The sequence below is a fragment of the Dasypus novemcinctus genome, chromosome 16 (assembly GCF_030445035.2).
Source record: "Dasypus novemcinctus isolate mDasNov1 chromosome 16, mDasNov1.1.hap2, whole genome shotgun sequence".
In the NCBI taxonomy this organism is placed as follows: domain Eukaryota; kingdom Metazoa; phylum Chordata; class Mammalia; order Cingulata; family Dasypodidae; genus Dasypus; species Dasypus novemcinctus.
The window spans coordinates 9,446,978-9,519,066 of record NC_080688.1 but is presented as its reverse complement, the minus strand read 5'-3'; the positions used below and the strand labels follow the sequence as shown (position 1 = coordinate 9,519,066).

Below are 72,089 nucleotides of genomic sequence, written 5' to 3'. Positions count from 1 at the left end.
TACATTCTTTTCAAACGACATTAAATTCTTCTCTAACTGTACTAACCCTGCAGGCTTATGTGGGGTGTCCCCCAAGTTATGTACAGAACTCCAAATCTGATTTCCTAGGCAGAAGCAGATTGACAGTGTTAAGCACAACCATATAGAGGAACAGGGCCACCCTGGGAATTCCCCCTGCAGACTTTCCAATAAGGGCAAGATTCCCTTCACAGACTTCCCAATAAAGGGATTGCCATGCTGTCCATGGTTCTTACTCCATTCGGAGACTCAGGAATATCCTGCAGATCAGAATATCCTGTTGACTATACCAATTGTAATGCAGGTAGAGACCCTGGCCTGCAAGCTATGCTAATTGAATGCAGGTGGTCAAGCCCACCCAACTAATTTGATATTCCAGAGAAACCACATGGATGCTTAGTTTTGGTCATGCCTTTATTACTTACTCAGACACATAACCCAGTGGCAGCCAGCTGAGGTGCTCTGCATCCTGGTCCTCACCCTGCTCCACCCAGCCTAACAGGCATGGCCAGATTTTCTAAAGTTACAAACAGTGAGACACAAGAGTTGCCAGTTAACAATTACAAGACCACCTGCTTTTTATTTATTGCAAGTGTTCCTTTGATTCTTACATCCAACACTGTTTATGAGGGTCAGTGGTTGATCAGACCAACCCATCCATATTCCAGGACCTCAGTTTTACAGAAAGTAAATTCTTCCTTCATTTACTCTAGTTTCACTTACCCTAAGGGAAATTTGTATTTCTTTTTAGTCAATTCTGTTTTCAAATCTTTTGCCCATTATTTAATCAGGTATTTTGTCTTTTCATTGTTGAGTTGCATAATATATTTGGTTATCATGGTTATTCAATCTTTAATGGATATGTGATTGTCAAATATTTTCTCCATTGGAGCTAGCAGCATTTTTCACCATTTTGAGAAAGTCCTTTGAGGTGCAAAATTGTGTAATTTTGAGGAGGTTCCATTTGTCTGTTTTTCCTTTCCTTGCTCAGGCTTTGAATGTAAAGTTTAAGAAACTACTGCCTACCGCAGAATCTTGAAGATGCTTTCCTACATTGTCTTCTAGGAGTTTTGTTATTGTTTCTTTTACATTAAGGTCCTTAATCCATTTTGATTTATCTTTTGTATAAGGTGTTAGATAAGAGTCTTCGTTCTCCCTTTTGGCCACAGATATCCAGTTCTCTCAGCACAATTTATTGAATGGGCTGTTCTCACTCAGCTGGGATGGTTTGGCCACCTTGTCAAAAATCACTTGGCTCTAGATATTTGGGTCTATTTCTGCATTCTTGACTCCACTGCATCTGTCAATCTGCCTGTCCTTATGCCAGTACCATGCTTTATCTGCCACTGTAGCTAAGTAATATGCTTTAAAGTCTGGAATTGAAAGTCGTACAGCTTCATTCTTTTTTTTTTTTTTTTTCATTTTCACACTTCTGCAAAAATGGCTGCACGGATAATTATTGCAATTGCATTGAATTGGTGAATCAGTTTGGGTAGAATTGACATCTTAATTATATTTAATCTTCCTTTCCATGAACATTGGAAATGATCTTCCATTTCTTTTAGCAATGTTTTGTAGATTTCCACACATAGGTCCATTATGTTCTTGGTTAAGTTTATTCCTAAATATTTGATTATTTTACTTGTTAATATAAATGGAATTTTTTTTCTGATTTCCTCCTCAGATTGTATATCTGTATTGTATAGAAACACTATTGTTTCTTGCATATTAATATTGAATCCACCACTTTGCTGAACTTTATTACTTTAAGTAGCATTGTCATAGATTTTTCAGGATATTCTAGATATCGGATCATATCATCAGTAAATAATGAGTTTTACTTTTAACTTTCCTATTTGAGTGCCAGTTGCTCTACCTAGAAAATCTAGCACAATATTGAATAACAATGGTGACAGTGAACATCCTCATCTTGTTCCTGATCCCAGTGGGAAAACTTTTAGTCTGTCACCACTGAGTACAATGCTAGCTGTAGGTTTTTCGTATATCCACCTTACCACATTGAGAAAGATTCCTCCTATTTCTAACTTGAGTGTTTTTTTAATCACAAAATCATGTCGTATTTTGTCAAATGTGTTTTCTGCAGCAATTGAGAAGATAACATGAATTTTCTCCAATTTCTTAATGTGGTTTTTCTATTGCACTAATTGCTTTTCTTGTGTTGAACCACCCTTGCATACCTGGGATAACACCCACTTGGTTGTGATGTAAAATTCTCAAATGTGCTTTTGGATTATGTTTTTCCAATTTTCCACTGAAAACATTTTCATCTATATTCACTAGAGATATGAGTGCATTTTCATTTTTTTGTACTATCTTTATCTGAGTTAGGTGTTAGGGTGATGTTAGCATCATAAATAAGTTTGATAGCATTCTTTCCTGTTCAAATTTTGGGAAGAGCTTGAATAATATTAGTATTAGATCAAATTTGAATGGTAAAATTCACCTATGAAGCCATCTGACCTTGGGCTTTTCATCTTTGGGAGGTTTTTGATGATTATTTCAACCTCTTCACATGTGATCAGTTTATTGTAGTCTTCTATTTCTTTTAGAATTACTGTAGATGTTTTTTGTGTTCCTAGGAATTTGTCCATCTCCTCTACATTATCTAGTTTTTGTTTTGTTTTGTTTTGTTTTGTTTGCATACAGTTCTACATGGTATCCTTTTATGATCTCTATCTCTGTGGGGTCAGTGGTAATGTAATTCTTCCCATTTCTGATTTTATTTGCATCTTCTCTTTTTTTGTCAATCTGGATAAGGGTTTGTTGATTTTGTTGATCTTCTCAAAGAATCAACTTTTGTTTTTGTTGATTCTCTCCATTGATTATTTTTTCTTATTTTCTTTTAAATGCTACATGAAAAAATATAAGGTCTCCATATACCTCCCACCCCACCCACCCCACCCCTCCCACATCAACAGCCTCTTCCATCATTGCAGCAAATCCACTGCACCTGGTGAATAGATTCTGGAGCACCACTGCACCACATGGACAGTGGTCCACACTGTAGTCCACACTCTCCCCCAGTCCACCCAGTGGGCCATGACAGGACACACAACATCCAGCATCAGTCCCTGCAGCACCATAGGACAACTCCAAAGCCTGAAAATGCCCCCACACTCTATCTCTTCTTGTGTCTCCCTACCATTACCAGCCACCATTGCCACCCTCTCCACATCACTATTACAGTTTCTTCCCTTACTAATCACAATAACTCCCCAGCAGAACACCAGTAAGTCCATTTTTGTTCTCAATTTAATTTATTTTTGCTCTGATCTTTATTTATTTATTTTGGCATGGATTTAGATTAGCTTGCTGCTTTTTTTTTCTAGCTTCTTCAATTCTGCAGTTAGATCTTCAAAGATATCTCTTTCTTCCTTTTTTAATATAAGCATAGAGTGCTATAAATTTCTCTCTCAGCATTGCCTTTGTGGTACCCATAACTTTGGATGTGTTGTGTTCTCATTTACATTAGTCTCAAGATATTTGCTGACTTCAATGCAATTTCTTTTTGACCCACTGGTTAAGATTATACTATTTAATTTCCATATATTTATGAAACTTCCCTTTTTCCATCTATTATTTATTTCCAGCTTCATTCCATTATGATCAGAGACTTTGTTTAGTATAATTATTTTCTTTTTAAATTTATTGAGATTTGTCTGTGACACAATACATTGTCTATCATGGAGAGGGATCTATCACTTGAAAAGAAAGTACACCATGCTGTTTTGGGGTGCAATTCTCTCTATATATCACTTACGTCTATTTCATCTATCATATTATTCAAGTTTTTTGTTTCTTTATTTATTCTCTCTCCAGATGTTCTATCCAACACTGAGAGTGGTGTATTGATGTCTCCAACTATTACTGTAGGGAAATCTATTTCCTTCTTCAGTTTTGCCACTGTGTGCTTCATGTATCTTGGGACACAGGTTGGGTGCATACATATTTAGTACAGTCATTTCTTCTTGCTGAATTGCCCTTTTTTATTAATATATAATGACCTTCTTCATGCCTTAAAACATTTTTATAGTTGGCATATATTGTGTCTGATAGTATCATTACCTCACATATTTTTTGGTTACTGTTTGTGTGGAATATATTTTTCCAACCTTTCATTTTTTAAAATGTTAGTTTTTTATTTGTCTCTCCCGTCTCCCGAGAGCAGTGCTAACTATCTGCTCTCTGTGTCTGTTATATCTGTACTCATCTTCTTTTTTGGTAGGAGACACTGGGTATGAGACTAGGGACCTCAAATGTGGAAGGGAAGCACCCAATCACTTAAGCCATTTCCCTTTTCTCCTTGTTGTGTCTCTCATTTCATCTTCCCATTGTGTCATCTTAATGTGCTGGCTCATTGCATCATCTCATTTTCTCAGCACACCATTCCATCCTGTCACTTCAACTTGATATCTTACTTTTCTTTTTCAGGAGGCAACAGGAACTAAATCTGGAACTCCCAGGTGGTAGTAGGATTCCCAACTCTTTGAGCCACATCTGCTACCCCAATCTTTCACTTTTAACCTGATTATGTCCTGACATCTGAGGTGGGTCTCTTGTATACCACATATAGATGGCTCTTAAAAAAAAACAAAAACAAAAACATTCTGTCAGTCTATGTCTTTTGATTTGGAAATTTTAAGCCATTACCATTTAGTGTTTTTACTGTAAAGACAATACTTACTTCAACAATTTTATCCTTCAACTCTTTGTTGTCACATCATTCTATTCTCTGTCTTCTTACCCTTTAATTTAACTTTCCTAATGATCTTCACTTTTAAGTTCTTCTCCAAATCTCTTGCCCTTGTTTCTTCCTTTCAGGCTGCAACAGTCCACTTAGAATCTCTTGTAATTTGGGTCTTTTGATTACATATTCTATCAGATTTTGATTTTCTGTGAATACTTAGAACTCACCCTCATTTTTGAAGGAAAGTTTTATGGGATACAGAATTTTTGGCTGGCAGTTTTTCTCTTTAAATGTCTTAGATATTAATACATCATACCACTTTATTCTAACCTCCATTGTTTCTAATCTTCTTGAGTTTCCCTTGTATGTGATCCTTCACTTTTCTCCTTCTGCTTTCTGAATACTCTCTTTATCTCTGATATTTGTCATTTTGAATAGTATGTGTCTCTTGGTAAGTCTATTTGAATTCATTCTGTTTGGGAGGTGTTGCCCTTCTTGGATATTTGTATTTAAGTATTTCTTAAGGGTTTGTAAATTTTTGGTCATTATGTCCTCAAATATTCTTTCTGTTCCTTTTCCAGTCTCTTCTCCTTCTGGGACACTAATAATGTGACTGTTTATGCATTTCCCTTGTCATTCAATTCCCTAGACTCTTCTCTTTTTTTTATTATTCTTTTTCTTTCCTCTTGTCATTGCTTGTTCAGGTGTTCCATGTTTTAAATCACTAATTCTAACTTCAAGCAATTCAAATCTGGTCTTATGTACCTTTATTTATTTTCAATCTCAGCCATCATGTCTTTCATTCACATAAGGTCTATTAATTTAATTTGCAAGCTTTCAAATTGTTGTTTTTTAATGATCACCCAGTGTCTTCTTAGTACCCATTATTTTTTATTCATATTTTCTTTACATTCTTTGAAGTAATTTATGAGAGTTGTGTGATTACCACTGATTAATTGCCAATTCCTATATCTCTTCAGGATATTCACTTAGGTCTTTTGGATGAGCTATCTCTTCTTGTTTCCTAATATTGCTTATAATTGTTTGCTGATATCTATGCTCCTGAATTGATGAATATATTCTGATGGGCAATTTCTCCTTCTTCTGTATTCTTTTTACTTTTTCACAGCTCTTCTTTAATATTTTTTCAACTCACTCTAAGTCTTTAAAATTGCCTGGTTTAAGTAATCAAAATTGTACCAGGAACTCACTAGTGGGTCACAGATTTTCTCAGATGTTGAATGCAGTGAGAACCAAGAACTGTTTTAGGAATTTTTAGAAAGAATTTTGTCTCAGGGTGGGTTCTGCTCTTGACTGGGATGCCAAGCAGTTTTCTCTAGGCTGTGATTTGGTCCTGGAGTCACCTGCAGCCAGGGACTTTGTGGCCTGCACATCTCATGATGGATCTCCTCTTCACGAAGCTGTGGAGCTTCTTCTGTTGCCAAGGACACAAAATGCTCATCATGTTACTGGATAATGTAATAAAAACCACCATTCTCTATCAGTTTTTAATGTTAGAAGTGGTTCACACTTCTCCAACCATTGGAAGTCATATTGAAGAAATCATGGTGAAGAGCACTCATTTCTTCACATAGGACATTGGAAGCCAGGAGTCCCTGTAGTCATCATGGAACACTTATTTCTCAAACACAGAATTCATCATTCTTCTTGACAATATTGACCGGGAGCAACTGGCTATTACAAAAAAAGAATTTTGCCCAATGTTGGCCCATGAGCACATGCTGAAGGCTGCAGTTCTCATTATACCAACAAGCAGGACATAAAAGCATTCATGATAGTGATCAAGATCTCCAAGGAGCTCACCATCAACTCCATCAATGGCCACTCATGACACATTCAGTCCTACTATGCCTCACAGGGGAGGCATCATGCCAAGGACAGGAGCAGATGACTTTCCATATTGCCATGAGATAACTACTTTACAGCCAAGAAACTATTCTGTTTATTCTTTGAACATGAACAGTTTTCCTGATACTTTTAACTGCTAAGACAAGAGCATATTTAATTTATAACAATGCAAACCCCCATCAGTGACATGAATCAAATACAGCTGAATCTGTGTTGGAGATTTGGACCTGGAGGGTATCAGGAATGAAATAGAGAAAGGAGAAGGAAACAAAGAGAAAGAAAGAGTGAGAGAAAAAGAATGAGAGAGCTGGGATCAGGGGGTCTGTGAGTAATAACTCCTCAGACAACTTTATTGTTTACAAGGGGCTCTCTATATACCCCAGTGTATGTGACAACAAGCAGGAACACATAGCCTATGTGACAACAAACAGGAACATGTAGCCTACGTGACATCAAGCAGCATTACCCATAGTCTAAGGAATTTTAAAAAATCTTAACTCAAGGTACAAAGTCTAAGTGTTCTATTCACTACAAAAGGTATGTGCTCATCTTTTCTTTCAGCCTTTAATAGCTTCATCCCATTTGCTGGGAAATCTTAATTACTACATTCCTTAGGTTGCAAGCATAGCCATGGAGACAGCACATCTCTCCTTGTGAGGCCACTGTGCCTCAGTTTCCAACATCTCCCCCTTTTTGTTTTTGTTGAGGTGACTGTGCCTGTCTTAGGTTGCCCTCCTCTGAGAGTCTTACCTGTCATTGACTACTGGCTAAACTCTTCGACTTGGGGAAATTATTGAAGTACTTTTGCTAGCACCAGATTTTTCGCATGTCCCATCACTGTTACACTTTGCAATTTTCTTTGAAAGCACTATCTGGCACAGGCAAGAATCATGAACAACAGAACAAATATGATTAATTGTATTCCAAAAGCTGACATGAAATGCTGTGATTTTCAACAATTAACTGGGTTAAATTTTGTAATATGTGTAATCATATCTGAGAAAATATCCTTATCATTTGCTACATGAATTTGATTATGACACATATCCAATATTTTCCTTTGTAACTATCATTTCTAGAGAGATTACCTTTATGGCCTAATAAATGATTCTTAATTTTTCCATACTATATCTGATGAATTATATGCAAGTGGAGTTATACAGAAATTACTTTCATTCCAATCACACCTCAACTCCCTTAACAAATTTAAATTACAAAATTGATCTCCAATATGTAAAACAGCAGATTCTAACTCATTAACCCAATTATTAACTCTTCATCAATGTGCTCTTAGCTATGCCACAAATCACTAGCATTTTTATGCCAATTGTGCACATATTGTTGTGTTTGTACTTTCATGTAAATCTATCACAGCAGTAGCAGCAGCTGTAATGATTCCAGTCAGTCCCAAAATACTTATAATAAGCAATCCAATAAAGTGTTTAGTCTGTTTCAAGAATTCTTTTGCCATATGTAGTAATAACTGACTTTCAGGAGATGACTGCCAAATCTGCATCATTCTCACCAGTATCCAGATGCACTTTCTTCTTCTGGCCATTGTTATTGTTTCTCCATCCTGCAACACACTTTCTGATACACATGTATACAAGGCGCCATTTTCATAAAACAATGAGTCATTCTTAATAGTTATCTTACCAGTTATGAAAAAAAAATGGATCTCCAACACAGGCTTTAAAATGATATTTTGATTAAGGGTCAAATACTGTCCTGTCTTATTTATATTTCCCAGCCATTCATATGGAGGGGCAATTCCAAGAAATACTTTCCACAAATTCTTTTGTAGGTTATGACTATGCGTGTCATTAGCCCAAGGGCTGGTACCCATTTTCCTTTGTAATGTTAATGGTTCCTGCCACAATAGCATAAGGAGAGAGCACACAGGCCCAAAGCCCATAGGCAGACACAAGCTGCAAGTTCACAGTTCCAAAAATTAATAAATACAGCTCAGGTGTTTTTTGTTGTATTACTTCCAAGAGGGCTTGAACTGTAAATCTGAAGGCTCATTCCTCTCAAGAGCAGAAGGGATCTGATCCGATGTTTCAGTCATTGAAATGAGCATGAAGGGAGTTATGGGGATGTCTATGAGCTGTTGGTGTGTTGGTGAATAACAGGCAGCTGGAACTGCTGGGCTAGGCACCACAAGGTTTGGTATTCATGAGGTTTGTGTTTTCAGTGGAGCCACTTTGCCTTTTCTCAGGTTTCAGTGGTAGGGCCCTAGATCTTCACAAAGGCATCTGCATCAACAGTCCTAAAAGGGATGTTAGTGGAGTGGGCAGGGACATGTCAGTTACCTGTTACTACTAGCAGGTATCCCAGATGTTTTTTCATAGATCTGAGGGTGATTTACAACAGTCCATCATTCCTGTCTTGCTTTTAGTATTTGCAATCTACCCCTGGATAGGGATGGCAGTCTTTAGAGTGACTAAACACTATTGGGTTAAGTCTTTCACTTTTAGCAGTACCTCCTATGCTGCACACAATTGCCTTTTTATATTGTACTTTTGGTCTCTTTTCAGAATTGTAATTAAAACTCAAGGGTTACTTGTTTAAAATTTTGCTTTTTCCACAAATTCCACCCAAACCAATATTGATGCTTGCTATATCCAATTCATAGGCTAAGTTAATGTCCACTATTTACCTTCCTTTTATTATTTCATCAGCTTGTTGGAGGTTTTCCTACTTCCATGAAGGACTTTTTTCCAATTAATACATACAATGGTTTTAATATTTGAGCTAAATGAAGGATGAAATATTTTCAGCACTTCAACAATATTACAAACTCTATTAACATGAGAAGACACTGCACTCCATCAAATACAATAGAGGGCATAGTTTTATCCCACCCAACCAAACCACATTTAGGAATTTGGGGACTTTGCAGCTGTCCCAATTGTTTGCCTAGTTCAGGCTCTTAAGATAACATACTATTTTCTCTGATGTTTCTTGATGGTTCTTTTCATTCTGAAAAAAGGATTACTGGTTAACATAATGTCATCAATAGAGTTTCAGCTACAGATTTCTTCTACACAGCCAGATTCTTTGCCACAAGGCCAGGGCAGATGGTTGGGCTACACACACAGCCTTGGAGAGGCACTGTAAAAGTTCATTGTTGACTTTTCTACAGGTAGGAGAATGCAGACTGGCCTGACTTGCCTAAGGAAATATTTAAGAAAGTCTTAGCAAGTTTTGAAACAAAGTGATAACAACATAGCTGGACATTAACTTCTTGCAACAAACCAACAATATTTGGGACTGTTGCATACTACAGTGTTACTTTAATCTATGATAAGAGGTTGTTTCTGTGACACATACCTTTTTATAATAATTAAAACCATAATTAACCACATTGTACTTCTGTTTAATATGAAATATTGGTAAATTTATACACTCTTAAGTATTCATTTGAAACTTTTACTCATACATCTTTAATTAACAGGGGGTTAAAAAATCTTGTTAATTTTATAACACTTTTAAATACCTTCTACTTATATTAGATGAACTCAACTATTTAAATTTTCTTTCATGGTAAAAGAACAAATCTCTTGGTAATTAGTTTGGAATAAAAAACTTCTTTCCAGGATTTGATTTTTAGAAAGCAGATTTAAACATTATTTTACTTCAAAAGAGATAAGACCCTTTCTTCTTCAATCACAGGAAATGATGAGGTTAAAGCACAAGATGCTATTTTGATAAAACAGACTTTCTTTGTATACTGATTATTCAGAAAACTTTTACTAAGACAGACTAATTACTTGAGAGACTTTGAAAAAGGACAAAATTTTAAGTTTGCATTAGTGTACTACTTGATACTAAACCTTTTAAAACTTTATAGACAGACCCATCAAACCTTACTCCACTTAAATCATAAAAATTTCTTTTCCACAAACCTTTTACATTTTCAGTATTTGTTCAGGTTTTGCCCCACACTGTACTCCTTCCTAATAATCATTCATTTTATCTTAGTACAAAATCACCTCCTGTTTCCTTAACAATAAAAACACATTCCATATATCCCACATACTAAGTTACCAGGCAAACATCTTACAACGTACAATTACCGTCAACACTAAACAAGCTTGTCAAAATAATGAACTTTTCTTCACTTTAAATACTTAGTAGCATGCAATACCACAAACAGTCCCCTAGAAGCAAGTTGGCAGAGGAGGCTGGCTGCCAACAAGTTTTCCTCTTATAAAATTACCTTTTATTGGTAATATTATCAATTCAGGTTTTGTTTAATAATGACTTTTTGGAAATAGCCATTTAAAAACCTTAATTTAAACAATGCTTCATTAAACTTCTTGTAATTATTTATAACCATACAGACTATGATTATATTCTTTTAAGACAAATTTTACCTTCACAGAACACATTCCCTTAATTAAAGTTACCACAATACCTCTACAACTTGCCACATGCATTTAAGTTCCAAGAGTTTATGAAAATTAGTGATGATCCTATTTTTGGACAAAACAACCCTTTTAGAAAAAACTTACTAAATTTCAGTCAGCATTCCCACAAACTTTTACCTTTTTAAATATTCATTTAAGTTTTACATCTTTTTTTATCCTGTGAAGAAAAATAAACTATTCATTTCAATCTTCACAAGAACAACTTTTTATGAAAAGACTTACAGTAATTGTTTAATCAAGACTTTAAAATTTTTATCATTGTAGAGATCTTATTAACATTTAAACTTATGTATTAATATAAGTGCTTATTTAATTTTTGACCATTTGAATAGAGCTCTTTTAAAATTTTTTACTTATTAATTTATATTACCATCCAGAGGTATCAAAATATACACTGACATTGAACAAACAGACAAACACAAAACAATTATTACACATTAATAGAAACATACAGTTTACAATTGACTCATAATTCTTACTTTCTTGGTATAGCTGCTTTTTAAGTTCTCCATTATATCACATCTTATATTGTACTTTTTAAGATTTCTTCTGGAATCCATGTTGCCTGTAACAAGCAAGCTTGTGCTTGGAAACATTTTTATTAGTTATCAGCAATCAGTTAAGGTAACTTGAGCAGCATAAATGTAGCTAAGCTTTTATTTAGCATTTTAGACAGACCATTAACACACATTTTTGGATTACTACTCTGTAAAACTATACTGAGCACCTTAAGTTCCTGTCCTTGTTCCAATTTACTTTCTTTCATTTCAGATTTACTTATGGGCATAGGAAATGTAATAATTTCATCTTTCTCTCCTTCTTCAGACTGTAAAGGATCTAAGGCTGCTGCTATCTGGTGGCATAAGGCCCATATTGATAATGGAATGAATTCCCTTTTTTGATATGCTCCTTGTAAAGCTTTCATTACACATCTTTACTGCTTCAAATTTAAAACACTATGCCCTGGAGGCTGAAGCCAGCAACAATGCTTTTGTATTAAAGCAAACAATTCTAGTAATTTATAGCTTTTTACAGGCACCCCATTACCTTTCAGTAAAGTTTTTAACACTTGTGAATATGCTTCCACATGTCCCATTTGATTACCCATTACCCTGATGACTTCACAGAAAATGTTACTTACTTAAAAAAAGACTCATGTCACACTGCTTTGGACATCGCATGACCCTCAACAAGGTATTTTCCATGGTTCCCAATACTGATTTGGAAGACTCACTAACTTGTTCGGGCCCCATTTTGGGTGTCAGATGTTGGAGATTTGGACCCAAAGGGTATCAGGAATGAAAGAAAGAGAAAAAGGAGAGTGAAAGAGAGAAAGAAAAAGAAAAAGAAAGAATGAGAGAGCAGGGATCAGGGTTCTGTGAGTAATAATTCCTCAGACAACTTTATTGTTTACAAGGGACTCTCTATATACCCCCGTGTATGTGACAACAAGCAGGAACACATAGCCTATGTGACATCAAGCAGCATTACCCATAGTCTAAGGAATTTAAAAAAATCTTATCTCAAGGTACAAAGTCTAAGTGTTCTATTTACTACAAAAGGTATGTGCTCATCTTTTCTTTCAGCCTTTAACAGCTTCATCCCATTTGCCAGGAACTCTTAATTACTTCATTCCTTAGGATGCAAGCATAGCCATGGAGACAGCACTAGCATGGAGACAGTACATCTCTCCTTGTGAGGCCATTGTGCTTCAGTTTCCAATAAATCTGGAAACATAAAGGATTTTTTCTAAAGGTTTTTAAAGCACTAATCTTTGGTTAGATGATTAAAATGCATAAGTATATATTCAGCAGCAAATTCTTCTGTTAGTTCTAATGATTCAAGACTGTTAAGAATTATTTGTCATGTGTTTAATGTTTTCTGAAGTATTATAATAACCCTAATTACCAATTGGTTTCATTTATTGGTCCTTTCACCCCCCTTTAAATTATTTGATAGATTCATAGTGGACACCATCAGGTACCACTTACAAATGTCTCTACTTTTAAATATTCACTTCCCCCATAAGCCCGTATATTTTGCCTTTAAATGAATAACTTTCCCACATTAATACAAATTATAAAATAATTTTAAGTTTTTCTCAGGATGGAAATTAAGTCATACTCATATGAAAGAATGAAGGTCCATCTTCTGCCTGTAAGTGGGCAGTGGAAGTGCCCCTTAATCCACATTTGGCCAGAGGTTAAATCCATCTGGGATGCTGGTTCTTGCTGAAAAAGTATATGTATCACATTATTCCCAGCATGTATAACAATAGGAGGTTAGTAAAATACCAGCACTTAAATAAAGATGTACCTTATTGTCAGTTACAAACATCTTTAATATCAGCAGAAACATCAACAATTCCACTTGCAAGGAATGTCACATATAATCCAGCAAGCACTGTATTTGGTGCAAGACCTAAAGCAGATTTATAAACAGTTTATTTTATTTCATAAATTTTGAAAAATATCTGTGTCTCATAACATATCTACCATCAGCAGTATTATGTAACATTCCTTAAATCTGTTTGAGGTTTCATCTAAGAGCCTTGAGACAATTGCCATATTTATACTTATGCTCACTATTGTAACATTTTTGTGTGATTATAGGCAATTGATGAGTTTAATCCTAGTTGTTAAAGACATTATTATAAACTCCAAATTAATACACTAAGCTTATAAATTTAAAAAATTAAAAATAAGGAAAAGTCCTAATCTATCAAAAGATTTTTGGATAACACTAACAAGTTTCAAGATAGTTTTCTAATGGAGAAATAACTAAACATGACATATATTAATTAAAAGGTAGGACAAGTATAGTAGTTTCAATCCCATTTATTTCAAGTGTTTGAGTTTGCTATAATGACAAGGTTATAATGCATACTTAAAGAACACTTCATTTCTGCAATATTTTTGTTTTATTTGGGTCAAAAATAAGATTCAATGTTCATAAGTATACAAGAAGATATGTTGAAATTCATGTTTTAACTTTAATACTTTTATTTGTATGTTGATTTAAATTTTGCCTTGTTTGTAAATGTACTGATTTATCATATTTAGCAAACTTTAATGTGGTAATATTTTTTGAATTTCTATTTGATGGTAGAACAGAAAAAAATGTCTAGAGTAAAGATTTCTGGACTATGGTAGCAACTAGTTTGACTATTTTTTATATTTATTATTACTTTCTTAAAGGTACATAAATCACACAAAATGTTGCAATAAAAGTTATAAGATGTTCCCATATACCCCACTCCCCAAACCCCCCACTCCTCCTATATCAACTTTTCTCATTGTTGTGGTATATTCGTTGCATTTTATGAGTAGATTTAGGAGCATTGCTACACAGCACGGATTATAGTTTATTTTGTAGGTTGCACTCTCTCCCAGTCGATTCAGTGGGTTATGGCAGTATATATAATATCTTGCATCTGTCCCTGCAATATCATTTAGGATAATAACAATTCCCAAAAATGCCCCAATATCACACCTCTTTTTCCCTCTCCATGCCTTCAGCAACTCCCGTGGGCACTGTCTCCACATCAATGATATAGATTCTTCCATTGCTAGAATCACAATAATTCTACAGCAGAATATCAGTAAGTCCACTCAAATCCATATTTTATTCTTCCATCCTGAGGATCCTGGAATGACAATGCCCACTCCACCTCTAAATTGAGAGGGGCTTAGATCCCACATGGCTGATGGATGGGATTCTCCTGGTTGCAGCACTAGACTCTCTCAGTTCATTGGTGTGGTAGTTGACCATCCTCACCTCCTAGTTTGCAGACCTGGGTAAGTCCAATGAATGGGAGAGTAGGTGTTGCAACTCTGCTGAGGCTCAGGGCCCAATTGGCACATGGACAGGCCAGAGATTCAAGTCTCCTGGACATACACCAACCCAAGCACCAACTGCAGGTTCAGTAAAAGTGAAAGAAGAGGCATGCATAGAGAGGTCACATTTGAGTCCAACTCCATAACACTCAGGAGCACGAATTCCAAAGTAGGGCCCACTGGCAAGGCACCAAACTCCAGAGCCATCTGTTATGACCATAGGACCTGATTGTCTCCATAGCCCTCAGGAGCACCACTACCTGGGGTTGTATCTACTCTGGCTGTTTCTGAGATCCTGCCAAGATATGCATAATTGCAACCCATCTGATCACCACCTGACACATTTTGAAGTCTCTTAGCCCTTGAAAATCACTTGTCTTAACCATTTCCCCCTTTTATTCAAGGCCTTTTCTAGCTGCATCACCAGCTGGTGCTTGGCAGTAATCCCTCACCGCTAGGGAGGCTTATCCCTTGGAGTCATGCCCCATGCTGGGGAGCAGGTAATGTATTTACATGCTGAGTTTGGCTTAGAAAGTGGCCACATTTTAGCAACATGGAGGTTCTCAGATGGTACTCTTAGGTAGCCTGCAGCTTTAGGCCTAGCTGGAATTTCAAGTACACAGGCTTATAAACATAGTCATCAGTATCAAGGACCCATCATTGGGCCATTCTTCTTTTCTGGCCTTCAACTTTTTACTTGGAGAATTGTTGCTGTTTCATTGGGGAGTGTGACAGAGTTTCTTTTTCTTTGAGGTCTTATACAGTTAGAGGGTAGTTGTGTGTGGTTTTTTTGTTTTGTTTTGTTTTGTTTTGTTTTGTTTTCCCCCTCTAACAGTTTATCAGTATGATGAGAGCAAAGCAAATGAAGTCAGTATGGATGCTTTGCAGGATGTGGGTGTCATGATTTCCTTCTTTTTTATGAAGATTAGCTTTACGTGTTAAGGGCAATTCTTTAAGTTTCATTTTGGAAAAAATCATATTCTGTTCTTATTATGAAATGATTATCTGCCTTATTGTACATAATATGATCATCTGGTTCAGTTTTTCCCTACTAAAGTACATGGTTAATTTTTAAATTACCACATCACCATTATTTTAAAAATGCTTATGAATCCATTTTATTTTGCCAAATCAGAATAGACTCAAATACACCATTTATTTTTAAAATACAATTTACTTTATTTTCTAAATTTTTTTAAAGAAACATGTTAATTTTGCCTTAGAAATGATTTATGATAACTGTGTTGAATCTGATTTTCTGCCAAAATCTATGTTTGGCTGTAGATTGAATATTTGAATGTTTTGTAAAAGTTCATGTAGGAAATTTATGTATGATTTTTTAAAAGTATTTTGTAAGTCCTCATGGAATCGTTTCTGTTTAGTAGTAATAAAAGCAGTTATCCATCACTCCAACAGAATGCTTTGGCCAATTCAGGTATCCAGTACTAAAGCACTGATGCTGAAATCCATTGTAAATCAATAAATTATACAATATTGTCAGGAAAAAATGTAAATTGTAATTGATTAGTACCTTTTATCATATTTTGAAAGGAACTCTCAATTTTACACTATGTCTGCTTTTTAGAGTTCAGAGAAATAGCTAATTTATTTATTTATTTTTAAAAAAGATTTATTTATTTATTTAATCCTGCCCCCCCACCCCACCCTGGTTGTCTGTTCTCTGTGTCTCTTTGCTGCGTCTTGTTTCTTTGTCCACTTCTATTGCCGTCAGTGGCACAGGAAGTGTGGGCGGCGCCATTCCTGGGCAGGCTGCACTTTCTTTCGCGCTGGGTGGCTCTCCTTGCTGGGCGCACTCCTTGCGGGGCGCACTCCTTGCAGGCCACACTCCTTGTGTGTGGGGCTCCCCTAGGCAGGGGACACCCCTGCATGGCACGGCTCTCCTTGCACGCATCAGCACTGTGCATGGGCCAGCTCCACACAGGTCAAGGAGGCCCAGGGTTTGAACTGTGGACCTCTCATGTGGTAGACGGACGCCCTAACCACTGGGCCAAGTCCGTTTTCCCCAGCTAATTTATTTAAAGATCAAATAATTAGCATTTCAACCTCATTCATTGCCTATTGGAACCCTGGTAAGTATTTGGAAACAGTGAACCTACATACATTATTCTCAGGAGGTTCTTCTACAGTTTGCTTTTAGTTTGAGGATAAAAAAATAAATTTTAACTGAAATCTTTTCAATACATTACTACACTTAAAGGGAAAACTCCCCTGTAAGTTCAAATATGATTTTTTCCCTAATTTTGAACATGTTGCTTACTATAACTTTTAACCCCATCATTCTTATTGATGCTCATTTGAGAACTCTTTTAGTAATTAATGGTCTTTTGTGAATTAGTAATTCCTTACAATGTGAAATATTAATGAAAATGTACTCAATTAAAAACTAAAGTTAAATAAAAAAAGGATTTTGGATATCAATCCATTGGCCATCATATGCACTGAAAGTATTTTCCAGCTTATGTCTTTCCAATATTTGTTTAATGGTGTTTTCTGTGAGCATAAATTTTTATTTTTATGGGAACTAATGTATCAGTCTTTTCTTCCTTGTCCACTTTTTAGGCCCATATGGAAAACCTTTGCCTCTCTCACATTATCAAGAAATTCTGCTTTGTGAGCTCTCTGATTCATCTCAAATTAATTTTCTCACTTAAACTTTTAAAGTTTTATTGAAGTAAAATGTAAGTAAAGCCTGGCATTTATTATCTATAATGGGAAATTGTAGTCTCTAAGTGATCCTGCTTTATCACTTTTCAGCCCCTTCCTCTCTACCTGGAACCCATGATCTGTTATTTTCTCCCATTTCTCTTCTCTCCCTACCTTAATAATTTACTGGCCTAATGCTGTGCACTTCAAATTCATTTTTGCAGCATAGCCAATAACCTAAACAGTCATTTTTACAAACACTATGTAAAACCTGGTAAAATTTTAATAAGCCCTATAACCTGAGTTAACAGTATTCTACTAAAATAAGTTTCTTAATTTTCAAAATGCATTTTACTTATGCAGCATGTTATCATCAGGGTAGCTGGGCATAAGGTACACACAAACTCTCTATTATATTTTCAACTTCCTATGACTCTATTTAAAAACACAAAGTTATTATAAAAAGGAAAGCCAAACAAAAATGGGGATGAGAAATGTTATATCATTTTCCATCAAAGATCTAAAGATTAAATGCAATCTTAATTAAAAAAAATGATAATTTTGTTTGTGGAATTACAATCAGATTCTAAAGTTTACAAGGGAATGCAAAGTACCAATTAGAGATATTTACACTATCTGGTAACAAAACTTTTCTTCAAGCTATTGAAATCAATAGAGTGTGGTATTGTTATAAGAAAATAAAAAATAGCAAAAAATAGTCAATCCAGTAATAGTTTCACATATATACCTGATTTATTAATATAGCAATCTGCCAGTTCAAGTCTTTTCAATAAATGTTTCTTGTTTAATTTGAAACATGTAATATGTTCTATGCAAAAATTAATTTGATGTAAATTGAAAGAAAGCTAGAGAATTATCTAGGGATTGAATAACACAGTGAACCCAGAGGTGGATGAGAATTGTGGCTGATCATACAGATTCAAGAGTGCCCTTCTGTGACCTAGAGCAAATTTAGGTCATCATTGCAGGAGAGTGGAAATGTGGAGAAGCACGGGAAAAACACAACTGGTATGACTTATGGACTGTGATTAACAGCAACACTTTAATATCTGTGCATCTATGCCAAATAAATACTGTGTTGATAATGGGGGAATATGGAAATAGCATGCCAACTACATGATATGGACCAAGTTTCTGATAATAGTCTGATGATATTATTTCATAATTGGTTAGAAATGTTGCACTATGGTGTGGTGTGTTGATGAAGGGTTGTTGTATGGGAATGTTGCACATGTGCATGATTGTCTTATAAGTTCGCAATAATAGGGTGGATTGGGGGGAAATTCACCAAAAGTAAAATATGGACTATAGACAGTAGTATGATTTTGATGATATTCTTTCATAATTTGAAACTAAGGTAACAGAACAATGCAAGGTATTGGTGATGGGTGGATGTATGAAACCCCTGCATGATATTATGCATGCTTGTTTTGTAAGTTCACATTTTTTACCATATAATTATTGTTTATATATTTTCATCTAAGAATCATATAGTTCAATAAAACTTTAAAAGTTTAAGTGAGAAAATTAATTTGAGATGAATCAGAGAGCTCACAAAGCAGAATTTCTTGATAATGTGAGAGAGGCAAAGGTTTTCCATATGGGCCTAAAAAGTGGACAAGGAAGAAAAGACTGATACATTAGTTCCCATAAAAATAAAGCAGGGTCACTTAGAGACTACAATTTCCCATTATAGATAATAAATGCCAGGCTTTACTTACATGTTGATCCATGCAGGGGGACATGGAAAGAGCAGGCACAGAAGGCAGGAAAAGGGCAGGACCAGCACTGCGACTGTCACTGGGACAGGGTGAAGGCAAGAAAGACTGCTTCATGCATGCTTTTTAAACCATTAATTATTCTGCCCCTTTGCTCTTGGCAGTGGAGGAGTTACAGCTATTTGCTGTATTTATTGATTACCCTAACCATCAGTCCCCCATGAGGCCCAGTGATAAAGTCTTGGAGAATATCTGGGGTTTCTCCTGGTTTTTGGAGGAAATCTTGTTCTGAATTAAATTTCTTGTTAGAATTCTCCAGCAGCAATCTTGGGGTTATTGATGTCCAGATGAACGTCTTGCCAGGTTCCAGATCCATTCATCAATACTCTATCTTACTAGTCAGCTTCCTTACCCCCTCAGAGAGTTTACATGTTTATTCTTAAAGGGGTACTGAAGGGAGATGGTCTTCCTTCTGTAGCTACTTTCTGCTGGTTGGGGGCAGTAGGCCTTACCTGACATGGTGTAAATCCCTCCAGCTATTCAATCTCAGTTGGACGAAGATGGATCTGGCACCATGGGCAAAGATGGATGAAGTCTCCATATGGCTAACAAGATGTTGATTCTGGAAGAAATAAACTTGATTAGAATTTGAGGACATATGGATACGAGGATACTGAGTTATAATAGTAGAAAGGGCCAGGTGCCTGCAAACCCTGCATTTTCCCAAAGTTGATGGGAAACAGTATTTTTCCTTCACGTATTTTCTGCTGTTGGGTAACTCTAGGGAGAGATTTATAGACAATGGGGTTAGGTGTAAATTGCCAATCCCAATTCCTATGGTAAAGGAGAGGATTGAGAAGTGTCACTGCTCTTTTAGTTAAGCTATAGATGAAAACATGAGGTTTTTTAAAGGGGTATTTTGTTTGCGCTCCCTCTAGCAATAGGCCTTTTGTGTAGACTTAGAGGGAACAGCTGACTTTGACACAAACCCTACTTAACTTTTTCTCATGAAGAGGTATTTTAGACCATCCAATGTCTGTCATTCGTACATCTTATCAGATGTTTCTGGTGAGCTGGTACTTTCTTGAGCGGATGGCTTCAATCAGGATTACTACACTAAGCTGGACATTCTTTAACTTTAATAGTTGTGGAAGTGACCAGAACAGAATCAATTTCCTTTCACATTAGTGAGGCTAGTTTTCTGGACAAGTTTTGATCAAAACCTGATTTCCAGGTCCCAGATAATGAAAGGTTGTCCATGAACCATATCAAAGGAGCTAAGCTGAAGTGGGTCTTAGCCACTTAATTTGCCATTTCCCTTATGTTGGGAAAATGCTTAGCCCTGGTAGGATGGCATTATGATCTGCCAGACCTCCCCAGAGTATGAGTGGGACAAGATCTGGAATAGGAGCTATGAGGGAGACCTTGGCTAAATATGTCTTCCACCTGGTGTGGGGTGAAGACTGAGAGGTCATCCCCAAGTTAATTAGGTGTTTTTTTAAATTAAATGTACTGTTGCCCCCTGCTCTTAGACAAGTTGGCGCTTCTTTTATTTCATAGACATGTTCTTTAAATACTTAGAAAATGATGTTTACCAGGACTTTTAACATGTGCAATATTTCTCTGCATATGATCTTGAATAGAAAAGATATTGCCAAACCTATCAGACATATATCTAGACATATATCTATAATTAATGTACTACAAAATGCATAAGCTTTTCTTTGAGCTGCAATTAAGAGATTTAAGTCCCAGGTTGGCAATACCTTACAAGTTATCTCTCCATGGGAGCAACCCATAATGTCAATTGTGTTTAGGTTCTACTTATAGTACTCTGGTACTCATTGCTTCACTTGGTATGTCTTTCACATAGCCAGTATTCTGCAGCACCACTGACCCTAGTGAGAAGATGGAAAATTAGGCTCCAGTATTGCACCAGCATGGTGCATATCACCCTTCAACATTATGAAACTGTGCTACTCTGAAGGCAATGTTTATTGTGCATCTGGCCATATGAAACCATCATTGACTGGTACAGGAGTTTGCAATTGCAATGTAATCTCCACTGACTTCAGGAGCACAATCAGAGAAGTAGTAAATAACTTTATTGCTTTAGGGGTTAGTGACCAACCTAGCCAATAACTCAAATGGACAGGAAACCTGCAGTGTATTGGAGGCCTGGTTTGAATGCACAAGATCATTTTACAATGTTAGATCAATCTCTGGATTTTATACACTTTTAAACACTTGCAATGCAATGTTTAACATATAAAATTAACTTAACTTTTTAGTAATTTGTTTCTTACTTCTACACTTCTATCATGAAGCCATTCATTTACAGGCATTTTACTTAGCAGTACAGGAAAATCTATGTTTTCCATTTTCTAAAATGAAAACTGAAAATTCCCAATGGAATCAGTTTAACTTTTAATTACCACCACTTGAATATGTAGATCAAGTTAGCCTCCAACAGGTTTCCTTGTTGTGAAGTTATTTTTTGCCATTAATATCAATTTAGGTTTCTAGTTTATAATGGCTTCTTGGAATTAGCCATTTAAATGCTTCAGTTTATAAGATGCTTTTATAAACACTTCTAATTGACCACAGCCACATAGACTGGTGAATTTATGTTAGATTGCAATTACCAATGAATGGAATTTACTTTATCCATTCAAAAGAGGGCAGATTTACACTTCCCTAACTTAATTTCATTATATATGAACTTAACTTTTTCACCCTAAAGATTTAACAAATTTATATGCTTGGTACTTCATAAACCTAGGGAGATAGCACCCACACTAAATAAAATCAAAACTGTAATAGTTTATGCAAGGAAATGCACACTGACTGCTAGGCTCTGGAAAACTGTTTCTTTTTAAAGATCTTTCTATAGCCTTCAAGTTTTTTTTTTTCTTTTAATTCTCTAACTAAGAAGACAGATTTAATGTGCCACACCTCATCTTTCCTCCACAGCTTTTGCAAAGAGAATGTCTTGGGAGGTAGGGCAGGTTAAAGAGTTTAGAAAAAACTTTTTCTTTTACTAAAGTTTTATATTTAGATTTATATGCTAGTTTTCCATCCTACTCAGCCTAATTTGGGCTCCAGGAATACTTACATGCATAAACACATATTTGACTTTAGCTTATCTAAGAATTTTCATTTGTTAATTTGATATTATCATTCCATTGTATGAAGTTATATATTGAATAGGCAGACAAGAATAGAGTTTCACACAAAAACACAGGACTCACTATTAAAATTTTCATTCACTTAAAAAATAAGCTTAACTATAAGATAACATTTAAAAGATGTCTTTGAAGGGTACCTTTAATTACTCTAATTTGCACTTGACTATGCAGTTTTGCACAAAGATTTCATTCCTTAATTAGTAGCTTATAACTAAAATGTCTCCAATGCTTTAATACAATTTTTCTTTGCTACATAACTTTGTTTAATTTTCACTTTGAACTTAGCAGACCTAGGATGAGCAAGACTATATATACTCACGGAGGCTATCAAAGTTTCAGGGAAACTAACTTTCTCTCATGAATTGCCACTGCTAGGAACCCTTAATAGTCAAGGCAGGAGGCCTCTTTCAATTCCCAGTCCTCAGAGATAACAGGACTACAGCAGCCACTGGACTGGAAGAGTGATTGTTGAAATCTCAAGGGTTGAGATTTCCACCAGGCAGCAAATTAGTCAAGATATGGAACCATGAGAGAAAGCAGGGTAACTATTAACAATACCACAGGAAACAGGAATGTCTCAAGTTTTCTTTTCCCTGAGACATATGGTCAGAAGATGTTATGAAATAACTATAAGAAGATGTTATAAAAAACCATAGGGGAGGCTAGGATTGAAATGACCATAAATGAGGGTAAGTTTAGAATTTATACTTACAATAGTAGGTTTAAGTTAAATCTACCCAATTATAATTTCAGTTATTATCCTTCTAATGTTTTATAATATAAAGGCATCTATAAATTATTTTAACTCTTCATTACAGTTTCTAGTAAGTTTTAACTGTAAGGCAAATTGGGTACCTTTATTAACTAAGCCACAAGAATTTTATTAGTAACAACTTTGGGAAGTTTCTCTGCTCTTCTAGCAGTTGAGTCAATTCCACTTGTTATTTATACATTAAATACATTTACAAGACAGTACTGACATTTATTTTCATTTTTAAGTTAGCTTTCACTGTTATCCAATTTGTAACAGGTGAACCCCAAATCTTATTTCCTATGCATAAGCAAACTGACAAAGCTAAACACAGATTAAAATGGAAGACACAATTTTTTACCCTTAGCATTTCTAGGAAGTCTTTGATCTTAATTGATGGCACATGAGGTTTATTTTTTTCCAGGAGAGGTATAGTGACCAATCTGGATCTTGATCTCTATTCACACCTTTTGTTGACACAACTGAGTTTAAACTAAGAAGGCTGTTTCTAAAAGGGAATTAGTTAAAGTTCGAGGTGTATTTCCTCATTTATTTAAGGAGACATGACATGAAGTTTCTGGGCCACAGGCCTATCTGTCCTCCTATTTTACCATGGTTTAACTGGAATTCAGGGTCCTATAATGAGGCTGCTCTCAGGTATACTGTGGTCATGTAGATTCAATTAGGCAGAATTTCCTGATCTCTGAGAAGGCACTCCTATGGGGACCATGCTCATTATTCTAGGAAGAATGAAGACGTGCTTTTAGTCAACTTATCTGGCATCCCAGAATCTAAGTCTGACTAAAATATTCATCACTTCAAATAATTTGGAGCTGATACTCTGGTCTCAGCATCCTGAGAATTGTAATTCCAGAGCTTGCCTACAGGTATCACTGTGGCCAACCTAGGTCATGGGGGATGCTTGAAATTTCTACAGATCAAACAAATGTGCCCAAGCAAGTTGATGGGAGATGTTCTTAGCAGTTACCCCAAATCAAAATGTCTGAAATAAGTCTCAGGAGATATTTGACTGTCCTCTGAATTGAAGGCCCCAAGGAAAGGGGGTCATTCAGAGTTTACTGCCCTGGTTCTCAGCACCCCTACATTCCAGCATCTGAGAATGAATGCACTGGTATGCAAACAGAATTGCCTCAGCTAAATCTCAGGGAACATTTGGCTGCTTTCTGAATCCTGCCACCCTGGGAATCACAGAGCTCCTGCCACAGGGTATTTCTGTGGTGATTGTGGATTTGGGAGACAGGCTAGATAAATCTCAGGGTTGGATATATTTCAGCCTGAATTTGCCAAGCAGAATATTGCTCCTTCTTGGGGAAGGCCCATAAAGCTTATTTCTATTCTTGCACAGGTCTTTAAGGACATCCTAGTTTTATCACTTTACTGACTAGAAGTTTCCCAGTTTTACCAGTCAAAAAAAAAAAAGGTCATTATGTAATTAGAGATCAATTGTTCTAGCTAACAGGACTTAGAGTCCTATAGCACTTTGATATTATTAATGAATTCCAAAAAGAAATACTGGATTATGTTTGTAAACTGATCTTTTCCTCTGGGCATCTGAGATTATATCCAATTCAGAGGTTTCCTTAAGTAATCAAGTAAACTTCTTGTACCAGTAGGACACTGAGTACCTGCCTCTTGGTGGGTAGGGACTCACAGATAAAAGGCATGGCAAAGGACAGAGCTAGGTTTTTTTGATGTTGGAGTTTTGATATTGGAGTTTGATGCTGAAGCCTTAAGTGGAGTCTCAGGAAGTAAGCACACAGAGGAAAGAGAAGCAAACCCCAGAAATGGAGGAAAACAGGAAGCCTAAACCCTCACAGTGACTGTCAGCAGCCATGTTGCTCCAACACATGAAAAAAGACTTGGTGAGGGAAGTAACTTATGCCTTATGGCCTGGTATCTGTAAGTTCCTACTCCAAATAAATATCCCTTTTAAAAACCAACCAATTTTTTGTATTTTGCATCAGTACCCCTTTGGCTGACTAATAAAGAATTTGGTACCAGGAGTGGTGTAGTGCTTTTGCAATTACCAAAATGCTGGGTCAGTTTTATAAATGGGTAAGAGGTATATTTATTTTTATTTTTGGAGGAATTGTGAGATGTTTTCTGGAAAGGCCTAGATTACTTTAAAGAGACTAGTAGTAGCAATATGGAATCTAAAGAGACTTTTTATGATGCCTTGGATGTAAATGATGAAACTATTATTGGAAACTGGAGGAAAGGCAATCCATGTTTTAAAGTTGCAGAGAACTTAGCAAGATTCACTCCTGGTATTTTATGGAAGACAGAATTTGAAAATGATGAACTTGGGCATTTAGCTGAAGAAATTTCAAAAGTAAACCTAGAGAATGGGTTTAGCTTCTGCTTGCAGCTTATAGTAAAATGGTAGACGAGAGAGATATGCTGAGAACTGGTCTGTTGAACACAAAGAAAACAGATCTGATTCTGGAATTTCCAAGCCTCTGGAAATCAAACTCCCAGATGAAAGTGCCCCACTGGAGAGCTTAACTAAACTTCTAATATGTAAATCAAGATTGAAGATGCAGTTATGTCAGAAAGACTTGAGGAAAGTCTTACTGCCTGATAGCTTGGACCCCTGCTTACAGTCTGCTAAACCAACAGATTTTTTGAGAGAGCTATATGAACAAAACCACTGTCAACCTGGAATAAAATGGATATGGAGAGAGAGGTTGAAGCAAAAATAACTTTAAGAAGGATACCATGGAAGCTGCGATCTGAAATTAGGGCATCACTTTGGCCAAGAGAGGAACCCCACCCATGTGTACAGAGAGGGTGAGTTCGCCCCAGCAGTTGAAGAGAGTGGATGTTCCTGTCCAATGTTCTGGGAGAGTTTTGCTGCCCCAATGTACAGAGAGGGTGGAGCACATTTCCCAATGATTAGCACCCCACAGGTGTGAGAGGGGTGGACCTGTCCCTCAAAACTTAGTGATGGCCAGGTGGTCAACTCATTGCTCTGAGAGGGTTGAGCCTGTATGCCAAAAGTTAGGGGGAATGTTGTCTTCACGTCAATGTACTAGGGGGGTAAGACTCAAACCTAAAGTTTGGGTAAGGTGTGGCAATTACCCCAATACTCTTGGAGGGAGAGGACTGGAGCTTGGTCGGCACCAAGATACTTGGTGAGGGTGGAACCAAGAAAATGGTCCTTGGACAAGCCTGTGGAAAGGGTGAGTCCCCATAAGACTCCAAGGAGAAGATTCCATCATTTTAATAATGGCTCTCAGACTTTAAAATCAAATAGAGGATGCCCTGCAGGTCACCTGAATTACAGAGAAACTGTGACTCATATTTCCCTCCTAATTTCTCCTTATTGTAATGAAAATGTTTATCCTTTTTCTATCCATTTGTGTATTGGAAGTAGATAAATTGTTTCATAATTTCAGAGGTCTACATCCAGGTGGGAATTTACCTCAAGATAAACTGTGTTTCTTTAAATTGATTGTGATATGGTTTAGTATTTGCATTGTTTCTGATTTAAGGCTTTTTTAAAAATATTGTAATGTCTTTTTGGAATTCAGAGAGTGGAATGTAGCAGTTTGATATTATTGATGAATTCCAGAAAGAAATATTGGATTATGTTTGTAAGCTAATCTTTTCCTCTGAGCATATGATATTATATTGGATTCAGAGGTTTACTTGATTACTTAATCACCACTTGGTGCATGGGGACTCACAGATAAAAGACATGGCAAAGGACAGAGCTGGGAGGTTTTGATATTGGTGTTTTGATACTGGAGTCTGATGCTGAAGCATTAAGTGGAGCCCCAGGAAGTAAGCACACAGAGGAAAGAGAAGCAAACCTCAGGCAGGGAGGAAAACAGGAAGTCTGAACCCTCACAGACATTGGCAGCCATCTTGCTCCAACACATGAAGATAGACTTTGGTGAGGGAAGTTACTTATGCTTTATGGCTTGATATCTGTAATCTCCTACCTCAAATAAATACCCTTTATAAAAACCAACCAATTTCTGTTATTTTGCATCAACAACACTTTGGTTGACTAATACAATTCCTGAGGCAATAACTTCCTTGCCAGCAAATACATTTTTAATTTTACTGTTTTTAAGACATTCCAAACCATTTTAACACATACTTGTAATGGCAAATTCAGTAGTAGGATATAGGAAGCTAAAACATTGGTAAATATTAATTATGCAAGGGTGTCCTGGCCTGTGAACCACTGGAGAAGAGAAGTCCCAAGGTATCAATTTTGGCCCTGCCCACCACCTTCCCAATTCATCCTTGACCAGGTAGCTGGGTGTGGTCTGAAAGGAAGGAAGGTCTGCAAAGTCTTGGACCCATTGGCAGGGGCAAGCCCCTGGTTTTCCATCGTTGCCTTGCTGCTGCTGTGGGGAGATGGTGGGAGAAGGTAATGGCAGCCATGCCTGAGGGCAAAGCCAAAGACTGCTAAAAGGGCTGAACAACCTGCTTCACAATGCTGCTTTGCCCGGAAACCTCTGTCTTGACGGGACCCTGTTTTACAATGCTGTTGTGTGCCTCAGTCCTGTCTGCTAAGGTCAAATCTCATAAGTCTGGGAACATGGAGCAGATGCTAATCAGAGCTGTCCAAAGAAATGTCATGAATCAATTTAATGAAGTAAAGAAAGAAATTAAGAATATTAATAAGACACTGGGAGAACACATTGAAGAATTTATAAGCTTACATAAAAAGGTAACAGATATGATGGTGATGAATATCATAACACAAAAAAATAAAAAATAAAATGGAAATACATAACTGTTTTGTGCCTTCAGAGGAAAGACTCTAATGTGGAAGACAATATAACTGAAATCAAATAAAGAATAGAACTGAGAGATAAAGAAAATCAAGCAAAGGCTCAGGGATCTGAAGGAAAACACAAAACTCACAAACATATGCATTATAGGCATCCCAAATCAAGATGAGAAGGAAAGGAGGAAATAACAACTGAAAACTTCCCAAACCTATTGCATGATATGGACTTGCATGTCCAGGAAGTACAGTACATTCCAAATAGCATAAATACTAAGAGGCCTACTCCAAAACATATACTTGTCAAATTGTCCAATGCTCAAGACAAAGAGAGAATACCGAAAGCAGCAAGAGAAAAAAGAACCATCATACACAAACGCTATAAGATTAAGTCTTCATTTCTCATCTGAAACTATGGATGCACGAAGGCAGTGGTAGGACATAATTAAGGTACTTAAAGGAAAAAAAAATCTTCCAGCTAAGAATTCCCTATTCAGTAAAACTAGCATTCAAAAACAAGTGAGAGGGTAGCAGATTTGTCTCAACTGATAAAGTGTCCATCTACCATATAGGAGGTCCAGGTATCAAACCCAGGGCCTCCTGGCCCATGTGGTGAGCTGGCCCACACACAGCACTGATGTGCACAAGGAGTGCTGTGCCATGCAGGGGTGTCCCCCATTTAAGGGAGACACACACACAAGGAGTGCATCCCACAAGAAGAGCCCCCCATACAAAAAAAGCACAGCATGTCCAGGAGTGGTGCCACACACACAGAGCTGATGCAGCAAGATGAAACAACAAAAAGAGACACAGATTCCCAGTGCCAAAGACAAGAATGCAAATGGACACAAAAAGAACACACAGTGAATTGACACAGAGAGCAGAATATGAGGGTAGGGGAGAGAAATAAATAAAAAATAAATCTTTTAAAAAATAATTAAATAAGGGAGAGTTCTAAATATTCACAGATAAACAGAAATCAAAAGAAAATATCCATAAGAAACTTGCATTTCAAGAAATACTGAAAGGAGTTCTGCAGTTCAAAAGGAAAAAAAAAAAACAGGAGAAAATAAGAACAACTAAAAAGATAAGAAGAGAAATCAAAATAATATATGGAATACATGAACCAAAAGAAAATATGGTTAATGTAATTCCTTGAGGTAATAGCACTGATGTTAATAGATTAAACACACCAGTAAAGAGACACAGATTGGCAGAAAAGATAGGGAAATATCACCCATTTATAGGCTGTCTAAGAAATCCACCTTATATGCAGGAAGGCTGAAAGTAAATGGTTGGGAAACAATTTTATAAGCAAAGAATAACCAAAAAGGGTGAGTGCAGCTACACTAATATCAGACAAAATAGACTTTAAAGGCAAAACTTTTGTAAGAAACAATGATGAACTCTATGTAGCAATAAAATGGGTAATCTCTCAAGAAGAGAGAACAATCATAAATATTCATGTGCCTAACCAAGGTGATTCAAAATACATGAGGCAAACAATGAAAAAACTAAGTGGAGAAATAAATGCCTCTACAATTATAGTGGGGTCTTTAGTACACCATTATCACTACTGGACAAAGCATCTTGACAGAATACTAACAATGAAACAATTTCTTTGAAAAATACATTAAGTGATCTGGAATTAATAGATATACACAGAATAATACACAGAAATACAGTGAAATCTACATTCTTCCCAAGTGAACATGGATCATTCTTCTGAATAGGCCACATGCTAGGCCATAGAACAATACCCAATAAATTCAGAAAGATTGAAATTATACAAATTTCTTTGTTTAAATGGAATGAAGCAGAAAATAAGTAAGGGACAGATAACCAGATTAGGCACAAAAATGTGGAAGTTGAAAAACACATTATTGGACAAACAGTGGGCCAAGGAGAATATTGCAAAAGAAATCAGCAACTACCTTGAAACAAATGAACATGACAACACAAAATATCAAAGCATATGGGGTGCAGCAAAAGTTGTACTGAAAGGAAAATTCATAGCCATGAATGCCTATATTAAAAAAGAAGAAAAAGCTAAAATCAAAGACCTTACTGCAGATCTGGTGGAATTAGAAAATGAACAACATGCTAATCCCAAAGGAAGTAAGAAGAAGGAAATAGTAAAGATAAGAGTAGAACAAAATGAAGGTGAAAATAAGAATGCACTAGAAAAAAAAAGAAATTCAAAAGTTGGTTCTTCTAGGAGATCAATAAACTTGACAAAACCTTAGCTAGACTAACAAAATAAAAGTGAGAGAAGATGCAAATATATAAAATAAGAAACAAGAAAGCAGATATCACCACTGACCCCACAAAAATAGATTATCAAAAGAGGATACTTTGAAAAATGATATGCCAACAAGGATAATGTAGAAGAAATGGAAAAATTCCTAGAAACACATGAGAAGCCTACATTTTATGAAAGAAGAAATTCATGAATTAAGAGATTAATCACAAGTAAAGAGATAGAATCAGTAATCAAGAACCTCCTCTTTTTTGAAGACTAATAGCTAAATAAATTCATCTGTCCTTAGCATTTCCCCCTATTATTCAAGTTCTTTTTCTGGTTGAATCACCAGTTAATGATTGGTAGTAATCCACTGGTGCCAGGTAAGCTCATCCCTGGGAGTCATGTCCCATGCTGGGGGAAAGGTAATGAAATTACATGCTCAGTTTGAATTAGAGAGTGGCCACTTTTGAGCAACATGGAGGCTCTCAGAAGATAACTTGTAGGCACCCTGTAGCTCTATGCCTAGTTGAAATTTCAGGCACACAGGCTCATAAGCACAGTCATCTTTATCAAGTGCTCATCATTGGACCATCCTTCTTCACTGGTGTTTGCTCTTACACTTGGGGGATTGTTGCTGTTCCATTGGGGAATGTGACAGGAACTCAGTCTTCAAAAAAGAGTTGGGAGGTCATCAGAGGGGTCGTGCCTATGCACACATCAGCAGGATGCCAGAAACAACCAAAGTAGATGCAACTCCAGTTACTGGTGATCCTGAGAGTTAGAGAGACACACAGGTTCTACAACCATGGCAGATTGCTCTGGAGTTCAGTGCCTTGTCATTGCGCTCTACTTTGGAATTTGTATTCCTGAATATGATGGAGCTGGTCTCAGATGTGACCTTTCTACACATGCTTCTTCTGTCACTTTTACTGAACTTGTGGTTGGTGCTGGGGTTGGTGTATGCTCAGGAGACTTGAATCTCTGGACTGGCCATGTGCCAGCTGGGCTCTGAGCCTCAGTAGATTTGTTACATCTACTCTCTGGTTCATTGGACTTACCCAGGTCAGCTAACAGAGAGGTGAAGATGGTCAACCACCACTCCAGGGAAATGAGAGTGTCAACAACTGCAAGCAGGAGAATCACATCCATCATCCTTGTGGGAACTAAGTTCCCTCTTGATATAGATTTGGAGTGAGTATCACCATTCCAGGGTCCACAGAATGGAGGAATAAAATATGGATTAGACTAGACTTATTTGTATTCTACTATAGAACTATTGTGACTAGTAATGGAAGAAACTGTAGCATTGATGTGAAGAAAGTGGCAATGGTAGTTGCTGAGGGCAGGGAGAGGGAAGAAAGGTGATGTGGAGGAATTTTGGGGCCCTGGATTTGTCCTGAGGCATATTGCAGGGACAGATGCTGGACATTATACATCCTGTAATAATCCACTGAAAGACTTGGGGATAGTGCAAACTACAAATTAAACTATATTTCATGCAGTTTAGCAGTGCTCCAAAATGAATTCACCAAATACAATTAATGTGTCACAATGATGAAAGAAGTTGCTGATGCGGAAGATGTGTAGGGTTGGGGGGGGGGGTGAATGGGAACCTCTTATAGATTTTAATGTAACATTTTTCATGATATATGTATCTTTTAAAAAGGTCAATTAAAAATAAATGAAAAAGAGGAAAAGCAAAAAAAAAACTATATTATTTCATTTTCTCACTGGTTATGTCTGGCTCTTTTATTGGCTTCATTTTTGAAGAAGTTTTGGATCTCAGAATGGCTAAAATTATGACAGGCAAAGATTGTTTTATGGTGGGTAGAGATTCACACAATAACCAAAGGAATGTCAAGTTCCCATCCTAGGGAGTCTGCCACATTGTTTAATGGAATACTAAGAATCTCCAGAGACCAGGGGCAATGACTATTGAAGGAGGATAGTCCATAGAATGGTCCTTGATAGTGATGACAATGCTTATGAAACTTTACTTTTGAAATGGAGACTTAACTTAGTATTATAGGGTGTTGAGTTGCCTCTTGTGAGCCTCCTTATTGCTTAAACATGGCACCTCTCTAAGCCCAACTCGGTATTTAAATACATTATCCCCCTGTCCCCCGCATGGAATATGCCCATCAGGATGAGACTCCTTGGCACTGAGGGACTACTACAAAGCATCAACTTGCAATGCAACTGAAAAAAGACATTGACCCAAAGGAGGAAAAGGTAAAGACAAATGAGTTTTTGTGGCTAAGAATCTTCAAAGTGATTTGGGAGTTCATTCCAGAGGTTACTCTTTTGAATGTCTCAGCAAGATCTCATTGACTGCCAAAATAGATACTACCCCAGATAGAAGTGCTTTTGAAGATTCTGGAAACACACAGACACTAAACTGAAGGAAGATAGTTAAGGAGTTTGATGTCTTGCCAGTGGACCCTTCTTAGGAATTTATGCTCCCCAGAGGTGGACTCAGTTGTGCTTTCCCTATACATGTTTCTTCTCTTCTTCTACTTGAATATTTAGTACTAGAGTTTTAAGGTGTATGCCCAACAGATTTAAATATTTGGGCTGTTCATGTGCCAGCTGGGCATCAAATCTCAATTAAATTGTAACACCTAATCTCAAGTTTATTGGTCTCACCCAGGACAAATAAAAAGGAGGGGATGGGAAGTAGCTGTGGCTCAGTCAGTTGGGCTCCTGTATACCATATGGGAGGCCCTGGGTTCACATCCTGGGGTCTCCTTGTGAAAACAGGCTCACTCACACACCGTGGAGAGCCAACACCCACAAGCGCTACAGATGGCTGCCTGGCCTGAAAGCACCACAGAGAGCTGACTCAGCAAGGTGATGCAACAGGAAAAAAAGAAAAAAAAAAGGAGACAAAGAAAAACACAGAAGAGTGTTCAGTGAATGGACAGAGAGCAGACAACAAGTAAGCCTAAGGGGGGCATAAATAAAATTAAAAAAAACAATAAATACAGATACAGAGAAGAACACACAGTGAATGGACACAAAGAGCAGACAACAAGCAAGCTGCAACGGGGGCGGGAATAAATAAAAAAAGAAGGTGATGATGAACAAATACCTTACCAATGAATTGAGAGAGTCTACTACAGCAAGCAAGAGATTCCCATCCATCACACCAAATGAGTTGCAGATCCCTCTCAATTAGAGGCACAGTGGACATAACCATCCCAGAATCCTCTGGATTGGGGAATGAACAATGGACTAAAATAGACTTACAGGTATTCTACTATTGAGTTATGGCGATTCTAGCAATGAAAGAAATTACATAAGTGATGTGGAGGCAGTGGTCACTAGAGGTTCTGGGGGTAGGGAGAGGGGAAAATGTGTAATATAGGGACATTTTCCATAACCTACATAATTGGGAATGAGAGCTTCTAAACAATAACGTAAATTTTAAATCATGCTTAGTGACAATGCTTACAAGTATGTTCATCAATTGCAATGAGTGTACCACACTAATGATGGATGTTTTCAATGTGGGTAAAAGTGAGAAGTGTGGGGAGCAGAGCATATGGGAATCCTCTATATTTTTATATAACACTTATGTAACCTAAGTATCTTTTAAAAAAATAGTTGAAATATGGTGGCATTTTGGGGACATTGGAATTGTCCTGAATGATTTTGCTATAACAGACACAAGCTACTACATATCTTGTCATAACTTGAAAAATATGTGGGAGTTTAAATTTTAATGTAAATTATAATCCACACATAGCAGCAATGCTCCAATATGTGTTCATCTATTTTAAAAATGTACCACACTAATGATGGATATTGTTTATGTGGGAAATTATGGGAGTGTTAGGAAGTGAGACATATGGGAATTCCTACATTTCTTATGTAACATTGATGCAATCTAAATATCTTTTAAAACTTAAAAAAAAAAATTTAAAAGATGTAAAAAAATTAAAAAAACCCAGGGATGATAGTATGGATAGAGCTTTCATTGAGGATCATAAAAATAAGTTTACCCCCCCCCCCCCATAATCACAAAATAACAGAGTGCTGAAAAGTAGATGACTTTATGGAGAAGAGCTAGAAAAATAAGATCAGCATTAGTGGAATTTTGATTTCATCAGTAGTGAAATAACAATATCTAAGAAAGCAGTAGTATATAAAAAAAGCCTTTATTCTGGACCCAAACACTATTCAATCAGGAGAAAAAATCTGTCAAAAATGACATATATTTATGCTTAATTATAGTTCAGAATTATTAGTAATAGAAATATGTAGACACCTATAGATGTTACACATACAGAAAATTGAACCTCTGCACACAGGATAAAATCGTCATTCCAAAGAGCAACTTTTTGTATATATTAAAAGGAAGAAGTCAACAGAATATGAATGATCCTATAAGACATAATTTTTAGTGAAAAAAAGCCATACAGAAAAAGACAAATATTGTATAATCATGCTTGAATGAAATACCCGGAACAGCAAATTTTAGATTCAGATAGCATATTACAGGTTGCTAGTGGTGTCAAGAGAGGATAGAAGAGATAATTATTGCTTAGTGGATGCAGAGTTTCTGATTGAGATGATGGCATATTTGGGATAATGGATGATAACAATCATATGTCAATATTTTGAATGCAACTAAATCACTGAATTGTACACTGGAAATTGATTAAAATAGGGAAAGCTGAGTTGTACCTTTGTCACTACAATAAAATTTTTTAAAATGAGGACCTATTTTAGCATCAGAGATTCACACTTTGAAACAAATTTTTTACTATAATGAAAGTAAGGAAATATTGCAAGAGTTGTAATTCTCCTTTAACTACAAAGAAAGAAACCCTGTGGAGATCATGAACATCTGAAGAGCGTTTTTGTTATAGTAACATTAATTGCTTACTGGAAACTCACTTAAGGGAGAATGACTAAGATTTAGTGAATGTAGAAGGAGGTCTTTTGGATAGAAGTTAACTGTAAGAAAACACCATGGGGTACTCATTGTTGAATATCTTTGAAATGAAAGTAAGAATACAATCAGCAAGATGTCTTTATCCCTTCATGCTCTAAGAGCTCACAAACAGAAAGAGTATGTTTGAATCTAATAAATATGGGAAATGGTCTTCAAGAAGCAAAATTTACCTCATCAGCAGCAAATACAAACAGGAAAGTATTTTTAAATTATTTATATGAATGTTCATCTTGTAAGAAGCCCAACCTTCCACTAGAAAGCAGATATTAAAAAAGTGAACTATGAATATATTTCTGTGAGAACATTTTCATCCTCAAATTATCTCTCATTCTACATCAGAGGACACACATAAGGAAGATACCTTATGAAGATACATAATACAGGTCAGCCTTCTGTTGCAACAAAACTTTGAAGGGTATGGGCTGGGGCAACTGTCAGAACAAATAACACACTGGACAAATGGTTAGACATGAACTTTATTGAAACTTACAAACAGAAGAGACTTTCATGGTAATGAGTAAAAAAATGAAATGAGCACTCCACAAATAGTTCAGAAATGGAGGGGGAATATAAATGGTCTCAGGACAAAGATATTCATAGGCTATGAGAACAGAGTTTCTGCAAAAGTTATTCAGCTTTTATGGTATTAAACTTTGTAGGACCATTAGTACTTTCTTTCCTTTGGAAAGCTGTATTACTTTTTAACTAGTAAGTTTCAAGGTTAAAGCACTACCTATGTTCTTTGAACTGTGTTTCATTTAAGCGGGGCAACCTGGTTTCTGGGATCCCACATCTTCAAATATAAGTCAGACCTTACACATAGGGGAGAAATCTGATGGTTGTAATGAATGTCAGTCATAGTTCAGCTCTCACAGTACACCAGAATATACAGATGGAGAGAATCCTTAAGAAAAAAGAAATGAATGTGAGAAAAAATAATCTCAATTGCCAAGCTTTACTAATCATCAGAAAACTCAAAAAGGAGAAAATCCTTCTAATAAAATGAATGTGGAAAATTCTCAGTAGTGTCAAAACTCAGGGAAATTTCAGACATTTTTGGGACTTCAGAATCATCTTCAATGGCATTATAATGACAGATACAGGCCATTATATATCTGGATATAACCTACAGAGACGAATGTGAGAGAGTGCAAACTACAATATAAACTATATTCCATATTGAGTGGCAATGCTCCAAAATATGTGTATCAATAGAAATGAATGTACTACTCTGATGAAAGACACTGTTAAAGTGGAAAAATGTGGGTGGTGTGGAGAGCAGGGTATATGGGAATCCACTATATATCCTCTGTAACATATATGTAATTGAAGTATCTCTTAAAAAATAAAAAATTGAAAAAAAAAGATTTATATTACTGGGTTTATATAATTAAACCATGTAAGAGAACATTTTTTTCAGGTTTATCTCCTGCAACCCAACTTTATAGTAGGCATAAAGTATGTTTTTTACATAACTATTCAGGAATATATACATTTTCTGGCACTTAATTCCTACATGTTTTATAAGGTAAAAATGCAATGTATGGTTTAAATAAACTATATCTTGAACTTAAATAAAATGAAAAATAATAAATCTACTTTCAGAGAAAGAAATAAGACAATAACAGTTAAAAAGCTAAGAGAGAGGGGGCAGGGCAAGATGGTGGCTGAGTGAGCACACCTGATAATCTCTCCTGCAAAGAAGCGGCTGGGCAGCGTTGGAAATTCTTCGGGACCAGGCTGTTTTGGGATTTTGCAGGGCAGGAGGTGTCTGGACATCAATTTGGTGGGAAGGTAACAGAGAAAATTTGTGTATAAGATAAAATTGAGGCTTTATTACATAGAGGTGGGGGCTGCACATGGGATGCTCCCTCCTGGGGTGGGTGGAGCCATGGCACCAGCTCTGCGGCAGCGATTCCTGGAGGCTCTGTAGTACTGGGGAATTCATAAGCCCTGAGTGGGCTATTGGGGGGCTAACAGGGCAGGAGGTCTTTGCAGACCAATTTGGGGAGACAAACGGAAGTTTTATTTTGAGGCGGGGAATTTTTAATTGCGGAAACAAATAATAGCGCTTCTGGCTAGAGCCCCACCCCCAAGGCTGGCTGCCGATCTGCAGCGGCATTAAATTGCTCGCAATAAAAAGACATCACCAGGAGGCTGTTTCAGGGACTGGCAGGGTGGGAGACGCCTGGAAGCCAATTAGGGGAATATTTGGTGAAGCGTGGGAATTTTGATTTCGGAATCTGATATCAGTGTTACCCACTGGAAACCCTCCCCCTGGGCCTGGCTACTGATCTGCAGCATCATTAAATTGGCTGCAGTGTAGAGGCGCCCCCAGGTGGCCATTTCAGGGGCTTACAGGGCAGGAAGTGTCCTGAAGTCAAATTGGTGATACAGCCACAAAAGAGACCCGAGTGAGAGTGTGAATTATGGGGTTCTCACACATAGGTCAGAGTTTGCGGATGTGACCTCCTCCATAGGGCTGGCACCCAGCTGCAGGAATCCATGAAGGCTGTGCTGCACTGCAGTACTCCCAGGCTCCCAGTTAACCAAATTTGAAGTTGCCAGATCTGAGTCCCCTAAACTCTGGTGGCCCACAACCCAGAGAATCACACCTCTTCAGTCTGCAATATCACAGACTTTTCATCCCTGAATCCATCATGCCCTGAGGTTGATCTGAGGTCCTTGAATGTCCTAGCCCTCAATGTTTGCGTTTTTTTCTTTTTTGTTTTGTTTTGTTTTATATTTATTTTATCTTTTATTTTTTATTGTCCTAATTTCTAACATTGCATTATCTCCCAGTCTTTTCTCCCATCATATCCCCCAAAGTCTTTTTTTTTTTCTCTCTCTGGTCCCTCATTTTCTTCTTATTTTATTTTATCTTAATTATACCATCAACACCTCACATTTGCTGGGTTTCCTCATCCTCCCTTACCTCATTTCTGTGTGAATTGATTTTGGCTACCTACACTATTCCCTTTCCCCTACATCTTGATATCTTCCATCATCTACTATCTCTCCTATATTCCACCTCCCTTTCTTTGAGCCACAAAGTGTCTAACTCTTAATTTCTAATACCTTTCTTTTGTTTTCTGTCTTTTATCCACTCTTAAAACTATTGCCTTTCTTTTCTCTTTCCCTTTCTCATGAAAACACTAGCTTTTAAATTCATACCATATTCCTCCCATATTCAGTAGACTACCTCATTATAGGTACTCTACCTACTGCTATAACTGTACACAACTTACATGAATCTAATATCCATCCTCCCAGATCTCATATTGTTGCTCTGTTAACATTTATTACCAATACTACTTTACAAATTTTCCTTGCTTACACAAATGACTTTCCCTGGCCCTAATACTTTCCTTCAAAGTGAACTCAGCCAACAATAACAAATTAGAATAAGAAGAACAAAGTGACAAAGAGAAGATATAACACTTACACAAAAACAACAGCTAATTAATGCCCAAGACTAGACAAAGAAGCTAAGGAACTGATTAAACCTGTCAAGATAAAATGATGAACAGACAGCAACAAAAATCTACAAACCAAACCCTTAATCAGGAAAACATGGTTGAATCCAATGAACCAACTAAACACCAGGAAGGGGAGTAGAACTTCACACAAGTAATTAAAGATCTCAGAACATATATCACAGACAAATTTAATGAAGTAAAGGAAGAGGTTAACAATATGAAGACAACACTTGGAGGGGAAATGGCAGACGTACACAAAAAGATAACAGATATGATGGAAATGAATAACACAGTTCAAGAAATCAAAAATATGCTCGCAGCAAATAACAGCAGATTAGAAGAGGCAGAGCAGAGATTTAGTGATGTGGAAGACAGTACATCGGAAATCAAACAGATAGTAGAATTGATCGATAAAAAGATAGAAAAAATCCAGCTAGAACTTAGAGACCTGAATGATAATGCAAAACACACTAACATACATATTATAGGCATCCCAGAAGGAGAAGAGAAGGGAAAGGGGTCAGAAGGAGTGTTGCAGGAAATAATGGCTGAAAACGTCCCAAATCTACTGAAAGAGACAGATGTATATATCCAAGAAGCAAGCGCACCCCAATCATCATAAACCCCAACAGGCCCACCCCAAGACATATACTTGTAAAATTATCCATTGCTCAAGACAAAGAGAAAATTCTAAAAGCAGCAAGAGAAAAGAAAACAATCACATACAAGGGAAGCTCCATAAGATTAAATGCTGATTTCTCATCTGAAACCATGGAGGCAAGAAGGCAGTGGTATGATATAGTCAAGGTACTAAAAGAAAAAATTTCCAACCAAAAATACTCTATCCAGCTAAACTAGAATTCAAAAATGTTGGAGAGTTCAAAATATTCACAGAAAAACAGAAACTGAAAGAGTATGCCAACAAGAAAGCTCCCCTTCCAGAAATTCTAAAGGGAGTTCTGCAGAAAGAAAGGCAAAAACAGGACAGACAGAGCTGGAGGAGAGTGTAACAAAAAAGACAAAGAGAGAAGAAATAACAAAGAAACAAAATATCACAAACACAAGTCCAATCAAAATATGGCTAACATAAATAATTTCTTGAAAGAAATAACACTGAATGTCAATAGATTTAACTCATCTATCAAAAGATTCAGACTGGTACATTGGATAAGGAAATATGACCCATCTATATGCTGTCTAGCCAGAGACTCAGGGAGGCTGAAAGTGAATGGTTGGAAAACAATCTTACAAGCAAACAATAACCCAAAAAAGGCAGGAGTAGCTATATTAATATCAGACAAAATAGACTTTAAATGCAAAACAATTGTGAGAGACAAAGAAGGATACTACATATTAGTGAAAGGGACAATCTGTCAAGTAGAACAAACAATCATAAATATTTATGCTCCTAACAAGGGTGCCTCTAAATACATGAGGCAAATGCTGGAAAAACTAAGTGAAAGAATAGATGCGTCTACAATTAGAGTGGGGGATTTTAATACACCACTATCAACTCTGGAAAGAACATCTCAAAAGAGAATCACTAAAGAAACAAAATATTTGAACAGTATATTAGAGGAGCTGGATCTAATAGACATATACAGATCATTAAACCCAAACACAGGAGGATAAAAATTTTTCTCAAGTATACACGGATCATTCTCCAAGATAGACCATATGCCAGGCCACAAAGAAAGGCTTAATGAATTCAGAAAGATTGAAATCATACAAAATAATATCTCTGACCACAGTGGAGGGAAGCTGGAAATCTGCAAGGACCAGAGGCCCAGATTTCACACCAAGATATGGAAATTAAACAGCACACTCTTAGAAAAACAGTGGGTCAAAGAGAAAATCTCAAAAGAAATCAATGACTACTTTGAAACAAATGATAATGATAACAAAACATACCAAAATTTATGTGATGCAGCAAAAGCAGTACTGAGAGGGAAATTTATAGCCATAAATTCATACATCAAAAAAGAAGAAAGAGCAAAAATTGAAGAACTAACTGCACATTTGGAGGAATTAGAAAAACAACAACAAAGTAATCCAACAGGAAGAAGGAAGGAAATAGCAAAGATAAGAGCAGAACTAAATGAAACAGAAAATAAGAAAGCACTTGAAAAGATAAACAAGACCAAGAGCTGGTTTTTTGAGAAGATCAACAAAATTGACAAACCTTTACTGAGACTAAAAAGTAAAAAAGAGAGAAGATGCAAATACACAAAATAAGAAATGAGAAAGGAGATATCACCACTGACCCCACAGAAATAAAGACTATCATAAGACGATACTTTGAAAAACTATATTCCAAAAAAATGACAATTCAGACAATATGGACAAATTCCTAGAAACACATAAGCAGCCTTTATTGATGAAAGAAGAAATTGATGATCTCAACAAACCAATCACAAGTAAAGAGAATCAGTCATTAAAAACCTCTCAACAAAGAAGAGCCTAGGGCCAAATGGCTTCACAGGTGAAATCTACAAAAAATTCCGGAAAGAAATAACTCCAATCCTGCTGAAACTCTTCCAAAAAATCAAAACAGAAGGAACATTGCCTAAGTCATTCTATGATGCCAACATTACCCTAGTACCAAAGTCAAACAAAGACACCACAAGAGAGGAAAATTACAGACCAATTTCTCTAATGAACCTAGATGCAAAGATACTTAACAAAAATACTTGCTAATCATACTCAACAACACATTAAATGAATTATACACCACGACCAAGTGGGATTCATTCCAGGTATGCAAGGATGGTTCAACATAAGAAAATCAATCAATGTAATACACCATATAAACAGATTGAAGGAAAAAAAATTACATGATTTTATCTATAGATGCAGAAAAAGCATTTGACAAAATACAGCACCCTTTTTTGATAAAAAACACTCCAAAAGTTCGGAATATAAGGAAATTTTTTGAACATGATAAAGAGTATATATGAAAAACCTACAGCCAACATCGTTTACAGTGGAGAAATCCTAAAATCCTTCCCTCTAAAGTCAGGAACAAGATAAGGATGCCTACTGTCTCCCCTACTATTTAACATTGTCTTAGAAGTACTTGCTCGAGCACTAAGGCAAGAACCAGATATAAAAGGTATTCAAATTGGAAAGGAAGAAGTCAAAATTTCATTATTTGCAGATGACATGATCCTATACATAGAAAACCCTGAGAGGTCTACAACAAAGCTTCTAGAACTCATAAATGAGTTTAGTAAAGTCACAGGTTATAAGATCAATGTGCAAAAATCAGTAGCATTTCTGTACACCAATAATGAGCAAGATCAGGAGGAAATCAAGAAACAAATACCATTCACAATAGTAAATTAAAAAATCAAATATTTAGGAATAAATTTAACTAAAGATGTAAAAAACCTATACACCAAGAACTATAAAAGAAAGTTCAAGGAAATCAAAGAAGACCTAAATAAATGGAAGAATATTCCCTGTTCATGGATAGGAAGACTAAATATTATTAAGATGTCTATCCTACCAAAACTGATCTACACATTCAATGCAATCCCAATAAAAATCAACACAGCCTTCTATAAGGAACTAGAAAAACTAACTATGAAGTTTATTTGGAAAGGAAAGAGGCCCCAAATAGCCAAAGACATATTGAAAAAGAAAAATGAAATTGGAGGAATCACACTACCTGACATCAAAACATACAACAAACTACAGTAGTGAAAACAGCATGGTATTGGCATAAGGAGAGACACACAGACCAATGGAATCGAATTGAAAGTTCTGATATGGAACCTCATATATATAGCCATATAATATTCGATAAATCCCCCAAACCCTCTCAATGGGGAGAGAATGGCCTATTCAGCAAATGGTGCCTGGAGAACTGAATATCCTTAAGTAGAAGAATGAAAGAGGATTACCATCTCACACCTAATACAAAGATCAACTCAAGATTGATCAAAGATCTAAATATAAGAGTCAAGACCATAAAGACCTTGGAAAGCAGTGTAGGGAAACATCTACAAGATCTTGTAATAGGAAATGGCTTCATAAACATCACACCAAAAGCATGAGCAGCAAAAGAACAAATAGATAAATGGGAATTCTACAAAATTAAAGACTTCTGCACTTCAAAGGAGTTTGTCAAGAAAGTAAAAAGGGAACATACACAATGGGAGAAAATATTTGGCAACCATATTTCCGATAAGAGTCTTATAACTTGCATATATAAAGAACTCCTATATCTTGAAAATAAAAAGATAAACAACCCATTTAAAAAATGGGAAAAAGATTTAAACAGGCACGTCTCCAAAGAAGAAATAAAAATGGCTAAAAGCACATGAAAAAATGCTCCAAATCTCTAGCTATCAGGGAAATGCAAATCAAAAGTACAATGAGATACCATCTTACTCCCATAAGATTGGCAGCTATGAAAAAAACAGAAGAATACAAATTCTGGAGAGGATGTGAAGAAATGGGAACACTCATCCACTGCTGGTGGAAATGCAAAAGGATACAACCATTTTGGAGGACAGTTTGACGGTTTCTCAAAAAACTAACCATAAATTTGCCATATGACCCAGCAATACCACTGCTGGGTATATACCCAGAAGAACTGAAAACAAGGACACAAACCGATATATGCACACCAATGTTCACAGCAGCATTGTTCACTATTGCCAAAAGTTGGAATCAACCCAAATGCCCATCAACAGATGAGTGGATCAAAAAAATGTGGTATATATGTACAATGGAATACTACTCGGCTTTAAGAACAAAAACACTACAAACATACGTGATAACATGGATGAATCTTGAGAACCTTATTTTGAGTGAAGCAACCCAGGCATTGAAGGACAAATACTACATGCCCTCAATGATATGAAATAAGCAAGCTGCCTCAGAGAGTTAGAGACTGGAAGATAGGCTTACAGGAAATCGGGGGGTAGAGGAAGGATGTTAGCTGACATCTACTTGGGTGAAATCTATGATAAGCTGGCGGTAAGTATGTGCACAAGGCAGAGATAAAATGGGGGCACAGGGTTACCTTTGGGTGGGGCTTTGCGAGTTTGAGAGGGGTAGGGATGGGCGGATGGGTAACATTGCCGAAGAAATTGGGGGGAGGGAGGGGCATATACGAACATAGGAGATTCTCAGGTGTTGGTTGAAAGTAAAATGCTGAGAAAAACTTTTCAAAATATAATGAGGAAAGTTACCTGTTTAAGATACTCAAAGGGGATAATCTGATGCAGGACAGACTCCTAGGGAATATCTGAATGCTCATTTTGCCAGAGTGGGTGATACCATTTTGTAGAGACCCTTATAATGAGAGTGAAAATAGACCCACATCCTAGGGAGGACTAATGCCATCAAATAGAGGGCACTGTATCTCTCAAGAGAAAGGGTGGCTCCCAGGGCATTAGGGCAGCTGAGCAAGTCAAGCCCTCAACACTGTTGCAAGTATCGCTGAACATGGCTCCTCAAGAAATGAAGATTGACTGTCACTGTGGGCCCAAGAGGAGGGGGAAATAGATATTGAATAGATGGAACCAAAGTAAGTGTGAGGGCAAAAGAAGTGTTTCATAAGAGTACACAAGGATGGATATAAAACATGTAATATTACACCAAAAACATATAGGGGATGAGAGACTAATAATGTAAACCATAATGTAAAACATAGGATAACTAAAAAATTTAGAAAACTGTAAAGCCTAAAATATAAACCACAATGTAAACACAAATGTCACGTTGTTTGAAAGCTATTGTCTCAATATCTGTACATCAGTTTCAGTAACTATGATATGAATAAGTTAAAAGATTATCGCTGTGGAAGGGAAAAGGTTTTATAATGGATATGTGGGAGTAGTGTATATTGTATAGATGAATTACTGTGATCTAAGGCTCTTGTGAAGAGAAGCTCAATAATTAGGAAAAAAGAAAAGAAAAAGATAGGATGTAGAATTTTTCCCAATCATTATGTATTCTATATCTAACCTTTAAACTCATCACTATATTCCATTTTATTAGTAAGGGAACCTGACATATTGGGCTTCACTTTTCAGGAAGTTTTGGATCACAGAGTGGTTCAACAATGGCAGCGGAGCAATACTGGTATGGGATGCTATTGACAGGCAATATATGGTTGACAGGGAGTTATACAGGGCATGTGTCCACGGTGCATGGAAATGTTTGGATATACTCATAGTGGAAACAATTTAAAACAACAGCTGGGGGGGTACTGGGTTCCTGGCCAGGCGGGGCTCTGTCATGGTCCCTAGGGGAGCAGCAGCAGTCCCCCAGGTGCAACGGTAAGGACCAGGAAGGAATGAGGTTCCAAAAGTGAGCCCCTGATACTAATGACTATGCTTGTGAGCCTATACATCTGAAATAAGAACAAGGCCTAGAGCAGCACGGTGCCTAGGAGTTCCCTCCTGACAGCCTCTGTGTTATTCAAATGTGGCCAGTCTCGAAGCCAAATTCAGCATGTCAATGCAATGCCTTCCCCCCAGCGTGGGACATGACACCCAGGGATGAGCCTCCCTGGCACCGAGGGATCACTACCAAGTACCAGCTGATGACGTAACTAGAAAACGACCTTGAATTAAGGGTTCAACGCAGACTAGCAGAATATCCCTGTCTACATATATAACAGGAATTAAAAATGCTGTTTGACCTAAGGTATGGGGGAAATGGAAAGGACAAATGAGTTCATATGGCTATGAGTCTCTAAAAAAGAGCCTGGAGGTTGTCAGAAGGATTGCCTTTATGCACACCTGAGCAGAGACTCAGAGACAGATAAAGTAGATACAACCCCAGGTATTGGTTCTTTTGAGGGCTGAAGAGACCCACAGATTCTATGGTCATGGCAGATGGGGTTCACTGCCATGTCAGTTGGCCCTTCTTTGGAGCTGGTGTTTCTGCATGATGGAGCTGGACTCAGATGGGATCTCTTTTCACAAACCTTTCATGCTACTTTACTGGAATTGTAGTTGGTGCTGGGGCTTAAGATATATCTAGGGGATTTGAATCTCTGGACTGACAATATGATAGCCAGGCCTGAGCCTCAACAGACTTCAGCTCCTACACTCTGATTTATTGGACTTACCCCACTCAGCTAACATGGAGTTGAAGAATGTTAACCACCACACCATGGAGCCTAGAGTGCCTGCAACTGAAAGCAGGAGGATTGTATCCAGTATCCATGTGGAATCTAAAACCCCTCTTGACATAATTGTGGAATGGACACAACCAAGCCAAGGTCTACAGGAAGGAGGAATACAGTAAGGATCAGAGTGGACTTAATGATATCCTATTCATGAACTATTGTGGTTAATAATCGAGAAAATGTGGCTTTGGTGAGGAAAAATTGGCCATGGTGGTGGCTGGGTGCGGGGAATGGGAGGATGGGATGAGATGTAGAGGCATTTTCGGGACTTGGAGTTGTCCTGGGTGGTGCTCCAGGGACAATTACCGGACATGTCCTCCCATGGCCCACTGGATGGAATGTGGGAGAGTGTGGGCTATGGTGTGGACCACAGGCCATGGGGTGCAGCAATGCCCAGAGATGTACTCACCAGACGCAATGGATGTGTCATGATGATGGGGGAGATTGTTACTGTGGGGGGAGTGGTGTGGTGGGGGCGTTGGGGGTGAATGGGGACCTCATTTTTTTTTAAGGTAATATTTTCAAATTGAGTAGAATTTGGGGAAAAAAATGATTTAGGGAAAGTGTATATAAAAGGGCAGGAAGTGAAAGGATTGAAATGGGTGGTTTCCAGAGGACTGGGAGGGACACTGGTGAAACAATGAAGTCCCGATGTATGCAACAACATGGATGAATCTTGAGGACATCATGTTGAATGAAATAAGTCACATGCAAAAGACAAATCTTTTATGGCCTCAGTAATACAAACTAATAAGTAAACTCATGGAGCTAAGTTCTAGAGCATAAGTTACCAGGAGATACAATGAGGATAGATAATGGGGAACTGATACTTAATGTGTTCAGACTTTTTAATAAGGTTGACTGTAAATGTTTTTAAATGGATACACATCATGGTAGCAAATTATTGTGAGTGTTCCTATATGGGCATGATTGTGGTTGAAAGGAGAAGTTTATGGTTGTTTATGTCATTAGAAGGAAACTAGACAATGAACTTGGCACTATATAACATAATGAATTCAGTTGTGGTTGATGAATGTAGTCAATAATACAAATATAAGAATGTTCTTTAATGAACTATAATAAATGTATGCCACTCATACAAGATGCTAATAATAGAGTGTTATAGGGGAACAATACGAATAATGCAAATTCTGACCTTAGTTAACAGTAATATTGTAATATTTTCATCAACTGTAACAAATGCACCTTAACAATGCAAAAGAGCATTAATAGAAGAATTAAAGAGTATGGTAGTCTTCTTTTTGAAGTAATGAAAATGTTCTAAATTCATTGTGTTGATGAATGCAAAGTTATGTGATTATACTGAGAGCCATGGAGTGTATGTTATGAATGGAGTGTGTGGAGCACAAATAATTAAAACTCTAAAAAAAAAAAAAAAGCTAGGAGAAAAGAGACAAATTTAATAATTGAAAATGACAGCTATATAATATAATATCCCCTACCAATTGCTGGGGGAAAATAATTATCAACCATAAATTAATTGTCCATGTTTACAACCATCTAAAATGGGGGTAAGATAAAATAAAGGGGCCTGCCACTGAGGGGCTAATTAAAGGAGGCCAAGTAACCATATTGGCTGCAGCTGTGGAAACAGCTAATGCTATACTGCTCTCAGATAAAAAAAAAAAAATGAGTTTGGAGAAACCATAAAAGATAATAAGGGAGGAATATAGAATGAAGAAGGAAGTAGAAGAACTGTGAAAAAAAGATAATTCTGCAGAATTCAATGAAGAAGGAATATATGTCAACCTTCATATTCACCAGTAAACTTCTTCGGTGTCATGATATATTGATCCATAAAAAGGCTACATTAAAGCATCAGAAACCAAAACGAGATGTACTAATATAGTTCCAAATGAACATGTCTAGCCTCAACTGATATTTGACTAGAATGGGAAGAGAGAGAAGTGGAATGGCTACAATCCATAAGAACACATGAATATTGTAGACGATATGATAAAGTTGACCTGGAAAAATGAAAATTGAATGTTCAAAAATCCCAAGAAGAACTAGCATCAGGCAAATTAGTAAAACTGTATAATTATCCAAAACTCCAGTGGGGAGAAGAGGAACCCAATTCTCAGCTGCAAGAAGGACATAATAGTGAATATTAGGATGAAGATGACTATGCGGATGATATTGACAAGGCTTTTGACTATAAGACATGGATTACAGACTGGAATATCAGAATTCTACAAAATATTGCAAAATATGTGTAGAATTTAGTTCCAAATTCTGTTTAAGTTAACCCAAATACTAGAGCGATGAGTGATAATCCCTATGCTAATGCAGGGAAGAGTCCAGATGAAGTTAGTTATGTGTGAGCTAACTTTCATAGATACAGTAAAGACACCATTTCAAAGACTCCGACTTATTTTTTTGCTTGGGAAGCCTAAGAAAAAGAATCTGAAGTGAATCTGCAATTAGATCTACAAACCTGGAGTTGTATAAGTCATTCAAAGTAGAAAAAGAAGATTTCACAGAACGACAGAAAGAAAGCATCCTGGAAAATTATGATAGTCAAGAACACCTTGGATGCCCCTCTAACAGAATTACTTTTACTTTAAACAAGAATATGTGGAATACTCAAGATAAAGGTCAGGAGCAGGCTTTTGCATGATTTAAGTATGAGGAGAATGTGAAGATCAACAATAGCAAGATCTTTCTGGAAAGAAGGCCAGTGGAAATACAAATATTACGTTGTACTGGAGAAATTGAGAAGGAGATTGCTAATGCAGAGGGATGTTTTGAAAATGATATAACTGGAGAAGAGTACTTGAAGAAACCTCAAATCCTCATGGAGATGCATCAAGTAAAGCCAAAGAGGAAAACTCTTCATCATTTCTTCTTTCTGCCAGACTTAAATAAAACTTGCAGAAGTCTCATGGCAAACTTCTTTCCACACTGAAAAATCAAAACAAAGAGGAAGCACATTGAGTGGGAATTAAGACTTTGTTTTTATTAGTGATGTGGAAAGAGAACTTGGGTGTGTACCTATCAGAGTGTTATCTACTCAGCACTTCATAATACTTCACATATTTTTAACACAAATATATTTTTAAGACATATTAATTACTTTTTCTCAATGAAAAGTCTTCATTTTCTAAAATGACGTCTAACTCTATAATTTCAGTTATTTTATAGTTATTTGTCTTTGACTTCTAAGATTTTCCTGTGAGGTCTGAAGCTAAAAAAATGATTCTACCTTGGGCTTTTCTTCCTGGAAAGGAAATATATATAACATGTGAGTCACATTTTTTTTCACATGTCAATCTGAGGAGATGTAATTTTGATTTTACTTGTTTATAAAAGTTTGATTTTTCATGCATTTCCTGTACTTTCCTTTCAGAACTAAATGGGTTAGACTTCTAATGGAAATATAACTATTTTTTTCATTCTTGAGCCTATATTGATTTATCAGTACTGTCTTTTGCTTTTCTGGGCATAAGTCTTAGATATAGAAATTTTTTATTATACTGGATTTTCATTTGCACTGTTATTTGTTGTTTCAATTATGTAACAATCATAAATATTAAATTACATTAAAAGACTAGTCAAAAGAAAAAATGTACATGTTTCTGTTATGAATATTTTGAAAGATTTCCACATCCACAGATTCAAAATAACATAAAATGAGAAGATTCTTAACTTCACTAAGGGCAGATATAAACAGGCATGTGGAAATGCAAAAAGACTATTCATTGTCTTTTGTTGTCACACACGAATTTGAGGAGTTGTTTCCCAATTTTTTAAAAAAAGCCGGTTACTGGAATTTTGATAATGATTGTGTTGAATTTGCATGCAGATTTGAATAATATTGACATATTTGCAATGTTAACCTCTTCCAATCCATGACATGATATATCTTGTTTTTTATTTACTTATTTTCTGAATTCATTTATTAGCTCTAATGATTTCCTTGTGAATGCATTTAGATTTTCTATATAAAAAATCATATTGTCTGTAAATAGAGAAAATTTAGATAGCTTTTATTTATTTTCCCTGCCTAATTTCTCTGGTGTAATATGTGTTTAAGACCCTAAATAATTAAATTAAAAATAAATTCATAATGACAATAAAACAAATTGACAGATATCCTAGCTGCCTAAATTGCTCTAAACAGATACCATAATATGGGCTGAGATTTAATAGTTGAAATTTAATTTACAAACTTACAGTTTCAAGGCTGGAAAAAATTGTCAATCTCTACATCATTAGGCAATGTATTCTCCCCAAAGTCCAGCTGCCAGATATCCTGTAGTTCTTTGTCACTTGACAAGGAACATGACAGCATATTCTGGTTTGTCCCTTCTCTTCAGGGTTTCAGCTTTTTGCATCCATGGTTTTCTCTTAGTCTGAATTTATTCTCTTATAAATGTCTCCAGTAAGAGGATTAAAGTTCACACTGAATGAGAAGGGACATTCATTCTTAGCTTAAGATCCTATTTACCAAAAAATAATACTTACAATGGGTCCACACCTACAAGAATGGATTAACTTTAAGAACAAACAGATTAAGCTGAATTTATTATCAAATGTATTGAAAAACAAATATAGCAATCTTAGCAAACACAAATATATAAAATAAATGAAAAGAATTTAAATCATTTTCACCTCAGATAAAATGCAAATTTTGAAAATAATAAATGAATGAAAATCAACAAATTTCAAGCAATTGATAGTGGGCAGACAACATTTTCTGATAAAAATATGAAAATCTAAAAACTTAATTGTTAAGGATTTGGAAACATTACAATACAATGCTAAATATTTCATATTTGGGGAAGGAAATGTCAACTGACTAAGTTTTTAAAGATGAATAATTTAAAATATAAATGATGGAGATTATAAAAATTAATAAAATAGAAAATAATAGATGGGAAAACTATTAAAATATGGGTATTATTACATGTTAACAATGGAAACTTGTCTCTAATAAAACTTATGTGCTAGTAGATGAAATATAAACTACACTAACACACACACAGAGAAATAAAAACTAAATGGTTATACCTATATTTGGTGCTGGAATTGGTAGGTGTATGTACAAGAGACTTGAATCTCTGGGCTGTCCCTGTGTCAGCTGGGCCCTGAGCCCCAGCAGAGTTGCAACACTTACTCTCCTGTTCATTGGACTCACCTAAGACAAATAACAAGGAGGTGAAGGTGGAGTTCTACCACACCAAGGAACTGAGAAAGTCTACAACTGCAAGCAGGAGAGTCCCATCTACCAGCCATATGGGATCAAAGCCCTCTCTCAATTAGATGTGGAGTGGGCATCACCATCCCAGAATCCTCAGGACTGGGGAATAAATATGGGCTAGAATGGATTTTACTGGTATTCAACTATAGAATTATTGTGGTTCTAACAATGGAAGAAATTATACCATTTATATGGAGATAGTGGTCACTGGATGTATTGAAGTCAGAGAGAGGAAGAAAGAGGTGTAATATGCGGGCATTTTCAGGACTAAGGATTGTACTGAAATTGCAGTGACAGATACAGCCATTATATATCCTGCCATAACCTACAAATCTGAGTAGGAGTGAGCATAAACTACAATGTTAACTATAATCCATGCTTAGTGGCAATGCTCCAAATACATCCATTAATTGCAATGAATGTAATGAAAGAAGTTGTTAACGTGGGGGAAAATGGGCGGTGTTGGGAGAGGGGCTTATGGGAACCCCTTATATATTTTTTATGTAACATTTTATGTAATCTAAGTGTCTTTTGAAAATAAATAAAAATATATTTGTAAAAATGTAAATGGTTATAAAAGTTCAGAGAGTTTATTTCTTAAAAATCTTAAGAATATTTGCTGAAAATTTTTTGCCAACATACTTAAAATGAAAGCAAAGGATAACAATTTCTAAAATTAAAAAAATACAAAATTTACTCAAGATGAAATAGAAAATGAAGATAAGTCAATCACTTTAATAGGAATTTCATAGATAATCTAATTATTCCATTGCAGCTGATATAAAACTTCAGCTAGGTTACAACAAGTTTTTAAGAAAAATGAAAAGAAAAAATAATGCTACCATATATTTTTGAGAGTAACAAAGATGTAAACTTTGTCTAACCTGAATTTGTGTGTGTCCATGTGTGTGAACACATTTCCCTATTTTTCAGAAGTTGTATGTTTCTAGTTTTTGGTTGTAAATATTAATGTTCCATCTTGAAATAATGTTTTCCAGTTAGGTCTGGGTTTTATTTTTATCAGCTATTTAGTTTATTCTTTCTCTGTTGAATTGGCATGATGAGGCAGAATTCCATTCACTATATCATATTAAATAATTATCTAGGTGAAATCATACAAAACAGAAACTATGTTCAACAAAATTAACTCATTCCAAACCTTAAAAAATAATGATGATAATCCCTTGGTGCTAACAATGCATCTGGAAAAAGACCTTGACCAAAAGGAAGAAATATTAAATACAAATGAGTTTTTATCACTTAGGGATTTCAAAGTGAGTTAGGAGGTCATTTCAGAGGTTATGCTCATGCACAGCCCAGCAGGATCTCATTGACTGCCACAGTAAAGAGTTCCTCAAACCTCAGGGCTCCCGAAGGCTCTACAGACATCTAGATAATATAGTTAGCGCAGACAATTTCAGGTATTTGTCATCCTGTGAGTGGGCCTTACTTTGGAATATATGCTCCCCAGTGTAACAGAGTTTGACTCATTTGTAATTTCCCTACATGTGGTTCTTCTACCCCTTTTATTTGAACTTATAGTTATCACTATATTTGTTATATATATGTCCCAGAAACTTAAATTTTCTGACTGTTCATATCACAGTTGAGCCCTGAATCTCAACAGAGTTGCAACTTCTACTCTCCACTTCATTGGACTCACCCAAGACTCCTAATAAAAGGATGATTATGAACTACAACAATCCCCCCCAAAACAGAGTATCTACAACTGCAAGCAAGCAAGGCAGTTTTGTTCATCTCCCACATGAGTTTTAAGTCCCCTCTTCATATGAAACATAGTTGGCATCATCATCCCAAAATCTTTATGATTGAGGCATGAACATTGCACCAAAGTAGTTTTATTATTGTCCTATTATAGCTTTATTACCCTAGCAATGGAAGAACTTACATAATTGATATAAAGACAGTGGCCAACAGAGTTTCTTCAGAAGGAGAGGGAAATACAGGTGCAACATGGGGATATTTTTGGGGTTTTAGAATGTCCTGCATGGCATTGAAAAGATAGATACAGACCATTATACTTTTTTTCAAAACCTATAAAAATATGCAGGTCAAAGTGTAAGCTATAATGTAAACTATAGTTCATGGTTAGTAGCAAAGCTTCAACATGTGTTCTTCAATTGTAACAAATGTCTCACAGATGTTAATGTGGGAAAGTGTGGGAGGGGAAGGGGCAGAGGATGGGGTATACAGAAGTCCTCTGTTTCTAATGCAACATTAATGTAATTTAAAGATTCTTTAAAAATAAAAAAAAGAAATGATGTCAAGTACAAATAAAGTTAAACTTCCTTAACATAATAAAAAGAACATATATACAATCTACATCATTTGAAATTTGGAAGCTTATTTCACCACAATTAGAGTCCTAAATAATCTTTTTTTTAATTTAACATTTTATTCTAGTACTAAATATTGTGATACAGTATAAGTAAATATGTATACAATCATTGTAATTAATAAAAATCCTCTCATCTATAGATAATATGATTATCTACATAGAGAATGCAGTACAATCTTTCAAAAATCCATTAAAACATAACAGACTCATCCAGTTACCTGGATCCAAGCATACAATTTCAAATCAATATCAATTCCTACACCTAGAAAACATTTGGAAGTTTATAAACAATAGAAGATGAAACAAAAATTAATACATATTTAGATATGCTTCACTTGAGTAAAGGCTGGAGATATACAATTTACATATGCATTAGAAGTTTCATACTATATATTGCTTGTATTGCTTATGGAAATAATCCAAATGACTATTAACAGAGATTGTTAAATATATAATGACAGAAATTTAAAAATAGAATGCAATTCAGCAATTCAAATGGATTATGCACAACTGCATCTATCTACATAGAGTCACATTAAATATAAAAGTACAGGTTCCATAATAATATGTCTTATGCTTTTTTTAAAAAATTCACAAATATAAAGTAATCTTTGTGGATTTATACATTTTTAATGAAAAATAACACCATGGATTTCTTTTTTCTCAGTCATACTTCAGCCCAGCAATTGAACAGAAAATTTTTCACTAAGGAAATTTGGCATTGGGTATCTAGCAATTCCTCCTATGCTCCCACCCAATGATAATTCATAACTGATCCACCATGGAAACTTTATCTACATGGAAGGAGAAATGGATGCTAAAAATATGCATTTTTAGTGGACAGCTAAAGTGGACAGCTCCCACTTTCATCATTTTGATTCATACCAGCTACTGTCAAATGGAGACAGAAGTGATGTCTGCTTCACTTTCCCCATTCAAATCACAGGAGGGAACCTACAACTTACCAAAGAGCTTATATGAAGAACAAGGAAGAAAGAGAATCTGGAGAATCATGTTTGTATAAATAGCTTTCTGATGTGAAGCATGATGGAATGGAATTTCAACGAGAAAACCATAGCATTCATCACATATAGAGAATGACTAACATTAAATTTATTATGCTTTTGGTTATGCTAGAGCAGTAGAAAGAGGGATTAATAGGTATGGGACAACGAAAATCTTCAGGAGATTTGCTATCATCTGTATTATATTTCTTCAAAACAGTTTTTAGCTTAAACATTATATAATTTTATGAAAGTATTTTGACTTTGAAAATATTCTTTGCATCCAATTGAAGATTGATAAGGCACTATAAAATTAAATTGAGTTTAATTATTTACTTGGATCCTTGAGAGTATTTAAATTCAAAAAAGATCTTACTGCATAGACTCATTATGAACAATTATAAAGAAGAATATGACATAAATGATGTCAGCATATTTCTGGAAGGGATAATTCACCATATTTGTTTAATAAATATGTAAGTTTCCTTACAATTAATGATTTTTTATTACATTTTAAAACAAATATTTGTGCTTTATTATTCAATACTCATCAATCAGTCTAATATATTCTGCTTCTGCGCATTAAACCAATTTGACTACTTGCCTTTATCTTAGGACAACAGGATACAGTTTACTTTTTTAATGTTAAAAGCTTATCACACAACTAATAATCATTATTCACCAAGCATAGGTAGGCTACAGTTAACTGGCTTTCCATATAGTTTAGAAGGAGTTAAGTTTACTGCTCTGAGAATCATTTCTCTGCCAGGCATCACCATGGTGACTACACAAGTTTGTCTCCTTTGAGTTTTCTAAAGAAGGGTCTTTACTGATCCCTAAGAATTTCTCTCAATTCCTTTAACAGACTAAAAAACCAATTAACTTTGGGTTCCAGGGAGTTAAGTAAACTTTAAGTCATGATAATTGGGAAGGTTTTTAACAAGGCTCTCTGAGTGTTCAGCTTTGCCAAAGTTCATTAAAAGTTTTCTGCCACAATCCCAGGTGCCTGATTTAACAAATCTCTGAACATTGTTCTTCCAATTAGCATCTTTCCTTCCCATGCTTGGACCAGAATCCTAGTTACCAACAACTGATTCTTTCCTGTCTTCATTATTGTATAGAGTATCCCCACTGGTGTAGAATTATATAGGTTTCAGGGTAGTTGAAAGTTCAAGTGTCCTTCAACTTATTTTTAAAACTATGTTCAGCATTTATTGCATAATAGAAGATGCCATAATCCACCTCAACATATTTCAAGATGTATATAAATTAAAATATATATATTTGTACATTCAATAAGCCCATTGATGATTGGGAGGGATCATGCAGAACCTCTCAAACATATATAGTTGGGGGGTGTTATTATTCCTAATCTCTCTTTGCTTTTTAAGAGTTTAATACACAAGTTTTTAAAGAAACTTAACAAAAACCCATTAGTCAATCATTTTACTCAGTTACAATATTTATAGACAAAAACTTATAGTTATCAAGCTATTTCATTTCTGAGATGTCTCATCTTTTAATTTAATTTTCTTTATTAAATTTCAATGATAGATTTCCTATCTATCAAAAATTTCCAGTTTGATTCTTCATAAGCTCTCATTCCCTCATTTAAAGATCTTCCTGAGAGAAATATTCACAAAATCAATGACAAACAAACAAATCTTTTTTTTTTGAAAACATTATTTATTTGTTTGTTTTCCTCAAATTCCCAATTTAGTTGCCTAAAGGTCTGGACTAGATGTTAACTAAGCTAAATTCCCTCTTTGCCCCTTTTAGTCTAAATTGAGAGACAAAATCAGCTCTCATATATATCTCCTAGGGTCCAAGTGCATGAGGTTTATTATTCATTATAGCTAGAAATGGAATTGATGGACCAGGGGAGTCATGCATTGTTTTTTTAACTTTTATTGGTTATATCAATTTTACAAGTTGCTCAGTTAATACAAGATAATAACTATATTCATGATAAATCTGTTTTTGTTTGTGTTTACACTCCCTTATTTTAATTTATTCTTCAACCTTGCGGGATTTGTTATGAGGTCCACTCTGACTGCTTCAGGCTGAAAAAGGATGTAGATATTATGGGGTACAGGAATGGAATTGTTTTGCATACAATTGAAAATATTCCTTGTTTTGGGGATGGGACAGACCCATTATCATGCTGTTGTTAGTTGTCCAGGACAGGCCTGGAGAACTAGAGATAGGAGTTGGTCACGTATCTGCTGGGCTTCAGGGCTCAACTAGCATAAGAACAACTCAAAGACTTTAAGGCTCTGAGAAATATACTTAACAGTTAATTAGACAATGATAGGTTCAAAAAATGTAGAAGAATTATGAATAAGGGATTTATAAATCAGTAAAATTATGTTATATTGGAGAATTAACATTTCCTATATTCCCAGATAGTGCTGACCAAAGAAGTATTGATTTTATATGGGTGTGTGGCTTGCCTGTGGTGTCAGGAAGTCCCTAGGTCAGTTGGGAGCACTTTTGTTTGAGTCTTTGTTTACTGAGGCAGTTTGTGACTTTTGTCTGAGAACTTCCTAAGCATAACTTTAACAATTGCATCCCAACTCACTTTGAAATCTCTTAGTGATAAAACTTTTTTATTTAGCATTTTCCTCTTTTGATCAATGTTTTTCTCATTTTACTAGATAGTTCCGCTGTTTTCTAAAATGGTTGTACTGATTTACATGTCTTCCAACCATTCTGAGATTTTTTTGGTTTCTAGCTAACTTATGTCATTGTGGAATATTTTTTAAAAATTACAATTGACTGGGTTTGGGGATATGTTCTTGTGTTTTTTATTTTTATTTCCCAGATTATTGTGGTTGAACAACTTCTCATTTATTTATATGATATTTTCATTTCCTCCTTGAAAAATGCTTGTTCAAATATTTTACCTTTATTTCCCTACAATGTGTCTACTTTACTTTATTAATTTGTCAAAGTTATCTATGTATTAAGGATGTATTAAGGAGACTAGTTATTTATGCAAGTTCAACTCAATTGATCTTAATCTCATACATACATTATATTCATTATGCCTACCTCTGTGGGATTCTGCTTTCATACTAAGACAGCAAACATCCTTGGAAATGCTTGGCATCCTTTCATATGCAAGACAGAAATGAGAAATTAAGAGATGATATCCCATGGATAATCTTTCTACCTTCTCCTTCCCAGGAGAACTCTGTTTGTAAACAATAAATGTTTTTTCAGAAGTTGGTCATGTGAAATGACACTATTAGTGGCACTCTGTTGTGGCCCACTGGGAATGCACTTTCCTTCCTTTCTCCCTGCCCTGTCTACTTTACTCTTGCTTTCATGTATAGTTCTTACTAATGTAGTAGTAATGTCTAAGGCCTTTCCTCAAATTTTGCCTACTGGGGATTGTAAACAAGGCTATCTCTTAGGAGGAATGGCCCTGAAAGAAAACCCTTAAGATGAGACACCATTGTAGGTGGTGAATGGAATGGATACACCTGGTATTTAGGGGGTTTACCTTGTGCCTCAATGTGATAAGAATTAAATGAAATGTGTAAATTAGGGATATGTGGTAGCTTTAGCAATTTAATGGGATGAGGGAAGTGAAAATTGCAAGGATTTTTTAGTAATCTACATCTTAAGAAACATTTAAGTTTCAGCCAAATGTTAATCCAATTCAAGACATTCTGAAAAAAAAAGTAACAAGGCCGCTGAAGCAGCTAATGGAAGACCCTCATATTCAGTCACAAGGGAGACTATGACAAAAATTATGTTCCAAGAGTTCATTTTAAGGATGGTAGGGTTGCACTAGAGGTCAATTCATCTTCCCATCAGGTCTATTGTGTTAAAATCAGGGTGCTGATGGGAAAAGAGTAGGGCCCTAAACCTAAGTCAGTATCTTTTAGGTGAGAGGAGTAAGTCTGAAAATCATAAAAAGAACACCAAAATTTTCTAAAGCTTCAAATACATTAGGACAACCTTACCTTTTGCCAAAGGAAAAACAATTTTTCTTTCCCTGTTATTTCATGCAATAGGTCGTTGAGGCAGGTATCATAATGAACGATATTTGTCAGGGAATCTCCTCATACTTTCCCTCAGTGATCCATTCTGTTGACAGGGATCAAAGATCAATGGACTTGAGAAGACGGATTTCCATGATTGCTATAACAAATTTCACATATTAGTGGTCTTAAGCAACAAGAATTTGTTTTCTTACATTATGGTTTTTATTTTATATTGTACACTTTTCTAAATTTTAGGTTATATTATGGAAGGGGATGAAGATGTGGAAGGAGTGGGGAGTAATGGGGAGTGGGGTGTATGGGAATCTCTTATATTTTTTAATGTAACTTTTTGTGTGATCTATTTATCTTTAAAAAAGACAAAAACTAAAATAAATAAATAAATACTTGAAAAAAATAAAATAATTTATTTTCTCATTGTTTTAGAGACTTGAAATCCAAAATCAAGATGTCAGGAGCACCATGATTTCTCAAGTGACTATAATGTTTTGTTATGGCTTAAGGGCAATTGATAATTCAGTCTCTGCCCCTGTCACTTGGCCATGCCTATCTCTCCATCTTTGTCTCTTCAGGTCTTGAAATTACATTTTTTTTTTATAAGAGTCCAGTTATATTGGATTTTGCCTCAGGTTTGGCCTCAGGTTAACTAAAATCATCTTCAAATATCCTATTTTAAAATGGGCACATATCATTAAGACTTGGAGTTAGGCTGGATTATGCCTTCACAGTGGATACACATAATATCCCTCTTTCCACTGCCTATAATTCTCTCAACCCCATTTGTTGCTAGGTCTTTGAGCTCATGCCCCATCCAAGCAAAATCTCTGTGGACAATTCTGATGCTCTCTGTGCTTCATCCCTATATCTGGCCTCCTGACACTGGATTAAAGCATTAGAGAATTCAATATTTTGAATGTGCAACATGAAAATGTGGAAAGATGATTTCCTATAGGGAAAAATCTTGGACAATAGGGAACAGGATAAAGTTGATAAAGTTGACCTGTTTTAATGAATTTTGCAGGATGGTTCTGTAAGGTTGGCCAATAAGTTGTATTTATTTATTTGTTTTTGTTTTTTTCATCATTTGCATTTAAAAGAAGCTTATTTTTTAAGACACTTTCATGGCATCCTTTATCCTTCCCTGTTTCATTCTTTACATAACCATACATTATTGGAATGGCATTCCACAATCAAATAACATCTGAACAAATTACCCAGAACTCGCTTTATGGGGAATCCAGAGAATGGAAATTTGTTTCTGAAATTTAATTTCTGCCCATCAATCTATCATTTTATAATCTCTTAATTACTATCAGGGAAATACTTGCAAATTTGTTCTACTTATTTAATATTGTTTCTCCCTTTTTGACCATTTTTGCATTAATAAATATATTCATAACTTGCTAATTACACTCATGATGGCTAGCTTTAGATTTCTATACTAAATAATTTGATCATTTGGTGGACAACATAAATAAAACAGTATTGAATCATCAATTCAGGAGCATTTATTTGAGGCTTCATTAATGTCTCTCTCAAATAAGTAATATTTTCTGGCAAGAACTTCTCAATTTCCTTTATTTTAAATACTTCTTGGTTAGTTTCTAATTATGTTAAACGAATATGTTGACTTGTCACCCAATATGAAATCTATCATTTAACAATAATTTGCAAATACAATATAGCATTCTTCTAGCTCCTTTCCCTTCTTCCTCCACCAGAAGAAACCAAAATATTGTACCCAGTATTAGAACCAATTTGTTGCCTTTCTTTGTAGCAAAATCTCCTCTAAATATAGATATTCGAGCACTATTTGTTGAATTTTAATATTTTATAAATTTTTAGAATTTTACCTTACTGAATGTACTCTTTTTTTTTGTTTTTTTTTGGGGGGGATATTGTATTTCAGAGATACACCTTGATTTTTTTTTTTGGATGGCCACAGTGAATTGATTTTGACTGTTGTAAAATATTCAATTGTTTAAAAAAACAGATAGTTGATCTATTTTTCTTTAGATATATCTTTATTTTTTCATATATGTCTGTAAAGAAGAATGTTGTAGAGAAACCCCTCATATGAATCCTAATGTAATTGGAGAAAATTGCCCTTGGATGCTGACACAGAAATGTAAGTGATAGATTGAATGGGATCTGAATTTTCTATATATAAGATAATGTCCTACTTTTTTCACAAGCCATCCTACCAGCTTACATCCTTATCAGCAATGCTGAATGGTCCTATCCATACACACGATTATAAGTATTTTATATTTACAAAATATTTTAGTTTTTTCTTTTTAAATGGGGCTAAAATTCCATCCTTGACTACTTTTTCAGATGTTTATCAGCCATGTTGTTCCCTTTTCTATTAAATAAATGCTCATATTTTTTCTTAGAGGAGATTAAAAGGAGGGATGATTTTCTCTTTAGTATTTTGTTTTGTTTTGTTTTGCTGGAATTTAAATATAATTTTTAATTTCTTAATAAACACAAAAATACACAGAAATGTATAAAAAAACTACCAAGAACCCATCAAATGTTCCTTTATCTTTGCCCCCTCAAAAATATGATAATGTAAACCCTTTTTACAAAGGTTTTATTTAGATCAGGATTTAAAACACTCAGTTGTTCTCATTTTCCTACAGGTGGGTATGGTGAATGACTTTTTCATATTGGAATCTTCTGCCTGTTTTCTCAACCCCATCACATGTGTTCAGCCTCCAATGAAAGTCAATCTATCAGCCTGTAAAAGGCTAGAATGTCACAGAAAGAAAGTTTCTGACAGAAGCCCTCAAGAAATCACTGGAGGAAGCTGATTAAATTATAATATTTCAACATCCTCATCATTTGTCAGGGATGATTCTGAAGAATTTACTTCATACATTTTGGCCAAGGTGAGCCATGAGTTTAGGCTGGGTATGCCAACTCTGTCATAATAAGGCACTCTTCATTAAATCTCTATCAATTTCTTATGCGCCTACTGACAAACAATCTATTTCATACCCCTAACTCAAAGTCTGCTCCTTGGAAATTCTAAGCTTGGACAAAATTGACCTTCATGACTCCAGGATAATGCTACTGAAATCTTAAAGACTTTTTTCTATAGAACGATGCATATTATATAGTTAACTGATTACTTCTGCCTGGTTACATTTAAAATGTTCTTCCTCATCAACTCCTTTTTATTTTATATTATTTAATTTATGAGAGTTAGTAATTAAAATAGAGGCTTAATTGGGTTCTGGTCTGGTTCAATGGTACTGTCCAAGCCTACTGTCAAATCTCCAAGAGTCAGCTTACCTTACAGGGCAGTTAGTAATCACCCAGAGTTATCCAAAATTCTTGTTTGGGAGGTTCAGGAGACCAAAAGACTGGAAGAGAATGGAAGAAGGAGACTGTACATCTGCACTGATGATTTTTGAGTAGGGCTTTCCATACAGAGAAAGCCAGTGTCCATCCTCCATTGGTGTTGCAAGCCACTTCAGGAAATATTCTATGGACAGAGTTGGAAGGTCCATTTCCCCAAAAAGAGGAGGAAGAGATTGTCAGGCACCAACTTCAGCTACTGATTAGTACATTAAACAGGCTAAAGTATAGTCCTAAGAACAGCTAAAGTTTGAACCTGTCCAAGTAGGAAAGAGGCCAGTAGCCACCATTTTAACTCCACCATTGGCATAAGCAGAAACAGGAGTGACTGAAAATCATACTGATGGTAGGGACTGGCTTCTGTGAACACAGATCAGATTGCAGTCCTAGCCTAAACTCCAGAACCAACTCCTGCAGGGAAGAAGTTGGGGGGCCTTCATCAGTCCCTCTGAGCAACTTCAGTGTTTTGGCCAGCACAGACAGGATAGTTGGACACCTGGGGTTCCATCCCCATACCTCAGTAGGATAAAAGGGGAGCTGTGTTTCCTTAGACTCTCTAGGAAAATGCACGTGTTTTTGACTCACACAAACTGTTTCTCTGAGCATGTGGTACTCCATCCCCACCCTTCTATAGTTTAGGAGGGGGCTGGTGCTTCCTAGCCTCCATGAACTGGATTGTTGAACACAAATAGCTCCAGCCTCACCCTAATAGGACAAGAAGGGGGTGATGTTTTCCCAGTCTTTCTGAGCAATGGCAGGCACTTTCAGCATGTACTGACTGGAATGTTGAGAGCCTGTGACTCCACATCTACTTCCTAGTAAGATAGATGGAGTCTGGTTTCTTCAGCCTCTCCAAGTAACTGCAGGAAATTTTGACCTGCACAGACTGTACTGTTGGGTGCTTGTGATTCTACCCCCATGCCCTAATATGATAGAAGGGGAATGGTCTTTCCTCAGCTCTGTGGGCAATATCAGAGGCTTTTGGCTCACATAGATTGGTTTGTTGAATGCCTGTGATTCCATGCCCACCCCTTAAAAGAACAGAAGAGACAGTACTACCTCAGCCTCTCAAGACAACTACAAGTACTTTGGGCCCACATGGATTAGATTCTTTGGCACTCCATAGGGTCCAAACCCATCCCTTGCAGTAGAAGAGGGGGGTCAGGGCTATGTCAGTCTACCTGGGTAACTGTGGTCAGTGTTGACCCATAGAGCTTAGTTTCCAACCAATAGCTGCAGCTCCTTCTGTGCCCCAAACAGGGGAGGAAGTGGCATGAAGATTCATGAATCTCTCTGGATGACTACAGTTGATATTGGCATTCATGACTTGGATTCTTACACAAGAATCTATCCCTATCCCTGGCAGAGGAGAATGGTGGGAGAATATTCATTTATTCCTTGGGCAAGGCAGGGAACTGCAGCCTCCACAGTTTACAACTGTGGAGTTGTACAACAGTACAACCAACTACATCCTCAACTCCTACTACACAAACATCAAGGGAGAAAAGGGCAAGAAAGTCCTGATGGAAAAGAGAAATTAAATATATCTACTAATACAGATACCAACACACTAACAAAAAATTACAATCCATAACAAGAAACAGGAAGATATAGTCCAGTCAAAGGTAGAAGATAAGCATCCAGATGACATAAGGGAGTTGAGACAACTAATGCATTTTCCAACAAATCTTATAAATTCAATTAGGTGGCTAAAAAGATTAAGAATATTAAGAAAATACAGGGTGGGCACAAAAAGAATTTGAAAGAATACATAGAAAAATAGCAGATCTTATTAAGAAAGTAAAAATAAATGAAATTAAAAATACACTGGAGGCATATAAGAGTAGATTTGAGGGGACAGTAGAAAGGATCAATGAAATTGAAGACATGGTCTCTGACAGCAAACATATAAAAGAATAGATGAAGTAAAGAATGGGAAAATTGAACAGGGTCTCAGGAACTATATGATGACCAAAACATGAAAACATATTTGTCATGGGTGTCCTAGAGGGGAAGAGAAGGGAATAGCAGAAGAAAGAATATTTGAAGAAACAGTGATAGAGAATTTCCCAAGCCTATTGGAGACACAGGTATGCATATCCAAGAAGCACGATGTACTTCCATGAAAATAAATCTGAATATACTTACACCAGAACATAATAATCATAAGATCAAATTCCAAACACAAAGGAAGAATCCTGAGAACAGCAAGAGAAAATTAATGTATTGCATATAAGGAATACACAATAATATTAAGTGCTGCTGTTTCATCAGAAATCATGTAGGCAAAAAGGCAGTGGTATATTATTAAAATACTGTAAGAAAAAACCTGCCAGACAAGAATTTTATATCCGACAAGGTTGCCTTTCAAAATTGAGGGTGACTTTAGTATATTCATAGATAAACAGGAACTAAGAGAGTTTGTAACCAAAAGTCTGGCTCTGCAGTATATACTAAAAGAAGTGCTATACCCTGAAAGGAAAAAGCAGGAGAGAAATGCTCAGAAGAGAGCATGAAATTAAAAGTGTAATTAAAAGTGTAAAAAGAATGGTGAAATAAACATAGAATATGACAAATAAAACCCAAAGGTCAAAGTGGGTTAAATAAGAACTGCCTTTATGGTAATAACATTAAATGTTAATTGATTAAATTGCCCAATCAAAAAACATGCTGGTTGAATGAATAAGAATATATGTGCCATCTATATGGTGTCTATAAGAAATTTAGCTTAGAACCAATGATACCAATAGATTGAAAGTGAAAGGTGGAAAAAGATATCCAATGCCTGCAGTAACCAAATGATGATGATGATAATGATGATGATGACAACGATGATGATGGAGCAACTATATTTTTATCAGATGAAATAAATATTAAAAACAAAATTATGAGACAAAGAAGGACATTATATAATAATAAAAGCCCATATCAACAATAGGGTTTACGACCTCGATGTTGGATTAGGACATCCAAATGGTGCAGCTGCTTTTAAGGGTTTGTTTGTTCAAGGATTAAAGTCCTACATGATCTGAGTTCAGACCTGAGCAATCCAGGTCAGTTTCTATCTATAACCAATTTCTCCGAGTACAAAAGGACAAGAGAAATAAGGCCAACTTTACAAAATGCGCCTTAAACCAAAATAGATGAAATAATCTTAACCTAAAATATTACACAAACATAGTCCTAAACCAGGACCCAGTTAAGATGACAGAGACAGGTAATTACATAAGACTTAAACCTTTATACCCAGAGATTCAAATCCTCTTCTTAACATCATGTATATAATTAACATCCTATGTTTAATTATTCCAATTCTCCTAGCGGTAGCTTTTCTAACACTACTAGAACGAAAAATCCTAGGCTATCTGCAATTATGCAAAGGCCCAAACATCGTAGGACCATATGGACTACTACAACCAATCGCAGATGCCATTAAACTATTTATTAAAGAACCATTATGACCATCCGCATCATCAAAACTTATATTTACTTTAGCCCCCACGCTAGCACTAACCCTTGCACTATCACTTACCCTCGCACTATCACTTTGAATTCCCCATACCACACCCATTAGTCAATTTAAATTTAGGAGTACTATTCATCCTAGCCATATCAAGCCTAGCAGTCTGTTCAATCCTATGATCAGGATGAGCATCAAACTCTAAAAATGCCCTAATTGGAGCCCTATGAGCAGTAGCACAGACAATCTCAAACGAAGTCAACCTTGCCATCATCCTACTATCAATCATAATAACAAATGGCTCATTCACTTTATCTGCCCTAACAACAACACAAGAACACATATGATTAATCTTCCCCCTTTGACCGCTAGCAATAATATGATTTATTTCAACACTAGCAGAAACCAACCGAGCCCCATTTGACCTTACAGAAGGAGAATCAGAACTAGTATCTGTGTTCAACATTGAATACGCAGCAGGACCATTTGCCCTATTCTTCCTAGCTGAATATGCCAACATTATTATGATAAACGCACTAACAACTTCTTATTTTTTGGTGCCCTACACAACCCATTATTCCCAGAACTACATACCCTAAATTTAATTACAAAAACCCTGATCCTCACCATAACATTCCTATGAGTACGAGCATCCTACCCCCGCTTCCGTTATGACCAACTAATACACTTACTACGAAAAAGCTTCCTTCCGCTAACACTAGCACTAAGTATATTTCACGTATCAGCTCCAGCAACATTCGCACGGGTACCACCACACATATAGAAATATGTCTGACAAAGGAATTACTTTGATAGAGTAAAACATAGAGGTTCAAACCCTCTTATTCCTAGAGTCGCAGGAATTGAACCTTCACCTGAGAATTAAAAAATCTCCGTGCTACCATATTACACCACACTCTAAGTAAGGTCAGCTAATAAAGCTATAGGGCCCATACTCCGAAAATGTAGGTTCATAACCTTCCTGTACTAATAAATCCTATAATTTTAATTATCATTATATCCACCCTAATTTCAGGAACAATCATCACCATAATCAGCTCCCATTGATTATTAATTTGAATAGGCTTAGAAATAGATATATTCTCAATAATTCCTATTATCATAATCAAATCACACCCACAGTCAATGGAAGCTGCTACCAAATATTTTATAACACAAGCAACAGCATCTATACTCCTAATAATAGCCGTAATTATCAACTTATATTACTCTGGACAATGAACAATCATAAAATCACTTAGCCCTATCACATCATATATAATAACCATTGCACTAGCCATAAAACTAGGACTAACTCCATTTCATTTCTGAGTACCAGAAGTAGCACAAGGCACCCAACTAATATCAGGGATAATTCTCCTTACATAACAAAAACTAGCCCCAATAGTAATCCTCTATCAAATCCATTCATCGCTAAACCTAAACCTTATATTAACCCCAGCCATTCTCTCTATCATGATTGGAGGATGAGGAGGGCTAAACCAAACACAACTACGAAAAATCATAGCCTACTCATCCATTGCACATATAGGATGAATAACAACTATCATCATATATAACACTTCACTAATAGTATTTAATCAAGAAATTTACCTAATAATAACAATCACAATATTTACTCTCTTTATAAACACCGCATCAACAACCACACTATCTTTATCACTCATGTGAAACAATACACCAGTCTTAAAATCAATAGTCCTAACAACCCTATTATCACTTGGAGGCCTACCCCCATTATCAGGCTTTACACCAAAATGAATAATTATTCAAGAAATAAAAAAAAAACCCAATATACTACTACTACCAACAATCATAGCTATTCTAGCATTACTAAACCTCTACTTCTATATAAGACTAATTTACTCAACCTCTCTCACCCTATTTCCAACCAACAATACCAAAATAAAATGAAAACACAAATCACAAAAATTCATCCCTCTATCACCAACAGTAATCACACTTTCCACAATACTAATTCCCCTAACACCAATAATATTAATTTTAAATTAGGGGTTTAGGTTAAGAAAGACCAAGAGCCTTCAAAGCCCTTAGCAAGTATAAATTACTTAATCCCTGACCTAAGGATTGCAAGATTCTATCCCACATCTCCTGAACGCAAATCAGACACTTTAATTAAGCTAAATCCTCCCTAGATTGACGGGTTCCAACTCCACGAATTTTAGTTAACAGCTAAATACCATAATCACCTGGCTTCAATCTACTTCTCCCGCCTTTAAAAAGGAAGAAAAAAAGTGGGAGAAAAGCCCCGGCAGAGCTTGAAGCTGCTTCTCTGAACTTGCAATTCAAATATTCTTCAAGGCTTATTTACTGGCAAAAAAAGGACTTCACCTTTGTCTTTAGATTTACAGTCTAATGCTTACTCAGCCATTTTACCTATGTTCATCACCCGTTGGCTATTTTCAACCAACCACAAAGATAACAGAACCCTTTACTTACTATTTGGTGCTTAGCCAGAATAGTTGGTACTGCCTTAAGCCTATTAATTTGTACCGAACTAGGACAACCAGGCACATTACCAGGAGATGACCAAATCTACAATGTAATTGTTACCGCTCATGTAATTGTCATAATCTTCTTTATAGTTATACCAATTATGATCGGAGGCTTCGGAAACAGATTAGTCCCACTAATAATTGGTGCACCCGACATAGCCTTCCCACGAATAAATAACACAAGCTTCTGACTGCTACCTCCTTCATTTCTACTTCTATTAGCCTCCTCCATAGCAGAAGCTGGAACAGGAACAGGCTGAACAGGCTCCTCCATTAGCAGGAAACTTAGCCCACGCAGGCGCATCCGTACACCTTATAATCTTCTCCCTTCATCTTGCAGGAGTATCATCCATCCTAGGGGCTATTAATTTCATTACCACTGTTATTAATATAAAACCCCCCTCCATAACACAATATCAAACATCATCATTTGTCTGATCAGTACTAGTAACAGCAGTTCTCCTTTTACCATCTTTCCCAGTCCTAGCTGCTGGCATTGCTATATTCTTAACAGACTGAAACCTTAATACTACATTCTTTGACCCAGCAGGCAGAGGAGACCCAATCTTATATCAAAACCTATTTTGATTTTTCGGACATCCAGAAGTATACATTCTAATCTTAACAGGGTTTGGTATAATCTCCCACATTGTCACTTACTACTCAGGAAAAAAGAACCATTCGGTTATACGGGCATAGTATGAGCCATAATATTAATTGGTTTTCTAGGATTCATCGTATGAGCTCACCACAGTGTTCACAGTAGGAATAGATGTTGGCACACGAGCCCATTTTACATCAGCCACAATAATCATTGCTATCCCAACAGGAGTAAAAGTATTTAGCTGACTAGCTACCCTACATGGTGGTAATATCAAATGATCACCAGCAATACTTTGAACACTAGGATTCATTTTCCTATTTACAGTCGGAGACCTCATAGGAATTGTACTAGCCAATTCATCTCTAGATATTGTACTACATGACACATACTATGTAGTAGCTCATTTCCACTACGTCCTATCTATAGGAGCCGTATTCACCATTATAGGGGGATTTGTTCACTGATTTCCACTATTCTCAGGATACACTTTAAACCTAACATGAGCAAAAATTCACTTTATCATCATATTTGTTGGCGTTAACCTAACATTCTTCCCCCAACATTTCCTAGGTTTATCTGGAATACCATGATGCTATTCAGATTACCCTGATGCATATACAATATGAAACACTGTGTCATCAATAGGATCATTCATTTCACTAACAGCAGTAATACTTGTAATCTTAATAATCTGAGAAGCATTTGCATCAAAACGAGAAGTAGACATAGTAGAATTAACACCCACTAACATCGAATGACTTCACCAATGTTCACCACCATATCACACATTCAAAGAACCTGCCTTCGTAAAAGTGTAATCAAGAAAGGAAGGACTCGAACCCCCGAAAACTAGTTTCAAGCCAGTCCCATAGCCTGTATGCCTCTCTCAATAAGGTATTAATAAAACAATTATATAACTTTGTCAAAGTTAAATTATAGGTTAAAATCCTTTATACCTTTATGCCCTACCCATTACAATTAGAATTCCAAGACGCAACATCAGCAATTATAGAAGAACTACTACACTTCCACGACCACACACTCATAATTGTTTTCCTAATTAGCTCCTTAGTTCTATATATTATCACACTAATATTAACAATGAAACTAACCCACACAAGCACAATAGACGCACAGGAGTTAGAAACAGTATGAACCATCCTACCTGTTATTATTCTAGTCCTAATTGCACTACCTTCATTACGAATCTTATATATAATAGACGAAATCAATAATCCACTATTAACCATTAAAGTCATAGGACACCAATGATACCGAAGCTATGAATATACAGACTATGAAGACTTAAACTTTGACTCCTATATAATTCCAACATCAGACCTCAAACCAGGAGAACTATGGCTACTAGAAGTTGATAATCGACTTGTCTTACCAATAGAACTATCAATCTGTATGTTAATTTCATCTGAAGACATACTCCACTCATGAGCCGTACCATCCCTAGGATTTAAAACAGACGCAATCCCAGGACGTCTAAACCAAGCCACATTATTAGCCACACAACCAGGCCTATACTATGGTCAATGTTCAGAAATCTGCGGATCAAACCATAGCTTCACGCCTATTGTACTTGAACTAGTTCCCCTAAAACACTTCGAGAACTGATCAACATCAATACTTTAAACTCCTTGAGATGCTATAATAGCATTAACCTTTTAAGTTAAAGACTGAGAGTGTAATAAATCTCTCCTCAATGAATGCCTCAACTAGACAAATCCACATGATTTATCACAATTACATCAATACTACTATGACTATTTATTCTAATACAATTAAAATTTATTAAATGTAGCTCCTTTATACCGTCGCACCCAACAGCAATAGAAAACACTAAAACATCTATCCCCTTGAGAAACAAGATGAACGAAAACCTATTTACCTCATTCGCTGCCCCTACCATAATAGGCCTGCAATCGTAATACTAATTATTATATTCCCAAGTATTCTATTCTCTTCTTCTAAACCCATAATTACTAACTGAGTTGTATCAATCCAACAATGGTTGATTAACATTATTATAAAACAAATAATGAACATCCACAACAATAAAGGACGTACATGAACACTCATATTAGTATCACTCATTACATTTATTGGTACTACCAACCTGCTAGGCTTATTACCACACACATTTACCCCCACCACACAACTCTCTATAAACCTAGGAATAGCTATTCCACTATGGGCAGGCACAGTAGTCATAGGCTTTCCGCACAAAACCAAAGCATCATTGGCACATTTCCTACCATAAGGCACACCAATTCCATTAATCCCTATACTAATTATCATTGAAACTATTAGCCTATTTATTCAACCAATAGCCCTAGCAATTCACCAAGGAGAAATAATAATCATAAATGTATATAGTCCTAACCAGGGTGAATCAAATTACTTGAGGCAAACAATGGCAAAACTGAAGGGAGAGAATCCCTCTGCCTAGAGGAGCCTGCATCAAATCTTGGTGCACATTTCTGTCCTTCTCTCATGTTTCTTAGCCAGCTCAGTTATTTCCTCCCATTTCCCAAAAACTTCTTTTTCACTGGCCTAAAAATAACTGAAGGGAGAAACTGATATCTCTACAATAATAGATTTGGACTTTAATACAATACTGTCAGCATTGTATAGAACACCTGGGCAGAGGTTCAATAAAAAAACAGATATCTTAATATGATAAATTGACTAAATCTAATAGATATGTACAGGACACTGTACCCCATAGGAGCAGGATATATATTATTCTCAAGTGCTCATGGCACTTTTTCCAGGATAAATCATATAGTGGGTCACAAAATAAGTCACAATAAGTTCAACAAGATAGAAATTGTACAAAGCCATTTCTCAGATCATAATGGAATAAAATTGGAAAGCAAAACATGCATAAAAGAGGAAAAAAAATCACAAATATATGGAGATTAAGCAACACATTCCTAAACAATATTAGGTCAAAGAAGAAATTGTGAAATAAATCAATAAATACCTAGAGACAAAGAAAATGGGAACACAAAATAAAAGAACTTACGGAATGCAAGGAAGGCAGTTTGGGGAGGAAAATTTATAGTCTTCGAAGATTATATTTAAAGAGAAGAAAGAGATAAAACCAATGACCCAAATACATAGCTGGAGAAACTATAAAAAGAATAGCAATCTATCCCCAAGCAACCAAAAAGAATGAAATAAAAATCAAATCAGAAATAAATGAAATTGAGAACAGAAAAACAATAAAGAGAATTAACAAGGCAAAAAGTCCCTTACTGAGAAGAGTAACAAAATTTACAAAAAGCTAGAATGACAGCGGGGAAAAAAAGAAGATGCAAATAAAATCAGAAATGAAAATGGTGACATTAAAACTGACCTCACAGAAATAAAGGAATCATAAAAGGATATTATGAACAACTGTATACCAAAAATCTACACAATGAAGATGAAATGGAAAATTTCCTACGAATGTGAGAAACAACTAACACTGAAGCTTGAAGGAATAGAAGACTTCAACACATGTAAAAGATTGAAAAAGTCATTAAACAACCCCCAAAATGAAAAGCCCAAGACCAGATGGTTAAACAGGTGAATTCTTCCAAGCATTCAAACAAGATTTAATACCAATCATCCTCAAACTCTTTCAAAAGATTGAACAAGAAGTAATGCTTCCAAAATAATTCTTTAAAGCCAATATTACCCTAATACCAAAGTCAT

At 36.0% G+C, this 72,089-nt stretch overlaps 2 pseudogenes; both read left to right on the top strand.

Moving 5' to 3' along the window:
• Positions 1-29,992: 29,992 nt before the first annotated feature.
• On the top strand, positions 29,993-48,737 carry LOC101421140 (pre-mRNA-splicing factor SLU7 pseudogene; annotated as a pseudogene).
• Positions 48,738-71,811: 23,074 nt separating this feature from the next.
• LOC101416319 (glutathione reductase pseudogene) overlaps positions 71,812-72,089 on the top strand; it is a 3,792-nt pseudogene continuing 3,514 nt past the window's right edge.